At 38.6% G+C, this 72089-nt stretch overlaps 1 protein-coding gene across 2 annotated transcripts; it reads left to right on the top strand.

Moving 5' to 3' along the window:
• Positions 1–11650: 11650 nt before the first annotated feature.
• LOC131035583 (non-functional NADPH-dependent codeinone reductase 2) lies at positions 11651–70680 on the top strand. Of its 2 annotated transcripts, XM_057967311.2 has the most exons (5): positions 11651–12095; positions 12209–12384; positions 12478–12721; positions 69542–69721; positions 70075–70680. In XM_057967311.2, the coding sequence occupies exons 1-5, from the start codon at positions 11970–11972 to the stop codon at positions 70300–70302; spliced, it is 954 nt and encodes a 317-aa protein (XP_057823294.2). In that variant the 5' UTR covers positions 11651–11969; the 3' UTR covers positions 70303–70680. The 2 variants fall into 2 exon arrangements, with proteins under 2 accessions (XP_057823294.2, XP_057823297.2); XM_057967314.2 differs by lacking the exon at positions 69542–69721.
• Positions 70681–72089: the final 1409 nt, after the last annotated feature.

Raw genomic sequence — 72089 nt, 5'->3', positions numbered from 1 at the left:
AATGTATGCGGGAAAAGCGGGCCGATAGAACTCAATATGTGAAAAACTGAGCTCTATGGAGCCTTGCTCACATACCCACAAGACTTCTTGGTGCAAGCTATGGAGTCATGAGGTATGATTCAGCTTCCCAAGGTTGGTCCCATGGTTCTCTATCTTACACAGTCCCTCAAACCAATGTTTTTGCTCTCAGATCATTGAGCAAAATGGTTTAGGGATGGCAAATGCAAGAACGAGAGATGCTTTTGTTGATTTTAATATGAGATGCATCCTAAGCTATGCATGATGCTACAAATGCAATAAACTAGTTATAAGATGACAAGATTAGTAAACAATACTATCCTAGCATACTATATTAGTTCATGATTTAAGCTAAATGATAAGGAACATACTCTAAATTAGCTTATTTAGATTAATTCTTGTTTAAAAGAGAAGCTAAATGATGAGCATAAAATTGAGATATGAAAGCTTGAATGAATTTAAGTATAAGTGAGATGCTAAAGACTTGGATGATGAAAATGGAGGAATGAGAGCTCTATTTATAGCAAAAACAGGGCAATGGATGGCCAGGATTGAAAGAGGCAATCAAGGGCCAAGTTTGAAAGTTGGGAATCCATGTTTGTAATTGGCACCAATGAAATGGTGACAATTGTCAACATAAGGTTGGTTGAGAGGAGGTGTAAGAAGCATTAAATGCTTGAGAAGACCTCATGGTTACCCTAGGGGTTAAGGGTTAAGGTTAAGTTAAGGTTATCCATTGGATAAAGCTTTTACCCAAAATATAAACTCTTGTGCAAAGGTTTAAGGATAACCATGGTCAAAGCAATAAATGTTTGATGAGACCCTTGGGTTAGATGGAGGTTGAGTTTATGGAAATTCTTTAACCATGTAAGAGGGTTTGAGTCAACCATTAATGGTTATGAAGACTTTGGGGATAACTTTGTAAGAGTCCTTCCAAATTTGGGGGCATTCATAAAGGCTTTAATGCATTTTGAAGACTTTGCTCCAATTTTGAGAAGTGACCTCCTCAAATTTAGGGAAAAGGGATAATGGATGGGTTTAGGTTAATTAATTAGGTTTAGAAGAATCTAGAAGAGGTTAGAAAGAGGGTTAGGATGCAAGTGGGAGGTGTAGGATTTTGCAAGTGGGTGAGGGAAAATAGGTTTTAATTAAATTTAATTCAATTTGGTTGTAATTAAATAAATTAGATTTATTTAATTTAGGATAACCATTTTAATTAAAATTGAATTTAATTAAAAAGTGGATAGGGGCTTTAATTGAATAAAATGAATTTATCCTATTAAATGGTATAGTGAATTTAATTGAGTAATTTACTTAATTAAATAGAGGAATGCAGGTTATTTAATTAAATTAGATTTAATTAAATAGAGAAATGAACATAAAATATTCATTTAGGAATATGATCATTTTTATACGTCTACAATTTATTTTAGAACCATAAACTTTTTCTTTTCGAAAAAGAAACAAATGTTTTTTTAAAATAAACAAATAAAACCTAAATATTTATTAAGATATTTTAAAAAATGCATTTTTAATTTTTTTAAATTTTTTTAAGTTCATTTAATAAGATGTACTAAGCACAAATTGATTTAGATTAGTAAGTGATAAAGAGTATATATAATATTGTATTTAATATCAATTTAGAAAATAAATATAAATAAGAAAATAGTATTTAGCTCAATTTTTTTAATCTAAAATTTAAAATTTCTTTTTGATTTAGAGATAGGATCTCTATGTGTGTTTCTCTTTACATTTTGAGGAAAAAAAAATCACTAGAGTGATAAACCCTTAAAAAATGACAAATTATATGGCTGTGAAAAGAATCAAGTCAACAAAGAAGACTTTGGAGTGATTAGAGAATCTCAAATTTGTTCTAATGCACCAACTTAAAATATTATTATGATGAAGTATTATTTGTAATACTTAAATACTTCTAGGATAAATATAATTCTTAGGTGAAAATAATTAGTTGCTAATATTTTTTTATGTATGATATAAAGGCTTATAATTTTGTACATCTCTACTATACACTTAGTTATGGGACCATTTTGATGGGATGTGATTAAGCATTTTTTATATTTAATTGTATTAATTTTTATTGATGTTTTAGATGATATATATTAGGAAATTTATCTATTAGATCAATAAAGAAATGTAATTTATAATATATTAATAATAAACTATCTTTATAAGTGATAGTTCTTATATGAAGTTGGAAATATATTATGTTTTTTGTTGTGTTTTTTTAAATATGCATAAAATACAATATGCTAAGCATTTAATGTACATGCATTGCTTACTAAATTTAATTATGTTATTTTAAAAAAAATTCCACATTATTATCATATTGTTTGGAAAAATATAATAATCACAATCATCACACTTGGGAAATGAAGATATGTGATAAAAAAATTATAGTTACATTTTATTTAAATATATCTTTTGATTGATAATATTAGATTTTTATTGACATAGATAAAGGAAAGTACAACTACAAAAAAGGGAAACAACTCCTGCCATAAAGCCTCCAACAAAACCACCAACCAACCAAATCACCTAACCGAGACAAAACCACCCATCCAAAACCATCTTAACAGACCACTAACCCAAAATAATTCTACAATATTGCAACACATAAAATTGCCTCTAGTCGATATAGAGAAGGATTAAACAAAATGAAAATGCTGGATAGTCCACGAAACAAGAATCAGGGAATAAACACCCAAATAGAAACAATACATCACATAACTGAATACTATTCACAAAGAGCTACCCGAGGATAAAGCTAGGGTTTGCTCCCTGCTCACCTTTCGCTTCCTCGGCCTCAGTCGTCTGAAAGCCAATGCTCTCTCCTCCTTTATAGCCTGTTGCAACACCGTCTCGACTTCCATCAATTGCATGAATACTTTGAGGGCTTCCCGACCCCTCCTCGCCTCCTCTTTGTATCGTGCTTTAGTTCCATCCTCCTTCCATCTCACAAAGAAAATACAATTCCCTTCAACCACTCGATGGAAGTTTTGAATGCCCTCACAAACGTCAAAACAAACTCCAAGAATGACCCATTCTAGAATTGACTCCATGCCCAAACGATAATCTTCAGGAACAATCGCTTCCATCACCCGTCTAACTGGTTTGACAGATTTTTCCAGGTGCAAACCTCACGCCAGAATAATCGAGTAAAAATCCATATTGGTCCTATATCAATGCCTCACAACACCGAGGTCTTCACCCAAAATGAATTGTACACTTTGCATGAACTGTTCATCATTAAAAAGGAACATCCTCCTCAACGTTCTCTCGAGACAGGGCCCAAGAGTAGGCACAATTGTTTCTTGGTTTTCAGGGTGAAATTAGCCTCCATCGCACTAGTGTTGCAGTAAAACCACTTCACTTCGCTTGTACCAGGGAAGACACTACAGGGCAATCGAAATTTTGAGAAGAGACTATGAATGAAGCCACTCTCAAATTGCAACACAGATCTCGACAAACATTCTTCATAAATGCAGAGTCCCATTACTATCTGCCGCCCTTTTAGGCTAAGTTGGCATGAATTCACAAGATTTCAATGCAAAGAGATAATGCAGGTTCATTTATGACAAGTACTTGCCAGAAAGAGAATAAACATCTCCTACCAAAATCACTAAACGACTTCGAGCTAGGTTGGCCAAGGTATTACCTCATCATCACTGCCCCACCATTTGGTGATAAAAAGATCCAACTCACATGCCACATTGGACAATATGTCCACCACCCCATTTCCTACCCTTTTAATATGTGAAATTCAAAAATCTTGGAAGGATCGTAACTTTAAATAGATTATTGAAATGAATTTATTTATCCGCCAACTTGGAGAAGATCCCTTCACAATTACCACACATCCTGCACCTGAGATTCCTCGGTTTCCTCTCAAAGCCTTATCGAAGTTAATTTTGACCCATCCCTGCTTCGACCTAACCCACACACTATCTGCGGGGTGAACTCACAATACTATTTTCCACTTTTTGGCCAACTTTGACACTTAGATGAACATTTTGAAAAAAAACGTTCACTTTCTGACAGCTATAACTTTTAAACTGTTAAGAATTTGAAGATGATGTAGACTAGTAATTTGTAACATTTTGTCTGCAGATTCTAAATATATTTTTTTCAAATTTTTTTTAATAAAATTGTATTGATTTTTCCATCTCCCTTGAAAAGTAGTTTTTTTTAATAGCAAACAACATTTTTTTAGAGTGATGTGCATCCCAAAATGCATAACTATTTTTCTATAAATGATAAAAACTCAATTCTTTCGAATTTTGATTTATAACATCAATGCCCAGTGCACACAATTGGTTTGATAGTGATATGTTGAATATTTTTTATTTTATTAAGTTTTGAAGTTGCACTAATTATGATTTAGACATAGGTGTACATTTGAACACATGACTTGTTCTATATATATCGAAATTTTATTTTATTTTGTTAGAAAGAAGACATAAATACTTAGTGCATAGATATTTTTCATAATTTTTATGAATTAGTTTACTATTTTTCCCAATGCGTTGAACATAAAAGTTCATGTTCGGTGAAAAAGCTATGTTTGATAAAGTTAAAAAAATAAGTTCATAATAAACTCAATGTAATAGAATCATAGTCATTGGAAAGCTTGCTTCGAGGACTACCATACTACATTTTGGGTTGTGAAGATCATTCCATTTGAGCCTTCAACCTGAGGTTTGAAGGCCAAAAATTTGTATAAAGTTTGAGAGAAGTGTAAAAAAGGGGGTTTGAATGAAGGGGGGTTTGAATGAACCCCCTATCCCCCCAATATAATTAAAAATTGCCAAAAAATAACTGTTAAAGGGGGTTCGAGCGAAGTGGGGGGTTTGCTCGAATCCCAAAGGGTAGTTTGTTCAAACACCCCCAGTACGAATGAACACCCTCATAAATTTTTCCCACCATCGCGTTTTTCCTTCGTGGGTGAAAGTGGGAACCATTATTGTGAACTCACCCTTCGAGTCCCTTCCATTGTTAGGAGTAAGATGAACCTAAGAAAACCCATGAACAAGCCGAAATTTCAACAAAGGCCATTTGGCCTGAATAAGTTTGTTTGCCATACTAAATGGATGTTTTGAGAAGTTGTGTCTCCCTGTTGATGGAGTCACTACTTTTGATATAGCCCTTTCAATTCCATCACATAACATCTCACTTGATTCTTCCTTATTCTAAAAGATTCGTTTGTTTCTCTCTTTCCAAATCTCTCACACTACAATTGAGGGAGAGACGAATCAGATACAAGAGTAAACTGAGTTCCTTTTCTCCACAAACTAGCTTTTTAAAAGATCTAACACTTTCACCAACAATGGAATCTCCCATGAAAGCTTTTGCAATAGAAATTTCCATACACTTTGGGCCTCCTCACAATTTAATAGTAGATGGTCCAATGATTCATTATCAACTTTGCATAATACACATTGGAAGGGGCCATTAAACCCTAGTCTACCAAGTTTGTCTCCTGCTAAGATTCACTCCTTCATAACCAACCAAGCAAAAACACCTACCTTCGGTAAATAATGAGAGCTCCAAAAAAGTTTAGTCGGCCAATCCTCAATAACCATCGACTCCTCAACCCTCTTGTATCCCATCTTGACCGAGTACATCCCTATCTTTGAGCCACACCTTCTCAAAAGGTCCTCATGGGGTGAGAGATAATGTTTGTATTCACTTAGAATACCATAAAAACTGGCTAACTGGGGAGATGACAAAGGAAGTGTCCTCTTTTCCTTCCATCTCCACTCATCCACTCCATTTTCTTACTTTCTCCATGTAGTCACTAACCTTTGATCCCCAATGCAACTCTGCCACTTGTCTGATTTCCTCCACTTCTGCTCTCAAGGAGAGTGTTGGCCTTCCATGCCATAAATCTAAGCAAAATTCCGCTTTCTCCCCATTCCCCAGTTTCCATATAAGATGATTTGTAATAAATTTCCTGTAGGAGATTAGAAAATTCCAAATAGCCAAGCCTATAAGAGGATCCTGAATAGTCAAGATCCTTTCCCTGTGATGAGAATCCAAATACTTGTGCATCAAAATTTGAACCCACTTCTGATCCGACTTCAAATACATCTTCTAGATAAGTTTTGCTCCCATTGCCTCATTCAAAAGGCTCCAATTCCTCAAACTCGCACCACTGGCCTCTTTGGGTTGACATAATTTATCCCAAGCCACAAGTGGGATCTTATCATGATCAATTTTCCCATTCCAGAAAAAATTCTGCATACATTGATTAATACCTTTTACTACTTTCTCATAAATCTTCAAACACATCATAGAATAAATAGGGATGACAGACAAAATAGATATCAATAGCAATAATTTACTTGCTGAAGTAATCCATTTGTTGTTCCATCCCTCCAATTTATTGACACAACTATCCACCAACTTATGCTACAATTCCACTCTGTTAACTCCGCCAAAGAGAGTGGTACTTAAGAATCTTTCTAGTAAGCTTCCCGCTTTAATACCCAGTATCCTAACTATGTCTCTCTGCTACTCCAATGGGGTATTAAAAAAGAAGATATTAGATTTGGCCCAATTCACCTACTGACTTGAAGCTTTACAAAAGGAAGCAATGGATTTCTTTATAGTGCACACTTCCCTTAGGGAGGCTTCCCCAAAAAGAATGATATCATCGACAAATTGCTGATGTGTAATAGATTCAAGTCCAACTGCAATACTAATGTCGTTCTACTTTCCATTGCTTATGAGACTTTGAATATGCTTCCCCAAGGCTTTAGCCAAAATAATAAAAAGAAAGGGGGAGAGTGGATCCCCTTGACATAAGCCTCTTGAGGATTGAAAGAAACCCCAAGGACTGCCATTGACAAGAATTGAAATCCAAGGGCCATCTATGAAGGCTTTCACCCAGTTTAACCAATGATCAACAAAACCAAAAATTTTCAACACCTGGAGCAAAAAGGATCGATCCACCATATCATACGATTTCCTTATATCCAACTTGATCAACATTCGATCAACCTTGGCATTTCTCACTGTATGATTATCTTCATGAGCAATGATTATGCCTTCTACAATGGATCTTCCTGGAACAAACCCACTCTTCTCTTCCAAGATAATCAACTCCAAAAGAGGTTTCATTCGGTTCATTATGACCTTAGCTATCACTTTATACAAAGTATTGCAAAGGGAAATAGGTCAGAAGTTGCCAAAGGTCTTAACTTTTTCAACTTTAGGGATCAAGGCAATAAAGGTACAATTTAGTTCCTTTGCCACCCAAGCACTTTCTCTTGCTTCCTCCACAACTACCCATACATCAGTCCCGATCACATCCCAAAATTGATGATAGAAGAAAGCAGGAAATCCATCCAGCCTTAGGGCCTTATCCCCTATCATCGTCAAAACAACCACTTTCACCTCCTCCATTATGACTAGTCTACAAAGAGCCTGATTCTGACTGTCAGAAATGATCTTGGGGATGTTAGCAAGCAACAAATTTTGTTGCAGAACATTAAAATCTTCATTCTGCTTAATTAAATCACTAAAGAAATCCACCGCCTCCTTATTAATGTCTTCCATATTATCCAAAATTACATTGTCCTCGCTATTAATTGTGGTAACCTTGTTCCAGGATCTCTTGACTTTAACATAATTATTAAAAAACTTTATATTTTGGTTGCCTTCTTTCAACCAACCATCTCAAGACTTTTGCCTCTAGTATACCTCCTCCCTAGCTAATATTTGATCATATTTTCTTTTCAGTTCCTTCTCCTTATTGAAAGAATTGACCAACATTCCCTGGTTCATTATGACCTCTTGTATCACACTTAGCTCTATTTCAAGGGAAACTTTATCAGTAAATATATTTCCAAACTTGTTTCTATTTCATTCCTTCAACTTTTCTTTTGAGAACTGCAACTTCTTGAAGAGCTTGAAGGCATGTGAGCCAAAAATCTTCGAAGCCTCTTCCCACCATTGCTACACTAGGTCTCAAAGACCACCATCCTATAACCACATTTTTTCAAAGTTAAAAGGGCATCTAACTGGAACACTTTCAAGCACAACAAGTAGCTCTGTTGGAAAATGATTAGAAGCCATTATAGGCTTTATGGTAGCCTCAAACAAGAGTGGTTAATCTTCCCATTTTCCACCCAAGAAAAACCTATCCAACTTTTCTACGATGTGCCCCACACCCCACATTCAATTGGTCCAAGTAAAGGCACCACTGTTAGTCTTAATATCTTTCAAACCATTAGCAGAAACAAAGTTCTGAAATTCCACTTGCGAACTTGTAAATCCCACTCTCCCCCCTTTCTTTTCTGCCATCTCAAGGGTAGCATTGAAATCTCCACCCAAGATAACTAGCTCATGTATCAAATTTTGCAGGATAAGGGATAATTGCTGCCAAACTTCTGGTTGCAATTGAGTCTTAGCAACACCATAAACATTTAAGACAAAGAAATCACAATTTAAATTAAAAAATGCACCTTACAAAGTTGACAAAATTGGGAATTTGCTACTTCCTCTACCCTTAGGGAAACAGGATTCCAGAGGATACCCAGACAACTCGCCGCACCATTCACACTCAAGAAAATACCTATCCATGACCTCCAACATCTTAATAGAACTATCGCCTCCTGCGAACTCATCTTAGTTTCTTGTAAGAAAACTAAATCTGGTTTCATTTGATCCAGCCTACGCTTGATCAAATGCCTCCTATCAGGGGTGTTGCATCCCCTTACATTCTAACTTTTGAGTTTCATTTCTCTTCATGAAGGGTTGCCCCCTTCCCTACAGTCAATTTTCTTTGTCCCTTAGCATTTCCCGCAATAGCAATTCTAACTCTGTTAGGTTTCTGCCCTCTTGATTTTTTTTCCCCAAACAGGTTTTCAAAACCTAAGAGTCAGTCTGATTAATAGTTTGAATATCCACAATACCTTCTTCTTCCAGCATTTCACACTCATCTTCTTCATTCTCCCATGATAGGTTATCTGAGTTAGTGTTCTCTCCATTCGGTGCCTCTCCATCCTTGTCTTCCATCCTTCCATTATCAACCTGATTTCTCATTGTAGCATCCCAATCTCTTTGCTGGACCTTCCTGTTTGCTTCTAAGGCTTCCATATCTTTCTCCACTTTGTCTAGAGCCTCTTCCACTAAGTGCGCTTCCTCAAGTTGACTAAAGATTTGGTCAGCATCTTGAGCCGAAGCGCCATCACCAACTGATTGATTCATCCCATTGATCTTATTACCCTGAGGAGGGCCAGTAGAGGGTATAGCCCCCTCACTCAAAGTATTCTCCTAATAGGTTCTTTTCTCCACCTCCATGAACTTTGCCACAATAGATTCCATATTAGTCTCTATTGATTTTCCTTTAGGACCAACAAGACACACCTCCTCCAAGTGCTCGTCTTTATTACAAAATTTTCATCGTTCCATTTTCTCTTCAATTTCAACTTGCTGGATCCAACACCCTGCATTAGTGTTAATCTCAATGGTAGAAAGCAAGGGGAAGTGTAGCTTTTTGCCAATACAGATGCGCGTGTACATACTAAAATCCTTTGCTTCTATAGGTTCCTTCAACTTGATATAGAACCCCAATTTATTGCCAATAGTCATAAAGGTCGAGCTTCATTCTAGTACTCCCGCAGAAAGTTGTAAAGTTGTAGCTAGATTGGAACCTCTTCTAAGTGGGCTTTAAGAGGGTTGAAATCGGGTTCCGATTCTTTAACAAACAAACCCTTGCCTCCCATAAAAAGGGTCTGTTGTTGAACACCCAGTTCTTGCTTTCACTATTCTTTGTAATCACTAAGAAGAAACCATTTGGCATAGTCTCGATATCCACTTTAAATGACTAGTTCTCTGTACACCACATCTTTACTTAGCTAAAAGCAGGCCAATCCCCTACCCATTTCATAAAAAAACCCCTTGCCCTAAAAAAAGAGACAAAATCATTATAACTTTTATTATCTAGAAAAAGAGAATTTTTAAGCCTCTCGCTGAGGCTGCTTTACCTTATCCGAATCATCAACTCTTGGAATCTTCTTTGGGCACCATTCCTTGTCACAAACCCTTTGCCAATCCGATTTCAAGCCAGTAGGGGCAGTGTTCAGGCCATTGAAAGCCACCATAGTATCATTTCTACTCCTCCCAAAACCCTTATTTCTGCCATTGTTATCCCTCCACGACTGAGTGGTAGAAGGGAATATGTTCTAATCCTCCCAAACCCATTTAGGTTTCGATCACGACCTAAAAGACGACAGAGCATAATACCTAGGTTATCTCTTTGTCTAAAATCCCTGAAATCCAGGTTGGTTGTAGACCAAGCCTCTGTCTTGATGCCATTTAAATAAAAATATTAAATAAATAAATAGTGTTACATTATATATCAAAATTCCCTTTTAAATTTAAAATAAAAATATTTATTTTATTATTAAAATTAATTTATACAATTATTACACACTAAATATACATTATCTTTTAATTTTTGGGAGGAGAAAATTATGAATAAATGTACATAATCAATAATTTAACTAAATACAACAATTGGTATACTTAATAAAAAAATATAATACCAGTGCTTTTTTGTTTTGTACTCTAAACTAACCACATCATTGGCAACTTGCATACATCTACCCCTCTCTCTCTCTCTCTCTCTCTCTCTCTCTCCTCACATATCTATATCTCTCTGTTTTTTTTCCTCTCCATTTCTATCTCTCCCTTTCTCTATCTCCCCCAATTTATCTCTTCCTCTCTACATCTCTATTTGTTTATATCTACCTCCTCTATCTCTCTCCCTCTTCCCCTCTTTTTATATCTCCTTACATCTTTATATCTCTATTAGTGTATCTCACAATCTATAAATTGCTCTTTATCTCTCCCTTACCGTCTTCATCTATATTTCTATATCCCTCTCTATCTCCTTTTCTCTCTCTATCCTCATCCCTCTACCTCTCTTTATCTCTCTATTTGTTTCTCTCCATCTTCCCCTCTCCCACTGTATTCCTCTCTCCTCTTTTTTATGTCTAGACATTTCTCCAAACTCTATCCAAATACTTTTCTATTTTCTTTTGAGAACTAGCCAAACAATTGAGAGGACATCTCTTGTTTAAGAAACAAAATTTAACATTCACTAAACTAAATATGGAGAAATTCTATTTATGATAAAGTAAAAAAATCTATTTCTCCTATTCAATAATTGCTTCTCGATTTGATTGTGTATGCCAATTTTTTTCCATCAACGTTTTGAATCACACTCCGTGATTCATCATCAAAATGAGACAAGAATACCAAGGAGGATGAGACAAGAATACCAAGGAGATGAAAGATGATCGGTTGCAGACTTGACAAAGAATAAAAAAGAGTGGAGAAATAAAAGGCACGCCAAACAAAGAAAAAATAATAAATGAATGATAAATAATAAATAGAAAATGACCCACAGAGATACAAGAAAACTAAAAAATAAAGAAACACAAAACACATAAATAGCTAAAGGGCTAAAAATAGAAAAAGAGAAATAAAAGACAAAACAAACCAAACCAAACCAAAAAAAACATGAAAAACAAAAAACCAAAGATAGAAATGCATATATACATAAAAAGACCAAAGAAATATATATATATATTTCTCCTACTTAATTTTTTGACGGAATGCCTGTAAAATAGATGATGTTGACCGCACGAGATTCAGTCAATCTGCGTTTCATGAACGCTACCAGCTTTTCACTATAAAATTCAATTTGCTGTTAGAAAAGAAGAAATGTTGTACTAGAATTCTTTTTGCTCAACAGAAAAAATTGATCTTACTCAATTCGAAGCGAGAAATTCGATTTCTCATTTCGATGGGTCCGATCTGTAAGGATTAAATAGGTTCTGTGGCTCCCCCTTTGAAATCTCCCCGTTTGGAGAAGCGGGTCTTTGTTAGAAAATTGCTTTGGCTATCAGAGTACACAGAGTATGGAGATCATAGAGAGAGTTTCACAGCTCAATTCAGGAATGAAAATACCACGGATTGGCTTTGGTACCGCTGCTTCACCTCAGAATATAATTCAGATGAAACAAGCTGTCGCTACAGCTCTAAAGGTAGATCCTTATCATCATTTCTGTTTTCAACTATTTTCAACATTATAAAATGCGTGGAGGATTATTAGCAGGGCAATTTTGTTGGATCACAAGAAAATGAGTTGGTTGCACAGGTTGGGTATAAGCATTTTGACACTGCCAGTATTTATGGCACAGAGCCAGCTCTAGGAGAAGCTCTGAGTGAGGCTTTTCGAAATGGGATTGCAAAGAGGGACGACGTCTTTGTGACCAGCAAAATGTATGCTGCTGACCATGATGATCCTGTTTCCGCTTTGAAGACAAGCTTAAAGTATGCCCTTGTTTGGAGCCATTATTCCTTCTCTCTCTTTTCTTAAAGGGTACTCATTAGGTTCATTTGTCTTCTAAAGCAGCTGTTCTGCAGGAATTTGCAGCTAGAATATTTGGATCTGTATCTCATTCACTGGCCTATAAACTTGAGAAAGGGGGTTTCACATCCATCCCCTAAAGAAGAGGACTTTTTGCCATTAGATATAGAATCTATATGGAGGGGAATGGAGCAATGCGTAGAGCTGGGGTTAACTAAATCTATTGGCGTGAGCAATTTCTCCTCTAAGAAGATTGGTGATTTGTTAAGCTACGCCAAAATTTCTCCAGCTGTCAGTCAGGTACATTCTTTAAGAGATCTAATCGAAATCAAAGAATTTGGTATGAAATCAGAAAAATTGGTCAGTGCACCTTTGCTGTATCCACGAGTTCTGTTATATCTAATGTTGTCAATTTCTGCCATCAAGCTTCCTAGTCTACTACTAGTGCCCTTGCTTTAAGAAATTTGTCTGTGATCTATCTTGCTATCATATGTTATTGAATGAATGAAAGATTTTAATTACATCTACGAGACCAGGCGGTCTAAGGGACCAAGAGAGCCAGCATTAATCCATTTTCATGCTTCTTTGAATGTCGAATTTTCTATTATGTATTTTGATTAAGAAACTTGCGAATATTGTGGATCTTTGTCTCCTCAAAGATCTCATTCAGACTATCCACCTGCAAAATGCTTCCAAATTGAATGCGAATATCCTCATATGCTGCACAATCAAGGATGAAGTGTCGTTCAGTTTCAACCACCCCTTTGCTGCAGGGAAAGCAGATTCGTTCTTCCCAATCTGTCAGTCTCACATCTCAGATGATGGGACTGAGTCCTCAACCCAGCTACTAAAATCCTTGCGTTTTCCTTAATTGCGGCCTTTAAATAAGCTTTTTCATCATGTTCCCACAAGGCGTTGAACTGTTTGATATGGTGTGCTTTTTTTCAACCAATTTGTTTTGTCCACATGGCAGTGCTGAATTTTTCTAGTACAAACTTTTTTATTTCTTTGTTGGTATTAGGACATTCCTAATGTCCTATTTGTTCATCCACTTCTTGTTCTACTTCATCCAAGTCTTCTTCCTACAGTCTAACTCCTCCTCGATAACTATTTTGGGCCAGTGATGTTTATTCATGTTTTCAGCTTTTTTTAAGTAGCTTAGCAAACGTATTATTGCTGATGCTTCCATTGGAAACATACCCAGTTCAGCCAAAAGGAATTGTAGATTTGACTACAAGACTGATGGTGATTGAATGTTTTTGGATTCTTTCAAATTGTCTACATTTGAAGTTTGACATGCTACTCCGCCTAACCTCACACCCATATAGGACAACTAGCACGACCAACAAACAAAAAAGAGTTTTCTTGGTTATCCAATACCATAGCTCTGCTTTCCTGCACCTGTTCTGAAGTAGGTAAGAAGTTCTCCATCCTCCTTGGATCCTTTTTGTCTTGCAAGTCTTCTTTTTGTAGCTTGTTGTTTACGTTATGGCCTAGCCAAAAATTGATTTATTGTAGGAGACTTTTCCTGTGGATTCCCAGAAGGTGATTTCTTTGCAATCACTGCATATATGATTCAAATTCTACCTTGTTGGGTTTCAGTCCTTAGACCAAGTTTGTGATCCATCTAAGCTCAAGGTCATAAATTGTAAACAGCATGTTCGTTATCCTCTATTTTGTGTTTGGCAATATTGATAGGAGGTTGCTGATTACTGAAATTTGACTGTTTGATGAAGAGAATGAAACTGGCTTGAAGACAAGGATGCCATTTTCACAAATTTTCCACCATTTTTGCTTAGGGTTCGAATTTGTAAGTTGGGTCTTTGTTGATGTGTGTTTTATGCACATAACATTTCAGAATAATATACCAAAGTAATTTACCCTCTCTTGAACAAAATCACCTCAGATGCTAAGGGTAAGATCAACTAAAATGATTCCAAGGTTTCTACATGTCAGGTCTTGACGAGTGGGTAACTCAATGGTTGATGTGAATTGCTATGTTCACTTGGGGATTTACACAAATGTTCGGATTATCTTCTTTGATCATGAAATATGCGGAATAGGTATTCTAACAACTTAGGATTTAACAATGTAGTTCCGAACTTAATTCTTACTAAAAAATGGGCAAAAGGAATAGGGTTCAGGAAATCTATTCTAGGCCTAGGAATGTAGGAAATGATGAACAAATTTAGTGGAATCAAACTAGGTAGGGTCTCACAAATAGGTATTGACACAAGCTTAGTGCAATCGTCTAAGGTATATTTAAGGATTTTTAGACTATTACCAGCAAATGTTGACACCACCCAAGTTGATGCTTGTTAAGGGACGTGTAATAGTTGAAGTTAAGCTTACTTAAATTTCCAGTCGACCACACAAGGCGCACTTACCAACGGCAAGAGGCTAGTAGTATGGATTAAGGATTCCACACAAATATATTCAACAAATCTTTCACTCAATCTAATAAACATGAAAGCAAATTCTAATCTAACTTGGAGGAATTGAGAACCATGAATGCAAAGACAACATTTGAAGAGCAAAATCACCAACAATTGAACAATGATTTAGATTCAAATAGCTGCATCATATACCAAAAATTCTACAAAAACTTTTTTACAAATGAGAGACAATGAGGTATATATAGTCTCATACAAAATAGATGTCCAAGATTAAAACTAAATCAAGGGCCAAGATCATGCCAACAAAACCCTAGAATTGCCCTAATTAGGGCTTACATAAAAAATGGTGCCACCAACATATGGCCCAATAGAAAGATACCTAGTCATCAAATAAGGAATCTTCTAGAAGATTCCTCCCTGCATCTCTCTCTCCTAGCATACTCCAAGAATCTAGCCAATATAGAATCTAACTTCTCCATGGAAATGCTAGGTAAGGTATCTTGCTACAAATCAATCACACCCAATGAATTTAAGCAAGCGTCCAAAGTGTTCTCCCAATCTGGCATGAGCTTTTGCGAACTATGAACATGAATCAACAAAGAGACCAAATCATCCATTTGACTCTTCTTCAAAGAGTCTAATTGACAAAAATACATAAGTTTCATCTTGTCTCTTAATTCGGCTAAGTGTAAACCACTAGCATCACTAACATCAACACTCAATAATTCCTCAATTGAGGCAAGGATCCTCATCTGAATGTCTTGAATCGACCCTTCCATCTCTGTACAACTCAGCTGGGCGTTCTCATAAGTTGATTTCTTCACGGCCAATGAACAATACCAGCCATGGAAATCGTATTTGTCTCCATTGTGCACAATGTTCTCGTTGATCAATGTGGACTTGGGAATATTTTTCAAAGCTCTGAAGTGTGGAATAGTCTTCTCTTGGATAGGCCGAAATTCTTCCCAAACTCCCTCCAAATATTGGATTCTAAACACGAGCCTTGTTGTCCTATCATATGCCTGGACAAACTAAGTAAGGAAATCATCCGCCTGTTTTTCTTGCACTTTTAATCCACTTCTCCACCTCCGAGAGTGTATCTCTCGCTGTCTCATAGTGTGAATGTAGTTCATGATCAACCGCAATAGGGGAAATAAGGGTGGAATTCTCACGCCTTATCCCCGCAATATACTCTCTAAGTCTGATATTCTCTTCTCCGTACTTCTCCTTCTCTTCAATTTCTGTATCCAACCTTGCGCTGATCGCCCTAAGGTTATCACCAACCTCCAGAAATTCTTGCTCTCTTGTAGTATGACCAAGGGCAACTGAAATAATCTAGAAATCCATAGGAGTAGCAATGTCCGCCATCACACCTCCAATAGGAACAACCACCCGTGCAATCCGCATTCCTGTTTCTTCTCTAGCTATATGCGACAAAATCTCAGCTCTCTTGGGTTCTTTCTCCTTATTGCTCCTAGCTAGGTAGTTGTCAATGTATACCTCTATCATCTTCTTACACTTTTCCATAGTTTTCGTTAGCCAATCAGGAATAGCGGATATCTCCATACCACCATCGAGACACATATCTTGATCAAGTCCTCACAATGCCAAGATAACATTGTTCGCATTCTACACTCTTATGAGAATAGTTGATGTTGTCATTGATGGCAACCATTTGGCAACCAACTGGCATTCATCTGGTAAGCCACCAGCAGTTACCGACACCGGCAATAGACTTCTACATACACCGGCAACGGCAACAATGCATACCGACACTCCAGCCGATAGGGAATAAACTTTTGTTTATTGTATTTTAATGTAATTATCTTTTGAAAAACCGACATGATATATTGTAAAAGACTCATATATATGTATGAGATCTTATAGGTCACTTTAAGTTGTATGGTATGAGAGAATGAAAAAAATAATAAGAAAAAGAAGGATGTTATATGCGAATGTATAAGGCAAATTTTGTATAAGGTTTTGGTTATAGACTGAGCTTAAACCGGTACTGAACTTGGCATAGTTGATGCTGATTTGAAGCAGTACATTGTATTGGATTTCATAATCCACTTTTGTAGTCAGTGTGACTCTTATTGAGCAGTGAGCTCTAGGCAGTTGGCCTTTCTGCATGTGTAGGCCCCTTATTGTAAGTAATATTTATTCATTGGCCAGTGAGTGAATATTGTGGGTCACAAATCCCACCGAGGTTTTTCCCACACCGGGTTTCCTTGTTAAATATCTTGTGTTATGGTGTGTTCTCTATGCTGTCTTTGTTATTCTTATTTGCTGCATTAATTCTTATTTACCGGTACACTGTTTTGGGATGCAAAGTTCTGAATAAGTTTAAATATTCTGCTAACCGGTTAGACACAAATTCACCTCCCCTCTCAGTGTCTTTGGGATTGTCATAAATCCTAACAAACATCATCATCATCATCAGGATTACTCCTGGTCAAATCATATATCTCATTTCCCAAACTAACCTCCAAAAGGACGGTAGGGGATCTCGGTTGATCATCATTCTCATGTGATGGAGCAGATGTTGCTGTGGCATGGAAATCCTAAATATTCTCTGGTAGTATCACTGTGTTGGAACATTGTTGGGTCTCCTTATTTTGTTCTGTTATTTCAACTTCCTTAATTGATGAGACACTGAGAGGGGGTGAAGGAATGATAGGTGAAGGAATGATGGTCTTTTGCTTCTTCTTCTTGACTTCCTCAATCTTCTTCCCTCTGGCCTTGACTCCTCCTGGCATGTTTTTCCTTCTTTTGGGAGCTTGACTCTCTTCATCTGCATGAATCCTGACATTACTGATTGTCCTCTGATCATCCTTGGAAGTAGATTCTTCCGGCTTCATCTTTTCATAAGTGAAGGAAACACCCATATCAACTAACTTATTCATCCGAATATCCACTTATGCACGAGAGAAACTCAAGACCTCTCTCATCAATAGCTTTAAATCTATCTCTTCTGATTTTGACCAATTAGGCAATAAGATCGCCTTCATTTCATTTTCATACTGTGGATGTGTATGATCCCTGTCATCTAACACTTGATCAGGAATGAGGAAAAGTCCACACTTCCTCATGAAATCCACTGACATCTTGGACCACATTCGTCTCTTCACTGCCTGCTCGTCCATCAGGTTGGCCCAATAATCTTCTATGTCTGCCTTGTGGATGAACTTCTCTCCGCTGATCCTTCCAACTTTCTTATCTGGATCAAATCTTTCTCTTTTCTTGAAGGTTGTGTTGGTGTATGTTTTATCATTTACCAAACATTAGAATAGGATACCCGAAGGCATTCTATCCTCTCCTAAAAGTTCACTACTGATTCCAAGGTCTATATGTGTGAACAAGCGACTTTAGTGAAATAGCTGCTTGGGTAGTGTATGTTGAAAATCTCAAGGGGGCTTACGTTAAACAATTGTCTTGAACTGCTGGACTTCGATGGATTTAGCAATTTTAGGCTCTTTTTTTTTTTGATTTTTAGGGTTTAGACATTTTATAAAAAAAAGGAGAAAAGAGATAGGGTTTAGGAGGCTAATCTAATCTTACGAATTCCAGAGATGGTGTCAATTGGGTGCTCTTGGGAAACCAAACCTTGCTTCGTCACACTAAGGACAACTACACAAAGCCGGTGCAATCTTCAATGGATTGTGCTTATGATTAAGATGTTGGGATGCACAGAGGATGAGCTCAGGCTAACTTTGCACGGTGAAATGAAAATCATCCATTCACCAAAAGTATGAGCGGAGATACACCATCGATTGACACTTATCAAATCCTTCATTCAAATTAACAACAATGAAAGCAAATCTAGATTAATTTTAACTAAGTGTTGAGGAAATTGAAACCATGCAAATCATTCAAACAATAGGGATTACAAAGCAAGCGCACATGCAATATATTATCTGGAAATGACCTTACGCAACAATACATCAAAAACCTCACACTCTCCAAATGAGAGGAGGTAGCCTTATACAGTTTCTCAAAAATAAATGAACGACCGAGATCAAACAGTGATCAAGGGCCAAGATTGAAAGCTATAAACCCTGATTAGGGTTTCCCAAAACACTACCAGGTCGAATGAATAAGAAAGTGACATGTGGCACAACTGCTAATCTCATTGGGGTGAGCACCTACTTTCCTCTTTCGCAGATTCGATGTACCTGGACACAATAAGCCTGACCTCCTCCATAGTGACACTTGTCAAACTGCTAATTTGGAAGTCGATGATGTCCACATCATCGGTACATGTGGCGAGGATACCTTCCCACTCAACCGCTTGGGCAAGAAAGTTTTCATCGATGAAGAGAAAGTTTGCAATCTTTGAAAGATCGCCCTTGTCAATCATCCCTGAATCCTTGAAGAAGCTTGACTGAATCCTGGCTCTCAGGTTGTTTGCCTGCAAGTGCTTCTCCCTTATACTCTCTTTCTTCCAGATCTCAGACGCTACATGAAACACCTTGCTCAAAATCTCCCTGACACTCTCCTTGGTCTCAAAGCACTTGGTCTCGGATTTCTTCAAAACTTCAATCCGGGTAACCAAGGCATAATACTAGGTGTTGAAGTCATACCTATCTCCAGCCTGTATGACACCTGCATCTACCAGACTTCTCTTTGACAAACCTTGGATAACCTTCAGATGAGGAAGTATTTCATCTTGAATTTCCTCCACGTCCTCCCAATTGGTAGCTAGATCCTGGATACGGCTGACCAATGAAGAGGCCGACTCATGTGCTGACACTAAATTTTCTACCAGTATATCTGCACGTGCTAAAGCATCTGAAATCCACTCCTTGGCCCGTGTGAATGTACCCTTCATATCCTCATAATCCTTCATCGATTCCTGTTGAAGAGGCTGTGGAGGGGTAACCGGGATCTCATGGTTAAGTGGCCTGGTAAGATGGAGAACATACTTTCTCCATTGTTGGTTTTCTTCTTCAACCTTTTTTCTCTTCTCTTTCTCCTGAGCTAAACTTGCCTTCAGAGTGTTACAAGAGTCATCGAAATACTGGACCTCTTGGTCTTGGGTGGGCTTGCCCAACTCTATGGTGGTGATCTTGTAATCATATGCGGCGACGTTGTCCCTAGTTTTCCCTTCTTTAGGCACTGCTATCTGGAGTATCCTGTATCCTGCACTGTCTCTCTGGATTAAAGAAAACTTTCTGACGGGCTTAGGTGGTTTAGCTATAGCTAGCTCATTTACCTTTTCTAGAAATGTTGCTGTGATTTCTTTAGAACACGCCTCCTTGGGGACCTTAGCCTTTATTCTTTCCCTTAGCCAATCCAGGATAGTTGATTGCTCTACGGTGTTCTGGTCAAATCCATTATCTGCCCCCCCTGGGTTCGTAGCTAGGCCATCTAAGAAGGCTGTAGGCGCTTCAGTTTGCTCTTTGTCCGGACTTTGGACCACTTCCTTCATTACTTCCTCAATTGAAGGAGAAGGCACTCTCACTTCATCATTAATCATGCTTATGTTCATTTCTTGTTCACCAACTGCATTTTGATCGGGTATGATAGAAGCGACACTTAGGATGGACTGGCCTTTGCTAGGCTCCCTTCTTTCTCCTACAATCTTCTTTCCTGTGACCTTTACGGAGCTTCCAACTAATTCCTTCCTCTTCCGAGACCCAACACTTTCTGGATTCTGTGTATTACCTGCAGAGGTACAAGGGTTGGAGGACAAAGAGTCATCCACTCCCATCAATTCATAGGTCAAGGTCACACCTTTGGATTTTAATTGCCTTGTCCTTTCAGATGTCAACCACCGTCCTCATGAGGTCTGCTAGATCTGATTTCTCCCCTTTTGCCTAATCTATCAAAACTAGTGGTTCACTTTTCATCTTTTCAAAGTCTGACTGCTGAAGCTCAGGGCTATCCTCTACTTGGTCAACAACTCTGAATACCTCTGTTGCTCTTACCATGCTCAAAGGAATTCTCGACCAAAACCTCTTCCTGATCTCGAAACTATCGGCTGCGTTAGCCCAATAATCTTCTAGATTAGCCTTGTGTTCAAATTTCATTCCTTCGACCTTCTTTATTTTGTGGAATGGATCGAAATTCATTCTTGCCTTGTACTGATAAAAGGGATACCAGGCTAGCTCCTTCTCAGCAGTCGCAACAGCTTGTGACGATGGACATGTCTCCAGCCCATTACCAATTGTAAGAGAGGAAATTATTGCCTTCTTTTGTTTATCCCTTTGAATCACCATATATTCCTCCAATTGCCTTACAACCTCGAGCAACACCACTCGGTTGGTAGGGTAAGATGGAAGCTTGTATGGAGGCTCAGAGAATCCCTGAATTTTAAGGTAAGTGAACTTTGGATATTGGATATACCAATACCCGAATCAACTGATAAAGTCCATAGACTCTAGAGAGAGTCTCTGGTGCAGTCCACCTTGCAATGTCTGCGTGATGTGCATGAGGAAGGTATCATTCACTCTTTTAAAATGGAATTTTTCTTCCATGTGGAGCTGGGGATAGCAATCATAGATTGGGAACTAGTTCTCTTTGTTCCCTACTTCTCCTCTGCAAGTGAGGCCTCTGTATCTGTAGGTTCTGGCCAAGGAATAAAACATGTATGAACTCATGAAGAAAGTCCTATTTGCCTCTAGGTTCCTCAGCTGGTTGTCTAGGTTGTCACTAATCATCCTGGCCCAGTCTATCATTTTTACTCCGTTCATTATTTCATTAATGAAATAATACATCTAGGGCTCGAATGGGGCACCTTGAAGATTTCCCATTATTCTGTTGAGCAAAACGATCATGTCCCCAATGTCCTCCTTGAAGTATGCTCTCACCAGGCTCTTCCTTTGAAGTTTGGAGGCGCCCTTCCTTGGCTTGTCCAGCAAAGAATGGTTGACTATGGCATCATATTCCTCCAAGTGGTCTTGATACATGTTGTCAGCTTTGTCCTTTCTTACATACACCGTGTTGTGGTACTCTGGGGATCCGGAAGGCCTCTCTGATAGCCTCATCACTGATGTTCGTCAACACTCTTCCATCAGGTGCAACAATATCTTTACTGGCGGGGTTGTAATGTTTATCGCATTCAACTACTAACTCATTGCATTGCATGGTGGGGAGGAAGCCAACAACATGCACGATGCCACTCTTCATCATCTTTCGTGCGATGGTGGTAGGCACAAGGTTGTCCAGACCAAACATCCGCTTCTTAAATTCCCTTAGATTGATGTGTTCGAGGTTGGTGTCGCTAACATTTTTCCATTTCGAAGCCATCCTTGACTTCGGAGGAGCATTTTTATCCACTTGAAATCTCATAGTGCCTAGGATCTGCAAACAGACAATGAAATTTTTAGTTTAGGAATTAATTCGTAATTTGAAGAAAATAACGGGGCTGCGAAATGGCTAAGTGTTTGAAATTTCATTTTATTCTCATACTTAGCCATAAAAACTGAAATTTTATTTGAAAACCCTTCAATCTCAAGGATGGTTGTGATCGTAAATCAACACCAAGTGTTATAACTTCGAAAACTTTCTTATACTTGGCCAAAAAAATGATTTTCCTCCCCTAGAAATTCGAATAAATTCACTAAAAATCATTTTTCAAACTCTGAAAAATACTCAGAAAATACATAAATCTGCATCATGAATTCAATTTCGCCTTCGAATGGATGGAAGTAGGGCTGGAAATTTCTCAAGAATACTCAGAAAATTCAGGAAAGATTCAACAATTCTTCCTTATACCTGCTGGCTTCACTCAAAAATTTGTGAATCCTTCGCCACGAAGTTTGTCCAACTACCAACAATATGAAAACTTTCTCCAGATGAACTCCATACTGAAAATACTTTACTATGCTCTCTTTAAGAACTTCGAGCTTCTTGGTGTGTAAAAATGAAGTTACAAATGAAGTATTTGTAAATGAAGTTGAATTCTCAATTAGAAACATGCAAAATCCTCCAACTCATATTTCTAAATCTAACTCGCATTTTGGGAAAGTATTGTCATCTCCTTTAGTTCGAAAATCCTTCAATAATGCAAGTTTCTAATTTGTTTTCAGTTGGTTAACTCGAACTAGGCTTGTAAAAGAATATCTTCAAAAGTTTCTAATTTAGAACTCAATTCGAAAATCTTCTTTCCAATTTTAATTTTGAGTTTCCATTTTAACTTAATCTTTGAAATCTCCTTTTGTTCCACTTTCTAATTCAATTAAGAGTTCGATTTTCTTGGAAGATTTGATGACATCACTCAAAATTCTATCGACTTTGTTTGACTTTCTTGTTTAGGCGGACTTTTGGAGGCTCACCTTCATGTTTGGTCGGACTTTTTATAACTCTCCTCATGGGCGGCCTTTCTACTAAGGCATAGGGCGGACTTTATTGACCCCACCATCTTATCCATCAAACTTGGGCGGACTTTTGATGCATCTCCTAGGCATAGGGCGAAGTTTTAAGAGGGTCTCTAGCATCATGCTTAGCAAACTTCTTTCCTTTTCAAAGCGTAGGGCGGAGTTTGAAGGCACCTACTTCAACATGGAGGGCGGACTTTGGAGGACAGGGTGACCAAGGCGGAGTTTTAACTACTTTCTCCAAGGGTGGGGTTTAGGAAGGTCTCCCTGAGGGTGGACTTTTGATGGCTTCTCAACTTCACATGCCATCCTTCTAAGGCGGACTTTTGAAGCTCCTTCATGGCATGGCAGACTTTCTTGCATAGCTTCATGGCGGTCCTTGATCATCTTCTCCAACATGGCGGACTTTGATGAACACCTGCCACAACACTCAACACCTTCCATTAGCCAGACTTAGAAAAATTTAGAAAATTTCAAAATTTCACATTTTAACCAAAATTACCCAGATTAACTTGAAATTTGAAATCCATATTTAGGCAAACCATTTGAAGCAATACGACCCCTAAAATGTAGGGAACTAACTTTTTAGGTCAAAACTTGAAAATTTTGGGTCCTGATCGAAGCAGGTCAGTGGTGTTAGTGCAAACCTTAGATTCCCATCCCGAAAAAGCAAAAAGCAGGTATCCCTAAAAAATAGGAAAAACTTTTTAAAAATAGCCATACCGGGAATTGGGCTAAAAATGTCAAAAATGAAACTTCCTAAAAAATAGGGAAAAGCAAAAAAACAAACTTTCTAAAAATAGATATTTGTCCAAATTCATCCAAATCAATTGCGATCTTCGTCCTTTGGCCTTTCTAAGCACTTTGGTGGTGTTCGTATTCGGGAATCACATGGTTTGCAAAAACTAACTTTCAATCCTTAGTACTTGAATTGTTCAAAACTGGGCAAGGCTTGGTAAAACTGAAGCGGAAGGCCATAGGACACTAAAAAAAACCCTAGAAAGCAAGAAAAGAGAGGGTCCCCATTTGCAATGGATGTGTGAAAAAGGTCACAACAGGTTGTAAATCAATAGAATGCAAGCTCCTCGCGTGCAGTGCTGGCGGCTAAGGTAGACTGACAAACCTCCAACTTTTTTCCAACTGAAATAGGGAATGTCATGCCTATTCTGTGCTTCTCTTTCTGAATGGAATCAAACTCTAGAAGCTATCTCACCACTTCCAACAAGATCATTTTGTCGGAAAGATACCTAGGAAACCTAGAGGGTTCGGATTGAAACCCATGAATCCTAAGGTACATCAAAGTGGGAAACTGTATATACCACGATCCATATTTCTCTATCAGCTCTGTTGCCTCCTTGGACAATCTTCTATGGATTCCGCCTTGCAGCATCCGCGTGATGTACATTGTGAATACATCATTCACTCTCTTATAATCTTCAATTCTATACATGTTCTGCTAGGGATAGCACTCATAACTCCTGAATTGTCCTTGTCCATTCCCGACTTCACCTCTGCATATTAATCCTTTGTATGTAACAAACCGTGCAAGCAGGTACACCGAATAGGAAGTCATGGCAAATGACTTGGACCGCTCTACATTCCTCAACTGAAAGTCCAAATTGTCACTTATGATTCCAGACCAATTTATCAACATCCCTCTAAGACAATCTTGGATGAAATAGAACATCCATCCATCGTATATTGCACCCTGCGGCATCCCCATCACTCGGTTAAGTAGGAATATTAAATCACTATATTCCTCTTTGAAGTCTATGCACATGAGTGTCTTGGGAGCCTTGGAATGATGAAGCCTAGGCTCGATTATCCACTATTTATTCACCACATATTTACACGCATCCGTCTTCTTTGTGTATCGATCTTCATATTCATCCTTGGTTACCCCCTTCATGTCTACTCCACATGGAATTCCAAACACTTCAGCTATCGCATCCTCAGTAAGGTAGGCAATGACAACACCCTTAGGAGTCTTGATCATTCACGAGCGAGGATCATAACATCGTGCACAGTCTAGGATAAGCTCATTGCACTGTATGGACTGTGGAAATCCAGCAGCTTGAAAAATACCACTCTTCATAATGTTTACATACGCTGGGGAAGGAATCTGGCTTCCAACTCCGAACATCCGTTGTCGCATCAGGTTCAGGAAATGCATGTTCGTATCCGTAATCTCCTTCCATCTAGATGACATCTTGGATTCTGGATAGAATCCAGTCTCCACAATCCTTTGTTGTTCTCTCCTTTCCTTAAGTCCGTACTTCGACATCGCACTTGTACGAAGCTTGAAGTTAGAACTTAGGAAAAAATACAATATTCTCAATAAAATTCCTGACTTCTTAATGATTTAGACTAATTAGGGTATGGAAATCAGGAAAATAGTCCACGCTCTAGGTAGATTTTAACAATTTAAATTCAAAATGTGACAAGATTAGGGTATGAAACCCTCATGAAATCAACACCTCCTTATACTTAGAAATTTTGTGCAAACTAAAGTGCAAAAGAGTATACCAGATCAAGAGTGACTAAGGAAAGGCGTGAAAGATGGTGTTTTCACACAAAACTATGTCTCAGGACACCTTCCGAAGTCAACAATGGAGGTCAACAAAGTCTGAAGACAACTTGCAACTATACAAATTAACCTTTCAAAACAAGTTGCAATCACCTATATATGCATAAATTTGATGGAAAACAACTTAGAAAATGAAAGCAAATCAAATCTGGGAAAAAAATGGTATGGCTGGTAAGAGTTAAATTTTCTGAGGACAAGCAGCCATGGCGAAGTTGCAGACCTGTAACAGCCCTGAAATGGTCAAGTGATTGACTGAAATGACTTGAAAATTCTCCCAAAGGTAAATCGTCAAGTTTAGAGCTGGCTGGCAATGAAAGTTTAAGTCTGAAAATAGATGGACAACCAACAATGGAGGTCACCCCTGCTGCAACAATGGCGTCAAAGTTCAGATCTGAGGAATGACAACAAGTAAGGAGCAATGGGAGTATCAAGCATGCATGGAATCCATCAAAATATGCCCCAAAACACTTGCCAAAATAAAAATCGTATTTTCCCATCTATGGCGTCAAAGTTCAAATCAGGAAAATGTTTTCAATCTGCATACAATCTACCAACAATAGTCTGAGAACAGCAAGTGAGCAAGGCAATATTAACGAAAATCATCAAAGTTTGGAGTTGAAACCCCAACACAACAAATCGCCCCTTCACCAAAATCGTGGCAAAGGATCTTCAATATGCATTCCAATCAGCCTGAATCAGGTCTGATAACAAGAAGTAAAAATGGCAGCCCCAAGGGAAAATCGCCAAGGTTGAAGGGTGGAAATCCAAACACAAGAAATTGCTTTTCTCCAAAAATTGTGGATTTCACCCAAAATCATGGCAAACACATAAAATTGTGGCATTAACCCATCAATGGCAGCCACCAAAGAAATCGCCAAGCTAGAAAAATGGAGGGATAAGATAAGTCTTCAATCAACCTCTTCACCAAAACACTTCATCAAAAATCGCCAATAAGAGAGAAAATTGCCCTTGCATGGAAACACCTGACAAACTTAATAATAAAATAATGCTGGACTTCTCTCTTTAAACTTGCTTTCATCACCAACTTTCACCACACAAGCAATGTGGGATAAAACACTTGTTCTTATACTTGCTTTGGTGAAACTGATTTGCTTCTAGAAGGTTGAAAACATTAAATGTTTATTGCAACTCATTTAATTGTTTTTTAAATTTATTAAATAATCGTTGCTTTTATTAAGAAACAATTAAAACAAGGCTCTCTTTAAAAATATTGCAAATTAAATCAAAATTTGAGCCACATAGGAAAATCGATCCAAGTAGGGATTAAAAAATCCCATCAAAATCATTTAAAATGTCAAAATATTCCCTATAAAGGAAAATCGATCTAAGTATGGACAAAATTTCCCAACAAAGTCCATCAAAATGCACACAAAATGGGGCTAGGGGAAAATCGACCTCAGTCTGGATGAAAATCCGGACTCAAAATCATTAAAAATGCTCTGAGTGGAAAATCGCCTTTAGTCTGGACTGAGAATCTGCACAAAAATCCTCAAAACTCATCACAAAAGACCTGGTGGAAAATCGACTTGGGTGTGGAATCAAGACAAGTGTCATCCACAATCCTATCCATACTCCCTGGTGGAAAACCGTGGGTAGTAAGGATAAAATTTGACACTTAGTCAAAATTTAATGCTTCTAGGGGAAAAACGACCCTAGCATGGATTCACAGTGGTGGAAAAATGAGGCAAGTATGGATTTCAAGGGAAATCCATGTCCAGTTTGGATTTTGAGTGGGGGAAAACCATGGGTAGTCAGAAATATGAGGGGAAAAGCACCTCTAGTGTGAAATTTTGACCTTTTAACCCTTAGAATATGGATTTTCATCCGGAAAATGATGATTTTTCCACTCAAAATCACTAGGAATCTTTGAAACTCAATAAAATTCAACTGGACTTGGGCAAATTCATAAAAAATTGGAGCATGACATAAGGAAACCTATTGGGATAAAGTGCGAAATCAACTTGAATAACTCCCTAGGAGCGAGAAAACAACTCCAAAAGGTCTGAAAACACCTTAGCACTTAAAATCACCAACGAGGACATTTAAAAACACGTTAACGCTCCAAAGGGGTCAACACTTAGACAAAACTAGGATCATTAAAATCTTAATTTTCACGTGCTCGATCCTATAACTTCAAAAACCCTAAACGACACTAGGCATGATCAAAACTCCGAGACTGGAGCACGAGAAACACAAAATTGCCCACTAAGCTGCCAAAACCCTAACCTAGCAATGCAGAAAGTAGGAAAAGAGGGGGTCCCCATTAGCAATGGGGCGATGTGTGAAAAGGTCACAACAAGCTTGTTGCGACTTTTTCACATATTGCCCCATTGCAAATGGGGTTCCCCACTTTTTGCTGCTTTCTAGGCTAGTTTTTGAGTCTTTTAGCAATTTGCCTTTCATTTGAAGAAGTGTAGTTGGTCAAGAGTCGATCAAGTCAAGTCTCTCTAGTGAGGTCAGTCAGTTTTCAAGGTTTAGGAAGTGAATGGTTCACATCTTTGCTCGCTCTAATGGAAATGAAATGAGAAAATTTGGCCAAGGCATGAAAACAAGTTCTAGGCTAGAACACCAGAACACTATCTGTTCAAGACTAGAACACCAGTTGTTCCAAGCTAGAACACCATTCATTCTAGGCTAGAACCATTTTGTCCTTTGACTTAGAGCATTTATACAATTGCATGATCAAGTCGTTCTAGGCTAGAACATCACTTGTCCTAAGCTAGAAAGCTATTTGTTGTAGGCTAGAACACCACTCATTCTAGGCTAGAATGCCTTGTCCTTTGACCAAGGATGTTTTGTCCTTTGATTGTGATGATCTATGAGTGGAGCGATCTCTCCCGGCAAGCCAAGTTCGCCTTAGATGTATCATTTAATGAATGCTAACCTTAAGAGACGATGTTGCTTTGGACTTATAACAAGAAGCGTTTCATTTGATGAGGTACGATGAGCAAAGAAAGAGGCTATTCTTAGTTCAATAACATGTGCAAGATGAAGCATTTAATTTGACAAAAGTAGACCTCACCACGATGCAATCTGTATACATGCATGTAAAATATGAATTGCAATGATCAAGATCAGCTTCAAGAGGAAATCGTAAGGCATCTAATGAAATTTTTTGAACTGTTGCTTTGATCAACACGGTGTGATCCAATCGATACAAGAGAGACATCTGGATTGCAAACTCGACCTTTTCAATGATTTGGCCAGGCATTTATATTTAATGATTGAGATACTAAATTCGCAGCTGCCTTGTTATCATTGAGTGAGCCTTATTTAATGAATGGTGTTCACCTTTGTGAACTGATTACAAGACATTCAATATAGAGAGGCGATTTGTATGAAACCAATTTTTTTAGGATCCCATGATTTTGGAAAAGGTACTTTCATTTAAACTTCGAAGTTGATGGTTATAAATTATTAAATCAATGCACTGAAGTTGCCCATTGTTTTAATTACAATGTATTTAATAAAGGATGTAAGGCGATTCAATTTCCACTTGCAATATCAGTGAATTTGACAGAGAGTTCATTCTTTATTGATCACGATTTTGATCATGATTAGTTAAGTCAATCATCATTCAACACTGATTTGGCCCAAGGTGAAGCGACTTTGTCATCCAAGGTGGTGATCTTGTGATTATTCATCGGCAACTTCTATTTCCAGCAATAACAGTTAAGTTCGATTTTATACCAACCACAGCAAAGTCATTTGGAAGGAACGATTTTGAGCCAGGTAGCACCAAGATCATCAATGAGCGAATTCAGGACTAGCAACGATTTGTATTCTGATCTTAACGATGTTAAATCCATCTTCATTTGAGGCCAATTTTGAATAAGGTTATGATAAATGCATGAGAAACCGATTCTGATTTTGATCCAGATCATATGAGACTTAGATTGTCATCAAGGCAAACTTATTGAGAGGTTATAAGTTCAATCAGCATCAGTGCTGAGTTTGTTATTGGAAGGACAGCAAGGGCACTCATTGTTGATAATTTATATTTTGGTCAGAGCGAAGTCACCAAGGTATCACATTCAATCATCATCCGTGGTTAACTAACCCCATTCAACCATCGAGTTTGTCATGAAAGGGCAATGACATTGTGGATACAAACGAAGTTGATATTGGCTAACCCTTGATAGAGGACAATTTTGTCCAAAAAAAAACTGATTATCAGCTCTTTTTGGGTTAGTTGCAGGTCTGAAATATATTAATTTTGTCATATCTGACCTTGTTTTGGTATAGGTATATCTTGTCATTTATCGATTTCAGCCTTATAAAGGTTTATTTAGTATATTATGATCACCTTTTGAGCATTTACAATGACTTATCATTAGGAATGGTGATCATTTTCATGTGAAGAGTTAGAGATCCACCCTAGGGTTATGAATCTTGGCCTAGATAATTAAGTTTTATTTGCAAATTGAATATCATTTTAGGAAATTAACTTAAACAACTCTCACAGGTAGAGGATGGCAGGAGCATGGTTGACCCTCATCAAGTATTCAAGGATGGAAATTTTTCACAATCTTGAATTTCCTTCGGAAATACAAGAATCATTACTAGTATAGCCGAACAGAAGCTCAACAATGCAAGTGATCAAGACAAGAGATATGCCTCATTCATCTACAATTACAACTTGTGATGAGTTACAAAGATCGAAGCTGAGGTGGCGACTAGTCACCACTTATCCAATCATATCATTTCAAGATAAGTTGTCTAGACTCAATGAACCCGACTCATCCTACAAAGAAGATAACTACTAAATGGGCACAAAGTTCGATGTACCTACTGTCACCATCTATTGGTTGAATTTTCAAAGGACGTGTCCTGTCAAATGTAATTGTATCATTGGTCAAGCATTAAATGCTTTGTAATGGGTATAACAAACCCTAATTAGGGTTTCTATATTTCAATCTTGGCCATTGATTGTGAATCGATCCAAGCCATTCAATTGTAAAGAGAGCACTATATAAGGTTCCACTTCTTCATTTGTAAATAATAATAGCGAATAGCGAATAGTAGTAGAATGTAGATAGCAAATAGGTAGAGTAGGAAGAGAAGGCAAAGATTGTTGCCAAGATATTGTTGTAAAAGGCATGTAAACTTCATTGAAGATATTGTGAATTCTATATGTTGATTCAACAATTTGCATGGTCTCTACTTGTCATTTGATTTTCATGTTGTTTAGATGAATGGAAGAACTTTGTGTATGATCAATGGTGAAATTCGTATATCCATACTACTAACACCTTGCCGATGGTAAAGTGCCTTGCGTAGTCAACTGGATCCATCTTAGCCCAAGCTTAACTTCAATTATTGCTCTTTCATTGATATGCATCAACTTGATGGTGTCTATACTTGTAGTGGTGATTTGAAAATCATAAAGCTATCGTTAGGAGATTGCACTAGCCTTGTGGAGATGTTTATAGCATGTCAAAGCAAGACTTAGTGTGAGTTTCATCAAAGATTGTTCATTGCTCTTACATTCCTAGGAGTAGATTAGATCTCTCTCAAACCTTATCCTTTGTCCCTTTTTTTCCAAATCAAGTGAAATCCCATGTTCTAGCGTCATTCGAGCATTCAAGCATTCAAGGTAAGTCCACCTTGTGATTCAGCATTATCACATCATATACAACGGAGTCTATCCAAGAGCACGTCAAGACCTGACATTCGAGAACCTTGGAGTCATCCCACTTGATCACGTAGCTTAGATTTAGGAGTCTTTGTTCAAGAGAGGAATAGAATACTTAGTATTTTATTATGTGTTGCATAGTGCTTAAAAACACCAACAGGGATATGGGAGATTCTTAAGCGTCCCCAAGACGACCAAGAGACTCCTAGGAGTCCTCGAGACGTTTTGGACGTCCTCGGCGTCTCCGGATATCCTGGTGGCGGTGGTGGGACGGTTGGGGCTGCCTTGTCCCCGTCCGTTGTCTCGGAGACATGGGGGTTTGGGGGGGAAATGTGTCCCCATGGTTCACTGGTTTTTGCTCCACCATGAACATATTTTTCTTGTACTATACAAATTGGCTCAACCAACATTCCATTACATTACAAAACTGAGGATTTGCTACTTCCTTTTTTCCTATCATAATTTTCTTAGAGCAATGTTGCAGACTTGCAGTTATTAACCCTCATTAATGCTTTTTACATTAATTAGTTGAGAGGTTCTTTTAGGGTCCTCTCCCACACATAAAAACAAAGATACAAAGAAGAATCAATTGAGTACAAAAGAAAGCACTTGAAAAACCATAACGTATAACTAGAACTTGGTTTACCAGGATGCCAATCCAATAATCAATAAAGCCCTAAGCAAAAGAACTTCCAATGCTAGAATAAAACACCTAGCTAACTCAGAGAGGCTTAGGCCTTAGTGCTTACTAGCCTCTTGCTGCATTGAGAGAGGAGGCCCTCTATCATCCACTGAGACTGATCACCTAATGCCTCTTGTACTTCCATCTGAAGCCCTTCTACCTTTGATTTTCTGCCTATCCGCTTCTTCGGTTTTCTTGAGGTTGAACACAAAGTGAACACGTATCTCCACCCACCACCAACAACCCTTGAACCAAAGTTTGGAACACTTGTGTTGTAGCTTGAACCAAAGAGCCTCCTACAGGATCCTCCAAGTTTTATATCGATCCTCTGGGGCTTGAGTGGGAGCAAGGACTGAAGAATTAGTAGAGTCATCAAACACCCTGTAATTCCTCTAAATGAAAGCATCATCCAACTTCTCCATCCTAGAAACACATTGAAGGTTTGACCCTCAAACATCTTTCCGCTGAGAGCAACCTGCTATGTGATTCCCAAGTGACTACAATGAAAGCATCTAATAGACTAATAGGGAGGCCTTTGAAATCCACATATTGATGCCATGAGCTTACAAAGGGAGAGATCTGAATAGGGTGGGGGATTGGCTAGAAACATTAGTAAGCTTGCAAAAAAACATTGTGATCAAAATCTATCTTAAATATCTCTTAATTAGAGGATGGCATTGGCTCACTAACATTACATTCGGTAGTTATGGTTTCTCTCCGAGTCCAGAATCTGTTTCAGATTTGTGTGCAAAAGCTTTGATGGCCTTGGAATATCCTTTGGTTGTGTTCTAGCCATATCTGCCAAAGATGAACAATTAGGTCATGCTCCCAGGCAACCTTGATGATAGTAGCCATGGAGGATTATTGAACTATACTAGCCCAAAACTTAGGAAAAGAAGAAACTTGAAGAATAGGCTGGCTCCAAATTTGCCACCATTGCAGCCAAATACCTAAATAAAAGGGACATTGAAAAAAGGCAATGGATTCTTCCTCATTACAAAGAGCACATTTAGAAGGGCTCTAAAATCCTTTCTTCTTAATTATTCTTACTGTTTTTTCTATAGTGAAGAACATTTAAGCAAATACATAAATCAATGGCTAAGATTGAAAGGACTACCATGTAAATAATCATAAACATTAATATTCCAATACAATCCTATGTACAATTTTTTTTGTCAATACATAATTGTTGATTTTCCATTGTAATATTATTTTCAGCTAAGACAATGTGCTGCAATCTGATTTTGCAGCGTTTGTGAAGATTGTGTGATTGACCATCCAAACTTGAGGCCTATAAACTAGTGTCTTGCCAAATAACTGAAACACAATTCCACTTTCCAATCTCCTCTGTAATCTCTTTATCTCATCCAAAAAGTAGACTACCCTACAACGGTGAGTGCAACGATCAAAGTATATAGTCATCACCACTTCACATGCACAACAAATATTGGCCTCCTTTCATTATAAGGAAGTCAACTATGAATATCTCTTGGTGGACTTCTCAACAGGTGCTCACAAGCTATTTGGACTTCTCGACAGACATTCACAATCTATATCCTTTCCTTGTTCTCAATGCAAGCTAACAAACAAAACTCTCTCGCTTTCTCTCTTTCATACAAATGTGTTGGCCTCCTTTCATTAGAAGTAAGTCGATTACAAATTCCTCCCAGTGGACTTCTCAACAAGTGCTCAGAAGCTATTTGGACTTCTCAATAGGTGCTCACAATCTATCTCCTTTCCTTGTTCCCAATGCAAGCTAACAAGCCAAACTCTCTTCTCTCTTTCATACAAATGTGTTGGCCTCCTTTCATTAGAAGGAAGTCAATTACGAATTCCTCTCGATGGACTTTTCAACAGGTGCTTAGAAGCTATTGGGACTTCTCAACAGGTGCTCATAATCTATCTCCTTTGTTCTCAATGCAAGCTAACAAACGAAATTCTCAGTTCCTCTCTTTCATACAAATCTGTTGGCCTCCTTTCATTAGAAGGAAATTGATTACGATATTCTCTAGTGGACTTCTCAATAGGTGCTTAGAAGCTATCCGAACGTCTCAATTGGCTCTCACAATCTATCTCCTTTCCTTGTTCTCAATGCAAGCTAACAAACAAAACTCTCTGACTTTCTCTCTTTCATACAAATGTGTTGGCCTCCTTTCATTAGAAGGAAGCGGAAATTGATTACGATATTCTCTAGTGGACTTCTCAATAGGTGCTTAGAAGCTATCCGAACGTCTCAATTGGCTCTCACAATCTATCTCCTTTCCTTGTTCTCAATGCAAACTAACAAACAAAACTCTTTGACTTTCTCTCTTTCATACAAATGTGTTGGCCTCCTTTCATTAGAAGGAAGCGGAAATTGATTACGATATTCTCTAGTGGACTTCTCAACAGGTGCTTAGAAGCTATCCGAACGTCTCAATTGGCTCTCACAATCGATCTCCTTTCCTTGTTCTCAATGCAAGCTAACAAACAAAACTCTCTGACTTTCTCTCTTTCATACAAATGTGTTGGCCTCCTTTCATTAGAAGGAAGCTGATTACAAATTTCTCCCAGTGGACTTCTCAATAGGTGCTGAGAAACTATCTGGACTTCTCAACAATTCACGATCTATCTCCTTTCCTTGTTCTCAATGCAAGCTAACAAACGAAACTCTCTCACTTTCTCTCTTTCATACAAATATGTAGGCCTCCTATTGTAGTATAATAATTTGGAATTTGTTGTATTATGTTTTTAAATATTTTTAATATTATTTACTTATATTATGTTTTATATTATTCATTTATATCATGTTTTATTTATTCATAATATAGAATAATATTTTATTTATTTATATTAGTTATTATTTTATTAATATAAATATATAAATAAATTACATATTTATGTTATATAAAATATATTATATCCATATATTTTAATCTATATATGTAATATGTATTATATTATTCTTTTATATATTTTTAATATTATTTTCTATGTAATATATTATTTTTTATTTCAATAAATATTATTTATTTTAATAATAAAAATAAATGAATAAATATAAGAATAATAAATAATAAATATAAATATAAAATTATTATTTACATATTTATATTATATAAGATAAATTATAGAAATGTTTATATACACACACACACACAAACCCTTAGCCATTTTTTTTCAATTTTTTTCCTCTTGCAAACTTCATTCGAATTTTATTGTTGCTGAACATGACTTGAACTCAAACCTTGTGACATAGCTTGTCTCCACCTTGAAGATTATGCTCGCCTCCAACACTTTCTCTATCTCTTCTTGCACCTTAGCGATATAGTTCTTGTTCATCCTATATGACCTCTTCTTTACTAGTTGTGCTCCAGGTACAAGGGGGATTCTATGTATTCACAATTTTGGTGGTATGCCCTTCAGGTGCTTGTACGTCTAGGCAAAGGTATCCTTGTACTCCATGAAGATGTTAAACAATGTTGCCTTCAATACTGGGTTCCAGTCTTCATTGATGAGAATTTTCTTTGGATTGTTTTTGTCACCCAAGTTTACCCTCTTCATCTTTGGCGCTTTGTATTTTATCTGATTGTCTCGTTCAAAATTGTGGGCTGGTGTGTCATCAACTTTTGCAACTCCCTCTTTATATTCCTCATACTTGAGAGGGAACGTCTCACTTGTTGATGCTTTGTTTTTTTCCTCATTCATCTCTGTGATTTGCAACATGTTGCACTCCGAGTGAAATACTTCATAGTCCTCCATTTGCTAGTGGAATAAGCCATTGAGAGAACTCATCTAGTCCTCAGAACAATTCTCAAGATCGAGCACTCCATCATTTGGTTCTATTCTTCCTTCGTTTGTCTCTATTTCTCCCCCTTCTGTTTCAGAATTAGAGGATGCCAACTCTTCACTGTGTGCTTGATTTTTTAGATCAATTACGAAGTTCCTCCCATTGCTCTCAATGGATAGTGTGTTCCTCTTCCAGTTGTGCTTTGCCTTGGCTGCTACTAGCCATCCTCTATCGAGCAATGTGTCGCACGCCTTCTTCTGTAATGGGATGACAACAAAATCCAACAAAAAATGCTGCGTGCCAATTGTCACCTTTTGTGCCATCAACTTACCTAGTGGCTTGATATCGTGCTGATCAACGCCTACCAGGTGGAATGTTGGTAGCCAGAAGGTTGGATTTTCAGGACACTTCCACGTCTCCTCTGGTAGTTCATTCACTCCCGATCCTCCATCCACAATTGTGTTCATAAGTTTCCTTCCCATGATTTCTATCTCCATGATGGCTGACTTTCTCCCAATGTTCACTATGAGCAGCATGGGATCAGCAGCTTGCTAGCCACTTGGCACCATCGTACTTTATCTTGGACTTTCCTTCCATTGTTGGTTATCATTGACTATATTGGTAATTACTACTCTCAATTGTGGCATTGACTGTAAGAGATTTGCCACCTTGATGGGAATTATTGTCTCCAACATCTATTGTACTATGTTTTTTGTGGACTCCAATTGTACAGAGGTATTGGTTGCTTCATTGGATGTTCTCCTCTCCTTGCCTATTTCTTCCTCAATTTCTATATTGGTCGCTTGGAGTCTTCCCGTCTTTGTATGAGGGTTTGGGTACTCTGCCTTCTTAGTTTGAACTCTGGTAATCACCAAAATCTCCTCGTCCTCTATTGCCAGTACATCGATATCCTTCTGTTTTGGGTACTCGATGTCCTCATGGTCTCCCGGTCCACACCACTTGCACAACAAACCTCCCTTGTTCCGATTGCTTTGGCACACCTTGGCGAAGTGACCCCATTTATTGCACTTTCGAAATTGGATCATGGGTCTCCCCTTGGAATCATATTGGATACGGCTTCTCAACCCACTGTTATTGTTAGTGTACCGGTTTTTGTTCCCTCTTTGGTTTTAATGCCCGCTAGGAGATGCATTTTTGTTTGTGCTTTGTGGTTTCAGTGGTGTGGTATGAGGGGTTGACTGTTCCCCTTGGACGAGGAGCACTTGTCTGCTCCTTGTTTTCAGATTGTATAGGCATTCCTTGATAGAATGTCCCATTACTTGATAGAATGTCCCATTACTTGATAGATGTCACAAAAAAAAATCTTAGGATAGTTTACTTTTATGTGGCCTTCTGCCTTATAGTTGGTACACCACAAATCTTTTGTCTCCTTAGTGTTCTCCTTCTCGTCCTTGAGTGAGTTCATCATGCACAACATATTTTGTCTCAAGGCTTGCAATGTCTTTGACTCGTTGTCACTACTGCTGTCCTCTGTGCTCTCATCTTTGCTTGTCTTCTTTTGCCCCATGAGGATATTTTATTCTCACTTTCAATGTCCATTGCCCAATTATAAGCATCGACGTACAAGGATGAAGGTACTACTTTCATTTTCTTTCTTAGCATAGGAATCAATCCCTCGATGAACCATCTTTTTTTAAGGCCGTCGGCTGGCTGATTCTCCAACTTGACCAACAACTTCTTGAGCCTATGATTGTAAGCTTGTATATTTTCATGCTTCCCTTGTTTAGTGTTGTTAATTTTGGCAACAATTGTATCATCATCTCTTAGGAGTTTAAACTCTGCCTGGAACGTCTTCTTCAATGCTTCCAAGGATTTTGTGGATTCATCCTCAAGTTTAGAGAACCAATCAATGGCTATTCCCTATAGTGTTGCGGGAAATGTTCTCAGCCAATAATCTTTATCCAATTGACCGCTTGCTATCCAGATAGTCTCGCACATCTTACAGTGCCTTGCTAGATCCTCCGATCAATTTCCCACAAACTTTGGGAGTTTCTATTGACATTTGGATTCATTGGGGGAGTCACTATCCTTCTCAGGTGGTATGCACTTTGTGTTTTGGACCTGGTTGGACTGTTTTTTCTCTTGACATCCCAATGCTTGACTTGCACTCATGGCACATTTGGACTCATTGGGGGAGTCACTATCCTTGTCAGGTGGTATGCACCTTGTGTTTTGGACCTGGTTGGACTTTTTTTTCTCTCGACATCCTGGTGCTTTACTTGCACTCATGGCCATGTACGAGTCCTTTGCATGTCTACCCTCAGTGCCCCTTGCACCACACTTGCCTTACTCTTCGTTCTTGGACTCTCTTCTCCGCAAGTCTTCGGCGCAGTTCCCCCTTCTCTCAATTCTTTCGATATTGATAGTTGTTCTATATGGTGTAGATTATTCTCAAGTGTCTTGGTAACCCAAGGTTTCCTCCTTCGCCCTCTTTGTCCCGTACAGATTGTATGGACTAGTTACTCTCCATAGACTTGGTCTCAGAGTTTTCCTCTTTGTCTGATACTAATGGTATCGACAGGTTGCCTGCTTGGTCAACAAGATCCTCATTTGCTTCATTGAGGAGTGGTGGGTGTCTTGCTAGTTCTACCCGCTCACTTGTCGTTTGCTTACAATCGGTGAAATTCTTTCTTTCCTCTTGACTACGACTTTTGCTAACACTTCTACTTTTACTTCTCAGTGGACTTTCCAATTCCTCGACAATTGTACATAACCAACATCATCGTTCACTTTGCTTTCTCAGATAGAGAGATCTTCTCACTAATCCCTCTCTCTTTTCGATTGCTTGCAGTATGTGTTTTGTCTTTGTTTGGCTGCAAGGGCATTAATTGCCAGAGGTATGATGTATACTTGTGTTACATTCTTCTTCCTCCCTCCGGTTCCTTTCCTTGTAACATTGTAGTATCTGCTGCCTATGTTGTTCTCGATCCCTTTCTTCCCAAAGGTCTCGAAGGGCAATAAAGTTACGTGCTAGCAAGCTCAGCAGTTTCCGAAGAAGATGGTCAACTTCATCGTTCATTGTTAGGTTATCCTGAATGGCACTCTTGGGAACCTCTCCCTGGACAGCCTCCCTTTGAACGCATGAGTTGATGAATACTTCCCACTAATACACCAAGTCTTGCGTTAGTTCGGCTTTTGTCGTGTATTCCTCTTCTTTGGTTTTAGTTACTTTTAGTTCTTCTACCAGTTGACCCATTACATCATCATAGCGCCTGTCTGTGAATTATATTTTCCGGATTCGTATCGGCAATTATGCCAAATGTTTACTTGGGTAAGGTTATGTTACTTGACATACGGAGTAAACGAGAATGTAACTTATAGGAACACAAAACATCAAGTACCGAACATAGAACATCAAGTACAAAACATAGAACATCAATTACGAATATACTTTCCAAAAAGATACAGCATTTATTCCATTCAATTGATATGCAATGTGTACATGACAACGTGACAAACGGTCCTCGACACATACAAAATGAGTACATATATAGCAGTCCTTGGTTGGTTAAGATAACCAACTGTTGGAAACTATCAACTGGCAAACCATTCATCAGGGACAATTACAAACATAGTTTACTTGCCAAGCAGCTGATTAACTGCTAACACATTTTCTACTATCGGCTAATTAATATTTATTTATTAACATTCTCGGCATGCTTGGCCGACTACACTCTTGGGAGGAGTTATAGTGAGGGATTTGTAGATGGGAAGGGCTTGAAGAACAAACTTAAGAGAGTCAAATCAGCTAGCAAAGGACAACCATTGAAAAGTCCAACGATCAACCTTCAAGTTAAATATTTCAATGATTTTCTTCCACTAGTTGCTTTTGGGATTAGCAATAGATAAGGGTTACCAATATAAATCTAAAGAAAGTTGACCAACTTTGAAATTTAGCATGAGAGAAATTCTTTACTGAATATTCAAAGGAGTATTAAAAAAGATGATGTTGGATTTATTTTCATTAATTTGTTGACTAGAAGCATCCAATTAGAGATCAAAGAGCATTTTTGAGATTGTCATCGTCTTAGAACTTAGCCATGCCCAAAAAGGTTGTTTCATCAACAAATTGCAATTTTGCATAGTCAAATCTTATGCAATAGCCCAACCATGAAGACAACTTATTGGACGCTGATTTTTTTATTTGTCTACCCTAAGTCCTCAACCATTATGATGAATAGGCAAGGAGAAAAGGGGTCTCCTTATTGGCATCCCTTGGAAACAAAAAATAGGGGAGCACATTAATCAAGACAAAAGATGAGGGAGAACTCACATAGTTCATCATCCAATCTATCCAATGTGAGCAAAACCCAAAAGTTGAAAGAGTTTTCTTGAAAAAACACCATTTGATCCTATGGTAGGATTTGGATATATCAAGCTTGATAAACATGGCCTTGTCCTTGGAGTTGGAAATAGAGTGAATGTTCTCACTAGTAACAATGACATCAATTGATTTGCAATGAGTTTAGTAATGATCTTAGAGGTGACATTGCACAAGTCTATGGGCCAAAATAAATCAAAATAATAAACAAACCAATGATCAATAAAAGATCAAGCTTCACAATCTCCCAAAATTCTATTACGGGATGCAAAAGTAATTGATGCGTTCAAGGATGCTGTTTATTATTTTGATTTATTATCAAGCATCCTTTAAAGGAGATAGTGTTGAGCACTTTTTCGCTAAAAGATCAAGCTTCACAATCTCCCAAAATTCTTGAAAATTTTCAATTTGGAACCCATTTTCTGTTTTTTTCATTTGAAGGATGACATACTCAAGTTTGTCCAAAGAGATGGCACATGAGTGTGTTGTTCATATCAGCAGTAACCAAAGGAGGAATACAATCAAGAACAACCCATTTTTTTTACTCAGTTTGAGGGCCTTTTTTATCGAAAATGGAATAGAAGTGCTGAACTACTTGTAGACTTTTATTATTGTTGCTTCTAGATTTATTTGCGTGCATTTTTTTCATCAACGCTTCAGATGACACTCCATGATCCATCATCAAGATGTTAGAGAGTATAAAAAGATTAAAAATCATTGTTATTCTCTCTAACATCCTTATGATGGATAATGGAGTGTGATCCAAAGCGTTGATGAAAAAAAATCATGCAATCAAATCCAGAAGCAGCAATAGTAAATGTCTCATGGATTGTGGAAATCTACCAACATAACTTCTAGACTGATATCATGAAAGGAAGCAACTAATTTCCTTGAGCAAAGATGATGGAGGATTTAAAACTCCTAGATCCTTTAGTTTTGACCTATTCTGGAAAAAGGAGGTATTTGTATCTCCCTCTTGAAGCTAATCAATTCTGGATTTTTCTTTCTAGAACATTTCTTCACATAAATTCCATTTATTAAGTTCTCTAGAGAGGTAAGATTCCAAAAGAAGATGTTCCTTGTTCATATCTACTCGATCTAAAAAGTGATTTCATCTAATCTAGCCTACATGTATTTTCTTTTTGCAGAGATGATGGCAGACAGATTATATTTTCCACAGTGTGAACTTGAATTTCACAAATTGTAGTCTTTTGAAGGAGTGCATAGCAATATCAAAAGGAGGCTTACCCTCCTCCCACTGAACATCAATGAGGTCCTGAAGGGATCGATCTCTAAGACACATCAGTTAGAATTTGAAGGGTTTTTTTTTCTTGCTAGAGAAGAGGGTAGAAGAAAACTTGATGGGCCAGTGATATGACTCTTTCTATTGTAGAATCTCAGTAGATTCATCAAAGGTTATAGCGATTATAGGATTATAGAGTGACCAATACCCACCAGCATTTTAGAGGTCAAGAGTTTCATGGGTTTAGCCAGGTATTATTGCAGATTTGTAGAGGGATTTTCTAGGATAGCACACCCTATTATTTCCCTTCAGCATAAGGGACTGAGCAGCATGAGAGGGCATTTTATATCCTCAAGGAGCGTCTCACTAGTGCTTCTATTTTAGCAGTGCCAAATCCTACACGAGATTTTGTGGCACGTACAAATGCATCCTAAGATGGCTAGGGGCAGTGCTCATGCAAGAGGGTTGGGTGATCGCAATAAGTTGTAAAAACTCAAGACCCATGAGCTGAACTACTCGACGCATGACCTAGAGCTTGCAACAATAGTTCACGCTCTTACCAGATGGAGACTGAAGGAGCAAAACAATGCCTCATTGTTGCCAACTGTATGCCAATCAATTGCACAACATAACTACTACATAATAAACATGCTACACCAACATTCCCCCCCTTATTATATTGCTCCTACAAATGTATCTTTGGGACCTCAAGGTTCACCTAGCCAAGGGACCTCCCCTTAAGGGTTAAACAAAAAAAACTTGCTGAATACATAAAATAATACACAATTTTGAGAAGATCTTCTCTTGAAGAAGCAAATCCTGAACCAAGCGCGGCTCCATCAAGTTGTTTCCTGACACTTGTAAAGGTGTAGCTTTGAGCTGTGTTCTTGAGCTCTTAGTCCCAAACTCTTGAATCATAAAGTATTGAATTATTCCACAACAATCCCTAAGAGCTACGATAGAGCTCTATCATTGTTTGATGACCACGAAAGGCTATAATTCTTGATCATATACTCTGAAGTTCACTAGACAACAATCCATATTGAGGTCAACACCAAATCCCAAACCTGTCTCCAAAACATAACCTTCTTAATATATGTTTTCTTCAAATCTATCAACATCAAAAAGGAAATCTAAAGGAAAGCAAGAAAGAAAAGCCAAAAATGCTTCTCATGCAAAGCACCATTTCAAAGCGAGAAGCTAACTTGAGATGATGGAAATTCCTCCATCCTCCGGTGCTGCTAGCCTCCAAAATGACCGTGTTACGCTTTATCCATTTGATGTTTCAGATGAGTCTTTGGAGGCTTCATTCTCAAAGTGAGAATTGTAAAAAGATGTTTCAAATCCAACAAACCATGTCATTCCAAATTCTGCCTCATTATGGCCATTGATAACATGCAAGATCACTTGCATAGCCTAAATCTCGAACAATATTGACATATATCACACTAGCTCCTCCTTTAGCAACCCTTGTCTAAATATGCCCTTTTGGATTTAGAATATTGAACTTCAAGGAAGCACTTGTCTTTTCATCCATGTTGTGAACCAAATCTTATGTAGGGTTCATGACTCCACCAGAAGGTAATGGAAATTCAATGTGTCCCCACTTTTGGAAGTTCTTAAAAGCTGTAGTGTCATTCAATTGTCTTCTCATATCTAAGGGGTAAGGAGATTTCCATCAACAAGTGTAAATGGATTCATCTCTAAGAAAGTGAAGTCTAAATCTAGAAAAACTTTGTAAACACTCGTAATGAAAGTCTCAATTTTGTGTTGCAACTAAAGGAGTACAAAGCTTTGATGTTAAAGACTTGTCTGTTGGAACAAACACTGTCTTGACCTTATCCAAATTTTCTTCAATCTCAATGCCTCTGCATGCAGAAAAACCTACGAAACCCGGGGACCTGTCCCCTACCTGAAAACCCCCGTCCCAGTCCCGGGGACGTTTCGGGGACTTGGGGACGGCCAGGGGACGTCCCCCCCCTGTCCCCAAATTGTCAGAATTTTGAGGGGACGTCCCCGAAACGGGGGGATGACTTTCCTAGCTGTGGGGGACGTACGCACGTCCTGGGGATGGATTGGGGACGTCCCAACCGTCCCCCACATCTAGGGCTAGGGAAAAATATTTAAAAAAAATAAGTTGTATTTTCAATTTTTTAAATTTTTTTCTAACATGGGCCCTCTATATTGAAAAAATTAAAAAAACGACTATCAATTTTTTTATTATTGAATTTGAATAGTTATGAAATCAAAATACGACTATCTATATTTTATTATTTTTCTAACATGGGCCCTTTATCAAAAATTAAAAGGCAACATTAAATTTATTAATTCATATCAAATATTTATAATTTTAAATTAATTCATATTATAAATTTTAAAATTTATAAATAGAAAATAAATTAAATAATAAATATTATACTTTGCTTTTTAGTATTTACTTAGTACTATTTTGATTTCCATATCGCAATTGACAATGAAACAATATGGCAGCAGTGTGGCCTTTGGGCATTTTGTATGTTATTTCTTTAATATCTATTATGATATGCATATTGACAATGTGAATGAATTGGAATTCTGAATTATGAGTGCATATTGAGTATCGAGTCTATTGATAATGTTGTATGTTCGATGTTTGCATTCTAAAATGTTTTCATAGTATCATACACATGCTATATCCATGTTTTCATATGAATATAATGTATAGATGCATGCTTTATCCATGTTTTCATATGAACATTTAGAATTTTTCTATATATTTTAAATTTTCCCTATATTTTATATAGCCTTCCCCTTTGCTGTCCTCCCCCCGTCCCCAAATTTGGCAAAAAAATTTGCCGTCCCGGAAACTCGTCCCCTTGTCCCCCCGTCCTCCCGTCCTGGAAACTTGGGGTAACTTAGAGAAAAACTCATTGCACAACCAAGGTGTTCTGAAATAATTAAAAGATGGTACTCAAACGTTTCTTTGAAGTTTTTAGCATTCTCCACAAAATTTAAATGGATACCGAAGAGTCTATCCTTCACTTCCGTATCTGAGAAATTAGTTGCATGCCAGACCCAAGATTTATCATCACCAGCATGCTCCTGCAATGACATTGATGCCAAAATTAAATGGTTGGCACAAATTTTTATTGTCTTGGACTGTCTCATGACCAGACGGACCTCAACAGTCTCCTTGTGCTTAAGTATCTTCACTGTTCCCATATCATGCTCCTTCCATTGATTTCCATCTTTATCAAACTGATGCAGATTGGCTTTCGTGTCAAGGAGGGCATCCTCCTCTTCTTCATATCAATCAATAAAATCTGAAGAATATCCTTCTACCTTCACACACACGCATTTGGCCTCTTCACTCTGCAAATGCCTTTGCTTGCCAAACTCCTCATGCTGGTCTGACTCTTCTTGTGCAGTCTTTATCTTTAACGCCTTTCTCTTTCATAGGTATTAGATGCCTTAGAAACCTATTAAATGACTTGTCTATGTTTTCATTAAACTTCTGTAGATAATTGACTAAATGCAAGGCAATAAAATGTGAAAGAACTCACAACAGCAACATACACGCTACCTCTCAGGTATCCATTTATTTAGAAAGATGTGAATAGATGGTGATAGCACAAAACCTAGTTGCAGTGCAGGAATTTTTGCTTTATTCCGGAGTCTATACCAGAAGAATCCATTCTCCATTGGCGCTTATCATTGCAAGGTCACTTGCCATCCATGCTGGTAACCACTAGACCCATCAACTTCCAATGCACAGGCACATGGACATCGCTTGATTTCTTCTCTTTCCTCTCACACGCTCAGCAGGTCGACAATGACCACATCTACACACTAGTCTCCTCCATGTGGCTCTGATACCAAATGAAGGAGCAGAATAATGCTTCATTGATTGATCCATTGTTGATGAACAAAAACATATTAAAGGGTGCAAAACTGTTGCCAACCATATACCAATCAACTGCAGAGCAACTACTACATAATAAACAATGTAATAAACATGCTATGCCAACAGAGACATTTTAGATGAGATAACCAAAGCATTCTTTAACCAATATTTAGAAATCAGAAATCTGTATAAATAATTCTGAGATAGAGTTTAGCCTGCATCTTCTATCATTTCAAGTAAAAATATCATGTTTAGGCTTAGCCTCTAAAAGGTTAAGAAATGATAAATTATCTTTGAGCATCGAAGAGGAAGCGTCTAACCAAGCCACACTTCTTTTCATCAGGGCTGGGAATAGCATTAAAATCCCTTACCAAAATCCAACGAGAGGAAGGAAACAAAGAATGGACAAACCTAATATGAGTCTAGGGGTGATTCTTACCTTGAGAGTCCATATAAACGTAGAGATTGGTTAGGAAAATTGAATTGCTTGTATTGAAACAAGAGCCAATCAAGGAGATGAAAGATTTGCATGTTATCCATTAAGAGAGGGTCAATCTGCAAGGGTTCTAGAGACAAGCCAATCCGCTTTAAGATCCTTGAGCCCCAATACATTGGCATTGGATGCACTTCCAAAGTGAGGAGTAGAGAGAATTCATTTCTTCAACAGGAAGTTTAGCTTGTTGAAGAAAAATAATATCAGGGTGATGCTCACGGATAAATAAGGTTATAAACAACTTTTTGACAAGGGGTGCTGCCCAGACCCCTTTCATTCCAAAAGATAATAATCATTTAAGGGAAGAGGAGAAATAAGAATCCAAGGTGCTAATGAAACCTGATTCCACCAAAGATTCTCTATTCATTTTCACTTTTTCCCAATCCCTTTATTCTAGCTTGAGAGGGCTAATCTGAGGCATTCTTCATAGATATTATCTGAAAATTTGTCTAAGAAAGGTTAACTGCTTAAGGAAATGGGCATGGGCTCAGGAGTATCTGCGTGATAAAATTCTTCCTGATTCAGGACTATCCATATGATAAAATTCTTCCTGATTGATAATTTCCGAAGTGTTTCTGGAGACATTTGGAAAATTTGGATGTTGGTTTGCTTACATTTCAGTATCTTTGTGAATTTCAGCAAGGTGAGAAGGTGCTGCATTAGCTTGTAGACTTGATCCATGGCGTACTGGAAGCTGATTCTCCATGACAGGTCCAGGAGCTACAATGATTTCAAGGACATCAAACTAGGTATTGTATTTTCTTTCAGGTATGCCTTCTTTCTGTAAGTTTTGGGAACCTTCCTTTGTTGTGGGTTTTCATACAGATGAACCATTTTGAGTCTATCCCAATCGCACAGGTCAGGTATCCCCCTTTCTCTTTTGCAGCCAAATTTCTAGGAGTCTAGGGAGGGTCTTTTATCTTTTGCAGATAATCTCTTTGTGAATGACCATAAGCATGGCTTTGTCTGCAACAAAAAGGGAGGGCTTCATAATCCGCTTGTTGAATCCATTTCCTATTGTCCAAATGAATCTCAAGGGGAATTGGCAGGGTTAAGATATATTTCCACACAAATGCAGGCATATGTAGTTATCTTTCTTTTAGATGTAAGATGTGAAGAGCCCATGGGCTTCCTCAGCATTTCTCTAATAGGTTGGAGAATATCAGGTTGCCATTGTTTTGGGAATCCAAGATGGATTCTCTTCCAAAAGTTTAAAACCAACATGCTAGGATTTGATGAATAAGTCTGCTTGATTGGATTAATAAGAGCTGTCTGAAAAGGTCATATTTTGATCCGCCTTTCTTGAATGACCGCAAAAGGAAAGTCCATTAGCTGCTAGGATGATTTCCATATCACCCTTAGGTTGCTAAGTTCACTGGGCATATTTTTCTAGGAACGAAAGTGAAACTTTGATCCTCATGAATTTGCAAATGAGTGCATGCTCTGAAAGATATAACACATCATCTGCCATCAAATCCAAGTTTATAACCAGAATAGAGCGATCTTTGTTCTTCTGCAAATAACCATTGCCCTGGTCATTTATCCATCTTCAGTTTAGATTTGAAATCATCTATAGCCACCAGCAAGAAATTAACTGTATTATCTTTCTTAGAGGGCTTATCCAAGTTTATAACATCTTTGAAGGAAGAATGTAGGGGGCCTTGTTGACATGTTTTTTATGACAACGTCTAACACAGAATAAAGTTGCCCAACGGTCACTTTACTCTCTCTTGATCAAAGTCCAATTGTATGTTAATATTGCAGTGAGTTCAAACGATCGACACCAAGGTTCCAGTTATGCAGTGGATGTGACTCAGTTGGCTTGATGTCATATGCTGGTAATCCAAGGGGACTTATGTTTGAATCATCCTTTCACTTCTTTGTTGTGGCTGAAACTTCATCATTGGATATAGCGATTTTGTGATGCTTCTACTTCGAATGAACTGAACTGGAATGAACTGAAATTTAAAGGGGAAAGGGTTAGAAGGATCTAAATCTACTCTTAAGAGCAGTGATATCAATAGATAATGCTCTAATGGACGAATTCCAAAATAAACCAAATTCTGCTTCGCCAAGATTAACTACAACTCCGCAAAAACTGATGCAATTTTTTGAGGATGTTGACAGATTTTCACATTGAAAAAAGTGCATTTGAATACCCAACACGACGCAATCTAAATGACTATTTACAATCGAACTTAGCACAAATTAGTGGCTCAGGCTAACTTTACCTTGCAACTTATAATCAACAAGATGCAAAAAGTATGAACCATGGAAATTCATCAAACACCATTACATTCTCCATTGAAATCAAAGCACTATTCTACTTCTACTCTAAGTGAGGAAGGTGAAACCATGCAAGTTTTGAAAAATAACTTAAGTGGACATCATCGGAGAACAATGTTTCATTGTTATTATCTCAAAACTTATTGCAACAATTTTGTACAAATCTCCCTCCCTTACAAATGAGGGGGGTCACCCCTTTATATAGGCTTCAAGTCTTGGATACATGCAAAACCCTAATTAGGGCTTGATCCAAAAGATTCCACACACATGATGCAACAAGGTGGGAATAAGCATTAATGACCCATTATGCCCATTATCAATTAATGACATTCCTGCCAAAAATGGTGTCCACTGTGCATCATTAAATGCACCACTTATTTCAAATTTGCCCTATGTGTAATGAATGTACCATCACCTCCAAAATCGGTTACATGCAAAAGATGCTCCACCATTGCATTAAGTACGATAGCTGCCATGCGATGAATTAGCCGCCACCTTGGTCAAATATTCCAGCAATGAATGCACCACTATGCCTTCATGTACTCAATAGATTCTCGCCATGCAAATGGACCCTGCCGTCATTTACAATTTTCCTGGTTGTGCTTCATTAATACGAAATATTCTCTTTGCATGTCGCCAACTCATCCCTTACAAAAATCTTTCCATTCCGGGCCCACAAAAGACATTTTGGAAGATTTTCCTACCTTGGAAGAATTTTAACAAATTTATCCGTTCCTGTAGGAATGCTACACATCTGGAATTCTTAGAGAGTGAAAATTCTTGAAAAGAGAATTTTGTCTTTAAGGAAAATTTCTGTGCACACTTCGTCTTGAAGGAAGATTATCTTGACCACTGACCATTTTTCATACTTAAGGAATTTGTTTAGAGCTTATTAGTTAGCCAATTTTCCTTGTGCCTTAAAATTCTTCACCTTGGGCACATTTCTTCCCTGAGGAAGGAATTTCTTCAATCCCTAGCCAAATTTCACATTTCCCAAGAATTCTGTCCTGAAGGAAGGTAATTCCAACACTTAGTCAATTTTTCACTTTCCTTGAAATCTGTCCTAAAGGAAGGAATTTCCAACACTTCAATTTTTCACTTTCCTGAAATTCTATCCTGAAGTAAGGAATTTCCAACACTTAGTCAATTTTTCACTTTCTTGGAATTTCATCTTGGGTGTAATTTTCTCCTTGGGAAGAAATTTTTTGAGATCTTGAAGATTTTTCGAATTTGTCATGTTCCAAGGGAGATTTTTCATCAATTTTCAACATTTCCCATTTTTTAGGAATTTTTATCAAATTTGAGTTTCGGGGTCTAGGAGAGGAAATTCCCTCCCTTAGCCAATTTTGTCATCACCTCGAAATTTGGGTGACTTTTCATGCCCGAAGGGATTTTTTGAATTTTTTCCCGAGGGGATTTTCTCCTTCGATTTCATCCTTGTCTTCAAATTTCCATGCCTTGGAATTCAATCTTCAAACTTGGGCGCTGGAATTACCTTGTGGAGGAATTTTCCTTGGAAGGAAAAATCCTTCCCTTCCTCACTTTGGTGCCCTGATGCACACTTGGGCAGAATTTCTATGCTGTGGAGGATTTCTATGCCTTGGACAAAATTCCATCATCCCCTTTGTTTGGTGCCCAACCTCAAGCTTGGGCAAAAATTCCATTCTGTGGAGGAATGTTGACTGTGTTGACTTTTCCATGACACCTTGGTTTGTTAGGATTCCCACAGATATTGAGAGGGGGGGGTGAATCAGTATCTAACCGATTTGATGAATTTCTTAACTTAAAACATGTAGAACAAATTAAAATTGTGTACCAGTAAACAGAAAGTAATGCAATAAACAGAGATAAAAACAAACACATGAAAAACACACCATAACACAGTAGTTTAATGAGGAAACCCGGTGTGGGAAAAACCTCGGTGGGATTTGTGACCCACAATATTCACTTACTGGCCAATAAGAGAATATTACTGCTACAAGAGGGGCCTGCACATTTAGGAAGGCCAAGTGCCTAGAGCTCACTGCTCAATTACAAAATGGGAAGTCTCAATGACTTACAAAATGGATTATATAAATCCAATGTGATGTACTGCTTCAAGATAGCATCTACTATGCCAGATCCAGTACCAGTTTATAGCTCTGCTTCATACATAAACCCTTAACCTATAATTCGTATAATAGGTCTGCCTTATTTCGCCTAATTACATTCTTCATGCTTTCATAATTCTACATACAATGTTCTACAATGAACTCTCTTATATAAGAGTCATTTTACAACTTGCCAAGTCGGCTTACAATGATTTTACAATAATAAACAAAATATATTATCAACAAAATTCTTGTCGGCTTCTGTGCTGGTATGCTTCCTTTCATTGCCGGTGCTGGTGGTCTGTGTGCCGGTGTAGAATCTGATCTTGCTAGTGCCAGTGGATTGCCTTGCCGGTGTCATAGGATTGTAAGGTTGCCATCAATGACAAAACCTTCAATCACCTACAATGTCTCATTGGAGTGTGAATTTGCCAACAGGAGCCCTTTGGCATTGATGGCAACATGTTGTGACGTTTTCACACATCGCCCCATTGCAAATGGGGACCCCCTTCTTTTTAGGCCCTCCCGGTTTTTTGGCTGGCATTTTTGTGGTCTTTTCGCAGCAGTCTCATCAGTCTCTTTGCTTTGCAGGTGTTCGAGGATCATATTGGTCAAGTCTGCCTTTCGTTTGAGCAAATTTGGCTAAGTCTGGGATTCGTTTTGTGAATTTTACAGTTTTTGCCTTCTATCCTTGATTTTAGGGGTTTCTGTTAGGGTTTTGGAAAAACTGAACATACAACTGGAATCAGGACCCTTCAAGGAACGTACTAGTAAAATTTGAGCCAAAACGAAGCAACTTTCTTTAGAAAGTTCCTATTTTTTAGGGATTTTACCGAGTCTCGGATTGGTCTAATTTTGCCAAAAATCAAACTTACTATTTTTAGTAAGTTCTATTTTTAGTAAGTTTCTATTTTTAGTAAGTTTCTATTTTAGTAAGTGTTTTTCTGACCTATTTTGCCCAAACCTTGACATTTTGAAACACTTACTATTTGGGAAAATCTATTTTTGGCAGGATCTTCATAGGAAAACATTGAAAGTTGAATATCTCTGAAGATTGAACGTTCCTGAAGACCATTTCTAAATCCGGAAGAGTCAGAAGGCAGACAATTTGGGTCAAAAAATGGTTAAGTTTGGAACTCCTATTCCAGAAGAGGAAAGCATGCAAAATCATCCAAGTCCAGAAATTCACATCAATCCACCAATGTCATCCTAATCCGAAAATGGCCTGAAATTTGACTAAGTCTGGAAATTTGGAAGATCTTCCAAAATCCAGAATTTGCATTATGATTCCTATGGACCTGAAACCACTCTCAAACATCCTGACAATATATATGAAATATAACTTAAAGTATAAGTACCACTTATACTTAAATGTTATATTTCATATCTACATCCTGACAAAGAGCTTGGAACTTGTGAAAAAATCCATGTATCCATGGACAAAGCCAAAATGTGCCCAAGTCAGGGCTGGGGCGCTAAAACCAAGAATGAATTCACAAGTGGAAAAATCCACCTCTCCATGGATATGCTGAAAATGCACCCAAGTCAGGGCTGGGGCGCTAAAACCAAGAATGAATTCACAAGCGGAAAAATCCACTCTCCATGGACATGCTGAAAATGCGCCTAGATCTGGGCTGGAGTGTTGAAACCAGGAAGGCATTCACAGGAAGAAAATCCATGAATCCATGGACGTAATGAAAATTTCACCTGAGATAAAAGAATTGGAATTTCACCTAAGGCACGGAATCCAAGGAGTCAAGGAGGAATAAAAAGCAGAATTCCCTTCGGGCGAATTTTCAGTTATGCTATTTTTAGACATCAAGGATGGAGATGCACTCCTTGTGTGACCATTGGATCAAAGGAAGTGGAGCTTCCTCAACCCTTCGTGAAGTGTATTCAGGATCAAGTATATGACCGTCATCAATCATCCCTTGTGGGATATCTGCCAAGTTCAAATGAACAATTTGCTCAACAGTGAGCCTGCAGTAATCCATCTTCAGAACTTCGGCTTCTGTGCGGAGATCTACCCAAATGTCTTCAATGCGATGAACATGCACAAAGGATTTCTTGATTTTCTCCTTCATTCCTTTATAATCAAAATCAGCTCTAGGTTTAAACCTTTTGAGCTTGATTTCCTGCAATTCAGCCTCCATGGCCTTTGCCTTCACAGATGTGACAAGGGAGTATCGGCCAATTTTTAATGGGTTTGTGGTAGAGATCCCCATTCCAACCTTGTGCTTAACAGACTGAAAAGTGTGAACAGCCATGATCTGCCTTCCCAACTCCATAAGAATTATCTTATTGGTTGGGTATCTCGGAAGCATGTATGGCTGGCCATCATAGCATCCTATCCTTATATAGGTGAAGGTGGGAAATTGCAGAAACAAACACCCATACTCAGACACCTTTACCCATGCCTCATCTGATACTCTTTTGTTCTTGAGATTTCTGTCAAACTGACACATGAAATATCCGAAGAATGCATCTTGGACCCTTTCTGAAATGCAGTCTGCTGGGTCTCAATGGCAATTGGTCATAATATTCCCAAACTGGTATAAGCGAGCGATCACCCTTGGTGGAAAGACCTGGAAAGTGTCTAAGTGATGCTGCTAAATATACTAAATAAGAATTCATGAAGAAGGTCATGGTGGTAGGAACTGCTGCAAGTTGTTCGCACAAGGCATCATTGATGACTTCCCCCCATGAAATGTGATGTGACTGTCGTATGAACATAATGAATTGATACATCCATGGCTCAAAGACATTGGAATGCTCAAGGCTCGTCATCCTGCTGAGAAGAGTGATGGTGTCTCCTATCTCCCATTTGAAATCGCAGCGGTACAACTTTGCCCACCTTGAGAAGGAAGGTCGTGGTTCTTGAATCTAGCTATTGATGTGCCGCTTGCAATCTTTTTCCCTTTTCACATAATACTCTGCTGCACTTTCTTTGGAGATTTCCATATAAATAGATGCAGGAGGTATTCTGAAGACCTTCTCGATTGTATCTGCATCGTGACGAATTATAGCTTCACCATCATCATTTTTTATGACTCTTGACTCTTTGTCAAAATAATGGGCGCATGCAAGAACGAACTCAGGTTCTAGGGTTGCCACTGGAAAGGAAGATGCATGATGGATATGGCTGTTCAACAGCCGTTGCAAGTTATTATCCTATGGATCTTCTACCTAGTTGACGAATTCTGCCATATCAACGTGCCCTATCTTCGTGTCTCTGATGCGATCCAAAGGAGAAGAAACTTGGGAAGGTGCAACCTCATTCTAATATTTGTCATATTTGTATTTCATTTTCTTTGGAGTTGGAGATGCTGGCAAATCTGACATTGATTGTGAACTTGGAATGCTGTGATGAAGACTTAAAAGAGTTAAGGCAACATCATAGTCAGCTGCAAATATCATTCTTCCTTCTCCAAATGGGTAAAACTTTGATCCTTGAATTTCACGATTTTGTGAGAGGAAGAGGGGAAATATGTAGAAATGGGAAAATCTTGACTTTGACCAATTTCGGATCTTGGGAGAATTTTCGCAAGTATACAAGTTGGAAAGGACATGCATGCAATCGGGGTTTTAAAACTCGAATACAAGTACACTTGTAAATTCAAAAATGGAGAAATGTACGAAAAATGAGATTTTGACTTGCGGAAAATGACGGAAATGGAAAGTAGGGATATGGGGAACATAAATGGATAGAAATGTGAAAATCTGGGAAAGTCATTTTCATGAAAATGGGAAGAATTCTTCAACATGTAATCCGGTTTTTAAAACCCGAATTTGCAAGGGAGGGGTATTTCACACTTTTTAACTTGGAATTTTAACCAAAAATTGGTAAATTCCTTAACCGTAGGGGAAGAACAATGCAATTCGAAAATTGCATACCAAAGGGGAAAAATCCTCTCACAAAAACCGATTTTTGGGAGAAGAACAACACATATTTACAAAAAAGCAACAAAGAAAGCAAGAAAATAATAAAATAAAGGAGAGAAAGGAAAGAAGCCATACCTTTCTTGAAAATGCAAATGCATTCTCCAAAAATGCAACAATCCTTGGAATGAAGAAGCAAAATCAATCAATAAACCCAAACCGTAATGCCAAACCCTTAACACGTTTTTGCAAAAAACGTCTTATATGGAAAAATGTGGCAGCAAACAAGAGTAAAATGTCATAGAAAATGCTTGAATACTTCTTAACCCTCAACGCCTTGGTACTCAAAGCCAAAATGATTCATGTCCTTGAAGATTCATGGTATTAAACACTTCCAATATGCAGCCATAATGATTCACGTGGAGGAAAAAACGTGGCCACCATTTGCATCTTCAATGGCATCATTAAATAACTCAAAACCTCCCCCAAACTCCACGCCTAGGTAAGAGAGGGCAAAACGATTTAGGAGTTTGCAGTTTGTTGAAGATTTAATCCCTCAAAATGTGGCATTAAAGAAAAACGTGGTTGCTGATTTAGGGCAAAAAACCAGTCAATGCATCCTTCAAATGTCACGAAAGGTGTCCAAGAATGCATGAAAATAGGATGCAAACCAAAACGCCTCCTTCCTCCAACAATCTCTCCACAAAATTTGCCTTGAAATGGTCAAAAATCGTTTTTCCTTGCATTTCGGGTTTTTTGGAGCAAAAGACAAGTTCGAATTTCCATAAGGGAATGCAAATCGGGATTTTGGGAGAAGAATACAAGTTTTAATTTCACCTTTTCCACTTACAAGGCAAAATCGAGATTTTTTAGACAATTATTTTTTACTTTTTCACTTGCCAAGCCAAAATCGGGTTTTTTTGGACAAATGACAAGTTTAAAATTGTCAAAAATGCACTTGCAAGGCAAAATCGGGTTTTTTGGAGCAACTGCAAGTTTTAATTACTTGTAAAAGGGAAATAAAGTCCCTACAACAAGTTAGAAATACTTGCACATATGTAATGGGGATTTAAAATCCCTATTACATGCAAAAACCATTTAAGTAGGGGTTTTTTGACCAAACTGCAAGTTTACTTGTAATTGAGTCAAAAAATCCCTATTTTAACTAAATAAGACCAAAAAACAATAAAAAAGACAAAAACAAGAAAGGGAAATTTAAAACAAATTGCAAGTAACATCTTTTAATAAAGATGCACATGTAATAAGTTAAAAATTCCCCTACAACAACCAAAACAATGAATATCATTAAAACTTGTAGTTTGAAGAAAATTCTCCACCTGCAGTCGGGGTTTTAAAACCCGAAATTGAAGGAAAGACATAGCAAACGAACCCAGAATTTGACGAAATTCGAAACGTAGTTTGAGGATAGACTGAGGATTAAGCCAGTCCAAGGATACGTCAAAATTTTGCCTCGGGAAGCATGCCATAGAGTAAATTTTTTCATTTTTTCACAAAAATTTTAACGTAGTGGTCCTTCATTTTTGGAAACAAAAATGAGGACAACAATGCTTGGTGACTTATGTCATGCTTGACTTTGGAAGGTTAGTCAATCCACCTTCTCAGGATTGCCCTTGTGGGTATGGCTAGGTTGCTTGCATGTACAAGCCAAGTGCATGCACTTCCCTGCACTTCCAGACTGACATGCAAGGGTCATGATCACCATTATAACCCATTGTTTCTATATAATGGCTTTTAAGCCTTATTGTAAAGGGTTCTCTCCCTGCTGCCTGGATTTTTCTTATGCTCTCCTCTTCTCTTGAAGACTTGTAATCTTTGCATTTCTGCAACTGTAAGATTGGCATTTGGCCTTATGATTAATTGAAGAACACTTTTCTTGCCTTCTTTCAACCTATGTATGTTGTGTATGCTTTCTCACCTTCATCATAGGTGCATGTTGTGGCTCTTTCTCTTCATATATGCTGTGTTAACTAGTTTTCTGAGTGTGACTTGTGGGAATCCTTCTCCCCTCTTGGCATTCAGTGGATTCTAACCTTCATCTATGCATTGGGGTTACTTATATAACTGAAAGTTGTGCATCTTCAGGGTGTTTCGGTTAATTACTTGTGTCATTTGGGTAGGGAGAGGAACTATCTCTTCTTGGTGCATCACCTCTTGTTCCAAGCAATTTCTCTCTTCTCTTTTCCTCTGCAAGTTGTTAGGGTAGGCTTAGGAATTAACTTTGAAGTGTTGAGTTGGTTCAACATTTGCACCTAGACAGAGAAGGAAGCCGGCCTTTTCCGGAGATTCAACCCCTTGCGCAAGGTCCCACACTTCGAGGTTGTTTCCATGTTTCACAAGGTTGCTGAGTTGATAGCTCAGCAAGGGTGCAAGCTTTTGTGATAACAGTTTTTGGCACGCTGGGTGGGACTTTTTCAATTCACATGCTAAAGATTTAGTGCTATTCTTAGTGTTTTGGCCTTTTGAGGCAGTCATCTCTCAAGCACTTGGTGACTCTGCTCAAGGACCAGTTCGTGCTCACACAAAGTTCATAACTCTGGGACCCCGGAACCCCCAGGTTCCCAAGTCATCATAACTCTGCTTACTTCGAAACCCCGAAACCCCAAGGTTCCGAAGTCAGTAAAGCCATCTTACTCCGGAACCCCGGAACCCCGGAACCCCCAGGTTCCGAAGTACTTAGACCTGGAAACTCAGAACCCCCAGGTTCCGAACTCCCGAGCTTCCTCACTCTGGACATCCGAGCTCCTGAGGTGCCGAAGTGGTCACACTCCGCAACTCCGGACCTCTGAGCTCCCGAGGACGGTTGCAGATTTCATGCCCAAAATTCATGCAAGGGCATCTTCTAGGGGCAGTTTCCAATTCATAGAGCTTCCATCTGCAGGCTCTAGAAGGAGGAGAGGTAGACCTTCATTATCACCAGTCAGGGGTGACGAGGTTGTAAACACTCCATCTCCCAGGTCTCGTTATACTCCTCCATTTACAAGACCTTTTCTATCAAGGGCTCCCACCACTCATATCAATAGACCATTGTTTCACATGGCAAGAAATCAAGTCTTTGTTACCTTCAATGGGGGGAGTCCCCTTGTTTTAACTCAATGGAATGACAAACCAGTGGCTGCGTTGAAGAGTATACCATACTTCACTGGTGAAACAGCTACTACACCCATTGAGCACATTCAAGACATTGCAAACATCTGCTCCGCCCATAACATCACTCAGGACGATGTTGCTGTCAGACTCGTGGCCACATCCTTGAAAGGCAAAGCCTTGTAGTGGTATAGAGGGTTGTTGTCTAGCTCCATCCACAATTGGGACGAATTGGGGGAGAAATTGTGCAACCATTTTGAAGACAAAAGTGATCACCTATCACTTGTGGAGGAGTTAACTACAATCAAAAGGGCACCCCACGAGTTCATGGGAGACTTCAACTTCAGATTCCATAAGACATGGAATAGGATTCCTGCTATAGTGAAGCCATCCCCAAATCATGCCTTCTTGTATTATCTTAGAGCTCTCAACAGCGATATAGCTGTCATGGTACAATCGATGGGTGGAGCCTCTCTACCGGGTGCATATGACATAGCCATAAGAGCAGAAAACTGTTTGATCCAAGCTAGGAAGATAGCTCCAAGGCCTCCAATGCCTCTCTTCCCAGAAGCTCCTACTCGACAACCAACCTTGGCCCCTTTTCCCATGGCACTCGCAAGTCAACCATCCATGCCATCTACATCCTCTAATGAGCTCCACGAGGTCAAGGCTCTATTACAAAACTTTGGCAATGAATTGGTGGCACTGAAGAGGCAGCAAACTCAGTATAACAGACCTTACCAAGCACAAGGTCAGAATTATCAGCAAAACAAGCCACCCTTTCAAGGGCAAAACCAATGGAGCAATGCCAGGCCTTTGAATAGTGTGAACCCCACAAACGCAAGCAACTCAAAGGCGATAGTTCCAATGCAAAATAACCTTGCCCAAGAGCAAGATTGGTGTCAACCATGTAATTAGCCACCCAACCAAGGTGTATGCCAAAGTGGAGGGTTTGCCCAAACTTTAGTAGTGCAAGATGAGCCAACCACTTCTAGCTAGTAATATGACCCAAATCAGCCTAGTGTGGGTCCCCAGGCTCACTTACAAGGGGATTCTACCTTTGTCAATTGGCAGGAGGCGGAATTTTGTGGTTTGAACCAAACAAATGGTGAGTCCATGCTGCAGTATGCGAGGTCAAAGAAGAGAGCCATGGAGGCTACCTCACCTTCAACATCAGTCCAAGTTCCAACACCCAATGTAGTTGTCCATGATACGAGCCAAAGTACCATGCAAGGGAACAAGAGGCATGAAGAGGTCCAAGTTGTCCAAAGAGCAAAAGTAGACCTTGTAGCCTCAAAGGGGCCTCTAAAGTCAGCTAGTGTCCCTTTCAACATAGTTGATCAAATGAAGAAGGCCAACCTCAACGTCACTATGTGGGAGGCCCTTTCAATCCCATCTCAAAGGGATTTGCTTAAGGAGGCACTGAAGGAAATCAATCAGTCGGGTGAGGAGGCAGCAGTCAACAGTCTCCACCAGTTTGGTGCAACCCAAGGAGGAAGAAGATTCAAGAAAGATCAGCAAACCTCCCCCTTTCTCTCTCCTTAATCATAGGAGACAACTTGGTTCACAACTGCATGATAGATTCAGGAGCTAGTAGCTCAGTCATGCCTAAGAAGGTAGCTGATCTTCTTGGCATAGAATATGAACCCGTGACCAAAAGGGTGGTCCAATTAGATGGCACTTCTATTAAGATAGTAGGGGTGGTAAAAAAATTGAAGTTGACCTTGCATGCATGCCCTGGTTGCACTGTCTTGCAAGACGTATCCATCATCGACCTCCCTGCCTTCTTTGCCATCTGCCTGTCTAGAGACTTCACAGCCAAGATAGGTGGGTACTTGTCTTCCGACTGGTCCCATATGCTATTTTGAACAAGGTATGGTACCAAGGTCACAATAAGGGCAGAGCCTATTGCCCAAAACCACATTGAGCCCTACACCCCTAGCCCTATAAACATGAATTGCACTTTGCATGAAGAGGGGGAGGAGTGTGTTGTCCGTGAGCCTGCTACTCTCTTGCAAGAGATTCCTGATTGCTTGCTGGACGAATGGGCCAATGCTTTTCAGTTTGATCCATTAGTTGAGACTGAAGAGACCCGGCTTGGCACCTATTGTATCCATGAAGAGGATACTCCTATCCCTAACCTCATCAAGACGAAAGGAGACTCAGAGGGGTTATGGAACATGTTTTTTGATGGTTCAAGAAACAAGAATGGTGCAGGTGCCGGTGTGATGCTTGTTTCTCCTGAGCAGGAGAAATATTTCTTCTCTTTTAGGCTTCAATTTGGTTGCACCAACAATGTCGCTGAGTATGAAGCCTTGATCCAAGGTCTCCAACTCGCGCAAAGCAGAAAGATCAGATCTCTGCAAGTATTTGGAGATAGTGAGTTGGTTGTAAATCACATCTGAGCCCAAAGTGTAGCAAAAAACAACCTACTCAAATCATACAAACACAAGGTTTGGGACTTGATTGAAGGATTCAAGGCCTTCAATATCCAGAGCATTCCTAGGGGTCAAAACAAGCATGCTGATAGGCTTGCAGCAGTTGGTGCTCAATTCGACATACCAACGCATGTTGCACGAGAGGAAGAGCAACACATCAGACTTGTTGTGAGGCCTGCTGTCCCGGACAATCAAGTGAATTGGCAAGTTTTTGAAAGCAATCGGCAGATCGTCAACTTCTTGCAAAATGAATCAGAATTTTCAATTTTCTGCTAAAAATCAGTCCAAGCTGCAAGACCAGTATGGAGATCAAATCATGCAGCTCAACTCCAACAAGTTGCCTAAAGGTCTAGTTACCTTGGAGGGCATTTTCAACTCGGATGATCAGTTGAAGAAGAGGATGATGACATAGTTGCTTGGACCTATGAAGACTTGAAGGGTTTTGATCCTGGCTTAGCCCAGCATACCATAGAACTAAACCCGGATGCAAAATTAGTAAGACAAAAGCAAAGGCCAATAAATCCCAAAATTGAGCCACTAATGAGGAAGGAGTTGACCAAACTTATAGAAGCCAATATCATCTTCCCTATCAAGCACTCCTCTTGGGTGGCCAACCTTGTCCCTGTAAGGAAGAAGAATGGGGAGATCAGACTATGTGTAGACTTTAGGGATCTCAATAGAGTCTCCCTCAAGGATCACTATCCCCTTCCCTCTATGGAGTAGATTCTCCAGAAGGTCAGTGGCTCAGAAAGATTTTCATTCTTTAATGGGTATTCAGGCTACAATCAAATCTTGGTCCAGGAATCAGACCAATACAAAACTGCATTTACCACTAAGTGGGGCACCTATGCTTATTGAAAAATGCCCTTTGGGCTAACCAATGCAGGTGCCACGTTCCAAAGAGCAATGGACATGGCCTTCAAGGGTGTATTAGCAAGGTTTGTGCTTGTATACCTTGATGACATAACTGTTTATTCGAAGCATGCAGCTGACCATCTTGGTCATCTTGAACAAGTGTTTATGAAATGTAGGGAGTATGGTGTGTCCTTGAACCCTAGCAAGTGTGTATTTGCTACTGATCAAGGAAGATTGCTAGGACACATCGTATCCAAGGAGGGTTTGACCATTGATCCAAAGCGTGTGGAGGCTATTCTTTCTCTTCCACTCCCCAGTCACAAGAAAGGATTGCAAAGTTTCCTTGGTAGGATCAACTTTGTGAGGAGGTTCATTCCCAACCTTGCCACCATGGTAAAACCCCTCACTTCCATGTTGAAGAAAATACCCAAGGGTACCTTATCCTCTCTTGAGTAAAGCCTCTGAATGCTGAAGATATCGCGAGAAAGGATCAATCAGGGTGACTTCAAGGTTCTTCGTTGTAGGATCTCTACGTGTGGATAAGGACCAGTGGTCGTTGTAAATGCTGTTTCTTCAAGGGGCCTTACGTTTTCGAGCTGCAGGAACAAAATTTTCCTAAAACTAACAAGTTCTCAAAAAAGATCAAAAGATGGGGTTTGCAAGAGATGAATTCTAATCTAATCCTAAGAATGACTCAATGTAGGCTAGACTTGGTAAGATTCTACCAATTTCAGTATTGCCAAGGAATTACAACTCTACTGGAATTGATGCGATCTTCTAAGGTGACTAGTGATTTTTCAAATCATCAAGAATTATAGACACTACCATGAAGGTACATATCAATAGTTCAATAATGATTGAAGGTTCAAGCAATCCAGATATCTCTAGTTGACCACACAAGGCGTCCTTACAATCAGTAAGAAGCTAGTGGTTTGGAACGTGAATCTCACCAAAGATCAAGCCCAACACTTAGTCCTTCAAACTTAAATACTACTTGGACTGAGAATGATTCAAGAAAGTAAACAACCAGGAAAGTAGCCACAAGAATTGCAATAAAACACCATAACTTCAATATTTTATTGATCTCAAAGCCAACATAGACATCAATTGCTTGAAATTCTTTCTTCAATGCTCAATCTTGCTACAAAATAACTTTCTTTTCTCCAAAAGCTCTAATCTTCTAATTTCTAACTATGACAAAAATGAAAATGAGTGAGGGTATATATAGCATCCTCAATTACAATGAACGGCCTAGATCAAAAGAAGATCAACGACTGAGATTCTGACACTTAAACCCTAATTAGGGTTTGTTACAAAAAGTTCCCTTTTTAGTTGAACATTATTAAATGCATAGCCAAATATTTAATTGGCACAAAAATCGAGGGAACATAGACCAATGATAATTAAGATGCCACATCATTTCATAACAACTTCTCTTCTAGAATCTTATTCCCCTTCCAATGTTCTTTCTTAGCATATGCAACGAATTTGGACACAATTCCTTCAATCTCAGCAATAGGAATATCGAGAAGATTCCTCATTCGCTCCTCCAAGTGGATAACTTGATCAAAGGCCCTGAGAAGAGCAGCTTCCCATCTAGGTTCGAGTTCTTTGATCTTCTCAATCAGGAGCATAGTAGTGAACATTAGATCCCGTTGTTCATTTGTGATGACATTCTCATCTTTGCAAAAGATGACCTTGACTTTTTCTTCCAACTCTTGAAGGTCTACATCTGTCTCGACTTCGATCCTCCTGCCAAGAATGGTACACAACACTTCAAACACCTTATCCTGAATTGGATGGATGACGCCCTCAACTTGATTGCACTTGGTGCTGATGTCCTCGAAAAGAACTTCCTTCATTTGGAGTAGAGTTGACCACTTGAGTAAATTATGAGCTCCTCCATCCATTATCTTTTCTTGTGCTAGGATCTTCCTTGGTGTTTGCCTGATCACTTGCAGAACAGGAATGATAACATCTCTAGTGTAAGCGAAAGCGGCTACCGTTATCATCAGGTTGTGGACGATCTCAAGGACCTGGATAGCTCGATGGATTGTCTGCATCGTTCTTGTCGTAAATTCAACGGCAACCGTGTGAGATTTGTCAATCCAAGAGCCCATAAGCTGAACCAAGCTCTTGACTCTCTCTGCCTCGCCAACTGATTCAAGGGGAAGTGCTTGCACAGGAGACACTGCTGGATCCTAACATCCCAAGGGCTGATTGAGATGACTAAAGTAGCCTCTCCAAGCACCTCTCTCTCTCTCAAGCTTTCTATTCTTTTCCATTTCTTCCTTAAGCTTGTCTTTAAGTGCTTCAAATGAATCGGTTGCCTCATCTAGTGCCTATTCAGCAGTAAGTGGACCAAGTTCAAATGTCTCTACATCATATTCTTCCGCAAGGATTTCACCTTCATACTTGTCCACTACTGGTGTAGCTATCTGCAACTTCCTGGACCCTGTCTCATCTCTGATCATCTTGGACATCTTGGTGGCCTTCTTATCCGTTACTTCTTGAAAATTTCCTATAAGGCTCTCTAAGTCAATTACATCATCCTTATCCTCAATCACAATCACCCTCGTCAGTCTCTCTTTCAACCAATCTGGAATGGCGGATCTCGTCTCTCTAACTTGTATTTCTTTAGGCAAGGGTTCGTCTTCTCGGAGAGGAGATGTCACTTCTTCATCATTCTTCTCTTCATGTAGCTCATCAACTTGGGGAGATTGACTTGATGAATGTTGAGGTGCCTTCCCCTTTTTAGGTTTATCATTCTATACCATCGACTCCATAGACTCATCAACCTCAGGCACCGTCTTCTCTTGTCCTTCAACTTGACTTGTCCTTTTTTCATGTCGAGAAGATGTGCCTGATGAGCGATCTCGATTGGCCTCTTGCTTCTTCTTGGAGGGTTCCCTTTTTTCAGGTCTTTCTTTCCTCTTCGCGCCTCTAGGATGAGAATTGCCTTCACTTGCGCTTGCTCCTCCTTCTTCTAGTCTTTCCTCCAAAGTATAAGTCATTGGTACGTTCTGTTCTCTTAACTTTTGATGTTGTACATCCACCCATCTGCGAGTACATGACAAAACTGGGGCCATCAAAGCTCTCAAGTCTGAAATCTCAGGCTCGTTCCAATCTATCTTCACTGCTTTGTCTTCTCTATCATAGGATGACTGGAGATGTCTGCCATTGTCCTGAGCTTGATCGGCCACTCTGTAAACTTTGCATTTCCTGATGAAATCTAAAGGTAATCTGGAATGCATCTTTCTTTTCACTTCTAAATCACTTGAGAGATTCATCCAAAAGTCCTCTACCTGAAATTCGTGCTTGTACTTCCTTCCAGTTGTCTCTTCCATACACCCATAAGGATCAAAATTCTCCCTGAAGGCAAAGAACGTGAATGAATATAAGGCCAACTCCCTCTTTGCATCATCCAAGGCCAGAGCATTAGGACATACCTAAACTGAATTCCCCAATATGATGGGCACGGGAATTCCACTTCCATGCCTGTGTTTGAATGCCTTCACATAAGTTGCCAACTGCCTAGTCACCTCAAGTAGCACTATCCTGTCTGTCGGATACCTCGGCAACATATAGGGAGGTGAAGGACACCCATGAACTCTGATATAAGTAAATTTTTGAAACTGGATGAACCAAGCACCATACCTCTTTACAAGTTCTTGTGCATCCGGAGATAGTCGATTGTGAATCCCGCCTTGCAATATCCTAGTGATGTTCATCGTGAAGGTATCATTGACTAACTTGTAGTCACTTCCAGGTGGATGATGCAAATGAACATAAGAGTCACAAACTCTTACCTCTCCGGGTCCTCTTCTGATCACTCCTCTGCGAGGTAGTCCTGCATATTCGAAACTCCTGATCAAGGCATATATGACATATGAGCTCATGTGGAACGACTTGGTAGGCTTTAGTCTTCTTAACTGCACATCCAGGCAATGGCTAATAATTCTAGCCCAATGAATCGTTCCCTTCCCTTGAACTATCACTTGGATAAAGTAGAACATCCACTTCTCAAAGTAGAAGGCTTGAGGGGCCCCTGTAACTCGATTGAGCAAAGTTATCAAATCTCTGTATTCCTCTTGGAAGTCGATCCTATGCAGTGTGTTGGGAATCTTGCTCAGGCGAGGACGACTTTTGAGTAACCAATTCTTATTGATGATGCCCAAGCAAGTGTTTGGATCATCTTCATACATTGACCTGGCTCCTTCTAGGCTTTTGTAAATCATATCTTTATGCTCTGGAAGATGGAGAGCTTCACTTATAGCCTCCTCTGAAAGGTAAGCCAAAGTGTTCCCTTCCTTGGATACGATTGATCTTGATTGTGAGTCATAATGGCGGGCACACTCAATCATCAGCTCATGACACTGGACCGCTGGAGGGAAACCGGCTGCCTTGATGATGCCACTTTCAATTATTCTCTTTGCGACAGGTGATGGCTTTCCAATGTAAGGGACCTCTCGAAACTTCTTGACACTGAAGTTTCCCAAGTTGGTATCTCCAATATTGCTCCACTTGGACACGATCTTGGTCTCCAATTCCTCGTTCCTCTGATCTTCCTTCATGAGAGCTAGACGACTAGTGGATGCTCCTGCCTTTGGAGTCGCCATCTTGACACCTACACAACATTTCATAATGAGTAGTATATCTTGCAACGTAGAAATATAGAGTAGAAAAGAAGATTTAAGATTTTAATTAGGAAACCTCATGATAAATTTTGAGTTATCATTTCCTAATTAACCACATTGGTCTTAGAATTTTCAAAACAAAGCACCAAATTCAAATCTTCAATAATGATGTCAAGGTGATTTCGCCATACCTCCTCTTGAGAATTAACTCTAAGAAATGATGCAAAAATAGGAGAATTCGCTAGGCAAAATGTGGACCAAAACTCTCTTTAGCAAAATGCGCCTCCTTTAGTCTTCACAAGTATCAACTCCACCACCTCTAGTCTTCAATACTTAAGATAAATTCGCTCCAAATAGACCAGCCTTCGCACATTCCTCCTGATCTCCAAATTCGCACTTGAAGTAATGAGTGAATGATTGATTAAACTCGATCAAAACACCCCCTATTATATAGGGCGCTCACCACTTTGCCTCCCATAGGCTGACTTGGCAAAATAGACCTAAAAAATAAATAAAGTTGCAAAAAGAAGAGGCCGACTTGATAAAATAAATAAAAATAATACCTCAAGCGCTCCATTTTTAATTTTAATTTCACAAAAATTAATTTTAAATGCCTTTATAATAAAAATTCGATTTTCTAAGGCTCAAAATTAATTTATTAAATGCCACCATGTTCGTTATTAAATGCCAATTTAATTAATTCTTTCAAATATTTCGAAGTTGGTAATTTTGGCATCTAAAGCGATTTGGAGGATGTTAATGCCCAATTATGGTAAAAAAATACTGAATGCCACTAACTTCGCCCTGGTCCCTTGGAGAGGGACAGGAGCGAACTTTTAATTTAGGCCTTGCATTCCTTATTTTCCACGTTCAAAACTTCATCTAGGCTTTAAAAATGGCATTTTAATTGGAGTCTCGAGTTTAATTCATTTGATCTCTAGGAGGAAAGTGTATTAGGACATTTTCGCCCTGGTCCCTTGGAGGGGGACAGGAGCGAACTTTCACTTTTGTCCTCAATCCTTCATCTTTTAATTGCCAACTCTCAATGCGGAGTAAGTAATGATCTCTTTCCTCCATTCTATGCATGTTTAACTTGTTTTTGCAAGGCAAAATAGGTGCTCCAAAGATTTTCGCCCTGGTCCTCCAGTGAAGGACAGGAGCGACTTTTACATTTTAGCCTAGGATTACCAAGTTTTGGAGGCAAATCCTTGTTCACCATGTTTTAGAAGACATCTCTCATCTTGCACAACCTTGCCTAAGCGTAGTCTTGGAGGGAAGTTGTTGATTTTGTTAAAATCGCCCTGGTCCTTCAGTGAGGGACAGGAGCGCTTTTGAGTCCTTGTGCAACCTCTTGATCGCTTCAATCTTCAAATTACCCTCAAGGCGTAGAACATCACACTTCACTCCCTCTTGAGTCTTGGAAACAAAAATATCATCTTGAAATGTAAGGTAAATGGGCATACTTGGAAATTTCGCCCTGGTCCTTCAGTGAGGGATAGGAGCGCTTTTCCATATTGTCATCAAAATTTGCAAATCTTGTATCTCAATTCCACCTCAAGGCATTTTAAACATCCTTTCAAACTTGCGCGTTGGCTTAGGTTTGTCCAAACTTGGAGAGAAAGGCTAGCTATTAGGTTTTTCACCCTGGTCCCTTGGAGAGGGACAGGAGCGACTTTTCACTTTTAAGCTTATCCGTCCCTTGTTAGCCTTCCAAATTATCTTCAACGGGCTAAACGTGCCTTCTTCCATTCATTTTAATCACAAAACTCGCCTTGTCTTTGCAAGAAAATTGCACTTTTAGAAAATCGCTCTGGACCCTTGGAGAGGGATAGGAGCGCCTTTTGTCTTCTAGGTATATTTCCTTGTTCTTTAGACTCCCAATCGCATCTAAGGTATAGAACATCATTTCTCCCTCCCATCCAAGTTAGGCCTTGCCTCAAAATCTCAAACAAAGAGGAGAATCTTGAAAAAACGCCATGGTCCTTCAGTGAGGGACAGGAGCGCCTATTGTCACTTGGGTTGATTTCCTCCTTTGTGGACCACTCAAATTTATGATCTCTTCAAATCATAAAATTACTTTGATCCTGCAGGAATAGTGTAAATTTGAAAATCAAGCTCCGGACCTTTAGTGAGGGACAGGAGCGAACTTCTCTTTAACCTTCAAAACCCATCATTTTCATGCCTTCAAACCTTAAAAAGCATCATAACTACGTCCATTCATCTCTCCTGGAGACCCTGAACAAAACAAAATAGAAAAGTCAGTGACAAATATGCATAGAATAACATTTTCGCCCTAGTCCCTGAGCAAGGGACAGGAGCGATTTCACCCTTTCTGGCTAAAATATTCAAAATTTAAGTCTCCAATCATTTCACAAGGCAGAGTTAGGTCATTTTCAAGGCCAGGAACCAGTTAGCAAGCCCTCACAAAATAAGAAATTGCACTTAGAATGAAATTCGCCCTGGGCCTCCAATGAAGGACAGGGGCGATTTCTCTGTTTCAGGCGTCATCTTGCCTCCAAAATCTAATCAAAATTTACCTAGGCAAGGACACACGATTTCACCTCCAAAATGCTAACACTTAGACAAAATTTTGGATCTTACCCCAAAAAACCCTAACCTGAGACCTATTTGACTCTCCTGGCAAGCTTACCTTATTTCAACAATCTCAATCCTCGGGAGGACGCTAAATAACTTTCAAAATTTGACTGGACTCAGCTTGAATAATGTCCAAAAGAAACCCCTAAGGTTTAGCCCTATCCCAGACAGACCACTCACTCAAAAACCTAAAAGCAGAGAGAAGAACAGGCAAAACAAAAGCGAAAAGAGGGGGTCCCCATTTTAATGGGGCGATGTGTGAAATGGTCACAACAGTCAGCCAAACCCTAGCTGAGCCAATCAGAAGATTCTATCTTTTCCTTAGAATTGATATATATATATATATATATAAATAATATTTTAAATATATATATATATATATAGAGCATGACCCCATCCAGCCATATCAAACCTAGGGTAAAGAAAATCTTTTTTGGCAAACTCAAACTATGAACCCATACCATGCCTTGAATCTAACCCTGCAACTTAGGTAGGGTTAAAGAAACAGAGTTGCTTATAGGTAATTATGCAATGAGTTAAGGATTCAACTGCATAGTTTTTGAGTTAAATTCGTTGGCTTATTTTGACACACTGTGAAAAAATCAGCTGCTTCGTATTGCTTATTAGTTAAACTCTAAAATATTAAATTTCCCTATATGTATTTTTAATTTTTCACTACATATATAGTGCTGTTCTCTGCCATTGCTAGAAATGGTCCCTTGGACTACTGTTTCTGAAACACATCCTGCCATCGACATCCCTGAAATGCTGTGGAACGTAGGCAAAAAGAATGGAATGCAATGGACTACATGCATTTTGACAACCTTGAATTTTCCCTATATGTATTTTTAATTTTTAACAATATCTATCTATCTATCTATATGTATAGTGCTGTTCTCTGCCATTGCTAAAAATGGTCCTTTGGACTGCTGTTTCTGAAACACATCCTGCCATCGACATCCCTGAAATGCTGTGGAATATAGGCAAAAAGCTCTGTGGGAATGGAATGGACTACATGCATTTTGACAACCTTGCAGAATCTCCTGTGAGCTGGAAGGATCAGGAAAAGAGCCCAAAGCACAGAGTGGGCAAGAAGATTTCTGAGCCTCTTGCTTGCAATCCATACAAGTATCTGGAGAACAGCAATGTGTTAGCTTATCCTCCACATTTCCCAGAAAATTTAACAAAGCATCTTCTGCCGCATAATCATATCCTTCCTAAAATCTTACAGAGAAGAGGATTCCCTTACTTCGGTTACCAGAAAACCTTTTGTTAGGATGCACATTCAAACATTTGCCTCTAACGGCTCTCCTGCTCATTCTTTCCTAATCCTCATTGATGTTACCAATGATTCAGCTTTAATTGTTTTGCTAACTAATTTACTACGATCAAGCAATACTTAGATGTTAAAAACTTAAAAGCACACTTATAGCAAAATCTTCAATAGTAAAACACATTCTCAAGAAATACGTTTCATTATTTGCAATTTGCTCTAGTGCCATTGGCAGATGGAGTACATATTCATATTTCATCTTGCTTTCCAAAAATTCAGAATAATCGGTAGACACGCTGAATTAAGTTATCAAATTGGTGAATTGAACACAAAATCCCACAAATTAGGATTTTGGACCATGAAGGTTTAAAATTTTGCACTGTACATGAAGCAGAGATCTTAGAGGTTTACTAAGTTGGATTTGGTATGATTTGATGCAGTGCTTGGTTTCTTCAACAATAGATTATATATTGGGCATCCGACTTTGTTTCCAAAGACTTAATAAACTTCTTGGTGGATGAAGTTGGAAGCATATTATTTTTACTAGTGCTTTTGTTAAATTTAACATGGGGAAGTTCTTCCTATGACAGGTGGAGATGCATCCCCTCTGGCAACAAAAGAAGCTAAGAGATTATTGCAGCAATGCCAACATTCACGTTAGTGCATATTCTCCTCTAGGAGCGTTTGGCACTTACTATGGTTCCAATTCTGTCATGGAAAATTCTGTTCTTCGAGAAATTGCTGAAAAACATGGGAGGACTGTAGCTCAGGTACTGCTATCAAGTTTTTCAATCGTGCCCATTAAGAATGCAAACATCCTTTGAAAAGAAAGGTGGCGGGGTAATGGAACGTGCAAAACATGAGCTTGCATTCTCATTTGTTTCTAAGAAAAAATATTTTCAACTGGAACTTGAGAAAGTCACCCTTTCAAACTAGTCTAGATAATGGATTATGTGTTGCACATCAATGGATTTCGAAATGCCATTGCTTAGCACCAGATTGTATTTCTATGTTTTACTTCTACTATTAATGTGTAGAGAAGAAACATGTCAATAAATCTATTTGCACCGAACTTGAATTTCTTGTTGGTTGCTAACATTGTGGCTGTAAGTTTGGCTTGCAGGTATTGTTAAGGTGGGGATTGGAACAGGGAGTAAGTGTTTTACCTAAAAGCTACAATAGTTGCAGAATAACTGAAAATTATCAAGTTTTTGAGTGGTCTTTAACTGAAGAAGATCATGAAAAGATTAGTAAGCTTCCACAAAAGAAGATCGTGAGAAGAGAAGGGCTCATTAACTCAACTACCAGTCCTTACAAAACTATTCAAGATTTATGGGATGGAGAAATTTAAGATCATTAACAAATGGAGGATATGTTCGTGCTCTTCAATTGATCTGCAAACTTTTGAGAGTCGATAATTTTGATGCTTTTTTTCAGTTGGAAGAAAAATTCACACCCTTTAATTTACCTGCACATTTTTAAAGAATGGGATATGTACGATGTTTCTTTAGGACCTTTCCAATCTTCTTTTCTCCAGAGATCATCTACCTTCCAAATTTCGTTCTATAATTTGCTACTTCCATAGGTTGCCTGGAAGATGGTTTCTGAATCTCTATCCAGTTCCCAGCTTGTTCAAATGTTCTTGCTTTTGTTTAAAATGCAGTAATTCTGGTTTATTTGAGATAAGCGATAAATCTCAATAGATAAGTCTTGCTCGGGGTATATTTTTTTTTGAGCATTTATGTGTGATTCAAGCTGTTTCCATTCACTTTATATACAGAGTTAGTATCCTTTTTATTGTTCTGTCAGATAAACAAGTTCTTAATGGTATATGCCTGCATGTATTCTTATAGAAAGAAAAGTAATTGATCACCGTTAAGATCAGTGAAATGTCCCTAAATAGAAAAATGAGGAAAGCTCACAAAAATTCCTTCAATCTGTCACCCTTGACAACACACGGTTCTGATTATTCCAAAATTTCTTATATATTGCAAGACATAGATTTAACAGTAATCTTTGATGCATAAGGATGAACAGAGATTATCATATTCTGGGATGCCAAAAGCAATTACAATGCGCAGAGGAATACATTAAACAAAATAGGATCTGACCTGTATAAGTATAGATAAGATTAAAGCTAATTAACTTGAAGCTCGGTTTACATTGATGAGAGGATTATTAATGTCCAGCGTTGGCAGTCGCTGACATTAATACATTGAGGCCTTCAGCTTGATAGTTCTCTTGGCAAATGTCTTCTTACTGGGTCGCACGGGGATTCTTGGTAATTAAATACTGTTGGCAGATAACAATACTCCAAATATCGATTTGCTTGATTTATTTCTCTAACGATGAATGTAGAACTGCACTATTTATCAAACCCACAGTAAAATATCAAACTCTTGACTCCATGATTTTATTGCTAACATTCCTTACTGGTTCAAGTCGCTTCAAGATGTTAACCCGACACCAAAGCTCGGCATTAATAAAAACATTTGCTGATATATCAAACCTTTAGCTGATAACCTTTAGCGCTAATAGAAGCGATCAACGTTTTAATTCTCAAGTGACCTTCAACCATTCGGTGCGGCAAAAATGAAACAACCAAATCCCACAATAATCAGAAGCAGCGATTTGGCAAATACTGAAGAGCCAACATATTCAAAAGCGGTCAAACTTATAATCTGCCGGCACTATTATTCTTCAGACTTGGTAATATTTCCACCTCCAAATATAACTTCCATTTCACCACAAAATATTAAAATATAATAAACTAATTTCAAAAATAGAAATTAGATGCGAGTATATTTATTTCAGAAGACAAATCTTACAAAATTGTCACCAAAGGAGACTTTACAAATTTGCCCAGATGTAGATTCTGTCACGAATTCACCCAAAACGTTTATCAAATCCAACATGATTTACAATTCCCAGCAAGCTTCCTTATAAAGACTTTTTGTGAACTTTCTCAAAGATAAGGCTGACTTGAAAATTTGGAAACTTTATTAAAGTGACATTATAATATTTTATTATTTATTTAAATTAATTAATATTAAATCATCATATGAACATTTTATTTATATTTTGATAACTTAACCAGAATCAATTCAATTAAATATCACCTTAAAAATTGAGGACATT

This window comes from Cryptomeria japonica, chromosome 3 (genome assembly GCF_030272615.1).
Source record: "Cryptomeria japonica chromosome 3, Sugi_1.0, whole genome shotgun sequence".
NCBI classification, from domain to species: Eukaryota; Viridiplantae; Streptophyta; class Pinopsida; order Cupressales; family Cupressaceae; genus Cryptomeria; species Cryptomeria japonica.
The sequence above is the reverse complement of the archived record's forward strand: the minus strand, read 5'-3'. Positions and strand labels throughout refer to the sequence as shown.

Bases quoted from the DNA above. Each gene is read 5' to 3' on its own strand.
- LOC131035583 (XM_057967311.2), top strand. From the start codon at position 11,970: ATGGAGATCATAGAGAGAGTTTCACAGCTCAATTCAGGAATGAAAATA. The intron at 12,385-12,477 runs GTATGCCCTTGT...GCTGTTCTGCAG, and splicing joins GCTTTGAAGACAAGCTTAAA to GAATTTGCAGCTAGAATATT. The intron at 69,722-70,074 runs GTACTGCTATCA...TTTGGCTTGCAG, and splicing joins ATGGGAGGACTGTAGCTCAG to GTATTGTTAAGGTGGGGATT.